We start from the raw sequence: 72,089 nt of genomic DNA, 5'->3' as shown, positions 1-72,089 counted from the left end.
ATACGAACATAAACATTTCCAATGTTAAAATTAACTCTAATGATAGACACACAAATCTATTTCCAAAAAAATCGAATTCGAATTCCCGAATTTGGAACACCATTTAAAAATGATTTTTTCTCAATATAAAAGTAAAATACAACCTTCTTAAGGCCAACTATGTAGACCGAGTATGGACAAAGACAAAGAGAGTGACATCTAGGAAAAGTCGACCTCGTCTAAATTATTATCGATTGTCCTTCTTTGACGCCGTTTTTTTATCGTGTGGTATCTGTAATTAGATATAACGTAATTTGAAATATATGTTTTTGGGACATCATCATCATCATTTTCGCTTGTTCAACCATTTCCAATTATGGTGTAGCCTCCCCCACACAGGGGGGGGGGCGGGCGCTTGGGCTCCCCCTCTGTATCCGCCACTGGGGCCCATTGTTGTCTATGGTTGGCTATACGGGCCAAAGTTATCCCTGCTAATTTCCTAACAACATGGTCCCATCTCAGGTTTGGTCTTATTCCAGGTCTTTTTTTTTCCTTTTGGATAACATGCTGTAATTTTTGTGGTCCATCTATTGTCCGTCCGTGTTTATATAGTTGAGCTGAGCATACCCGTGAATTTGTTGGGCCCAACAACACGTTCATTCACAAAAAAATACATTAGTACGTACACAAGGGTAGTTGGATGCTTTCAAATGCAATTTTTATTTGAGGTATTGTTATTTTTTTCTAAGCAGAACATCTTTTAAAAATAATTGATTAAGAAACATGGTTTTAAACTGAAAGCACTGAATAGGGAAGTTATATATAAGAGTAAAAAAGTTTCAAAATAAATCAGGCTATCCAAATTTATGTTCCTCTAAAGTAGTTGTCTAAGATTTTTTTATTTAACAAGAATAATAGGGATAGCCAATTTCAACCCCATCCACTTATTTTAAAAACCACTTTGAAAAGTTGAAAAAATATACCGATATTGAGTCTGTTTTAGTAGTAGTAATACCCTCATAAAATTTCAATATTTTATCGTTATTTTTTTGTTAAGATAAAAACATTATTTTCAACCATATAGTTGCCCAATTGGTTGACGTTTGACTCCACATTTATTATAACAGGCCGCTCTTTATATTTATCGTGGAATCACCTCTTAAAGTTATAATATTAATATTGCATGTTTGGAATATTCCAATTTTTTATATTCATTCCTATTTTTTAATGTTTAATTCATATTAATTTATTTAAAAACTCACCCTATTACGACGGCACTGGTGTCTGAAGCGTGTATTGTTCTACCGAAGAAAATGCCCAACTCTTACCTATTTGACGCTATTCATGGTGTCCAGTTTCACATTACACGCAGTGTATGGTGTATTATACGAGTTGGATTAGTGAAGTCCCCTTTAGGATGTATTATGACCGTCTGCGGTGTTGTCATGTTATTGATCTGTTATTGCATTAATATTATTATATTAGAATAACAAAGCGATACTAATAATATTACAGTTAGCTTTGATATTCTATTGATGTACTAATATGTCGACCGGTAATATTATTTCAGTTAAATCGATTATGACTCTACCAATGAATAAACTGCTCCATATCTGTAGAGTAACTAGTCAACACATAACGTATAACAAGATCGAGAATAAAATAAATGTTTAGTTAAGTTTAGTAAGTAAGTAGTAAGTTAAGTGTATTATTTACTAATTTCACATCACAGGTTCCAACCAAATTTGTAATAGTAAAGTTGAACTGAAAAAGTAAAATTGTATATTTTGGTGATTTTCATAATTTTTATATTATCGATTTTTTTGCATTTGGTTTGCATCTGGTACACTTTTGACAATTTTTTTGACAACTTTTGACGACTATTAAAATTTGTATGATCATTAAGTAAGCCTCTTCTACACATAACATTTTATCTGTCTTACCTGTTCAGTCAAAACGTATCAAGTAAAACACTGTGTGTAGACAAAAAACGGACCGCCTGACCAAATCATTCTGTTTTACAACAAAACTGCCGTTTTGCCTTAATTGAAAAAATGTAAGTAAATTTTCAAAAAAATAAATTGGGATACATTACAGCATCCTTAATAAGCGACTTATAAAAATAAATTTTTAATATTTTTGTATAGTTTCACAAAACAATGTAATTTTACAATATTGTTTAGAGATATTTAATAATTATCAAACAATAATATTTTCACAATTGGCTTTGCGTGTTTACAAGTTAAATGCAAACAATAAAAAAATGTATAGTAAAATTCCATGTTTTTCTTTTAAACCTAGTAAAACATCCAGTGTATACGTTAGTTTTTAATCCTTTTTACCTGGCAGGTAGCACGCTATAGATGGATCTAAAGCTTTGGTTTCCTACAAAGCTCCCAAAGCGGTAATGCAAAAGAGCGACCCAAAGCGGTATTGCAAAAGAGTGAAAGACGGCGGGTTACGCCGCAAAAAACGTGTATAGACTTGCAAATCGGGGTGTGTTTCTCCAAAGCGCTCTGTAAGTTGGGATATTGCAACCTCCGTCTTGACGGTGCTCCAGTGCAGTGATTCTAGCTTTTATATTTGATTTGAATTGACTCAATGCGAAGAGCTGCAGTATTTTAACACACCATATTTAATGTTACTTTACACTATTACAATAATATTCGCCGTCAAGCGACCGCCAAATTACGTCCGCTATTTTACGGCACAGTTTTGTAAGAAACTGAAAACTGAAGCTTAATTGAGAACTGAGAGAACTTGAAATGAGTTTTCGGAAATTAAAATAATAGGGAAATTAAAATAACTTTGGTTGCACATCATAATACGACCACCAGCAAACTCCATAAGACGATGCATGGTGTCATTGATGACGTGCAACGAAAGTTTTAATTTCCCTATATCTCTGCATCTATCAAAGAACGAAATCGAAATTATATTACCATAGAAACGCTTTTTGATTTTTAGGATTGGGAAAAAATTCAACTATATTTTCTTGTTTTTTTTTAGTTTTCTCTAAAACGGTATGGAGATTTAAAAAAATATAAAAAGAATTAACCATTTTAGAACAAGCAAAACTTTTTATGGAGAATGTTTTTTCCTTTAAATATCAATAATAAAGAGTTGTTCCTCTTGTAAAGACAATCCGGGGACATACTGTATATATAACATCCCTTTATTTAAATTATAATAATTTTAAATTAAACTAAATAATAGTTGCCTGATTTTACGCCAGAAGAAAAAAACTGGTTTGGCCCCATTTGCTAGGCAATTATTGATGGACTTTATATATCCATTTGGTTTGGTTTGGTTTTGGAGTTTCTGTCATTAATTTCTGGGATATAAATAACAACAGATACAAGATACCTTGCTTTGGCATTTTTGCAAATGAAATGTTTCAAGATCATGCACTTTAGTAGGTCTTGATGGTTCCTAAACATCAAAAAAATTATGTTCAATAAAGTATTTTATAAATGTTGGTGACTCGATTGTCGACTAGCCTCTAGCACACACACCTACACACTACGGTTAAAGAATACACGAGGCGACATGTAATTATTTGACATTACCTCACTAAAATATATTCTAAATAAAATATGGGCTGGAGTACCAGAGGACTAGAGGGTTAAAAAGCCCAAGTCAATCGGCTTCGGAATTATTACACTAATTCACACACATTTTACGTCATACATAATCTAATAATTTACTATTCTCTATTGCTTATTTTTCATAGTGTTTGGCAACGTCGTCGCGACGAGATTTCCACCGTACAGTGAGTCACTCGCAGTGGTTTCACGAATCCAGTGGACCAGTTAGTTTTGAACGAGCTTTCGCGTGGTCTACGTCGAGCGCGACCCGGCACAGCTTTCCACATTATTTCGAAAGCCGCGTACGGTTTATTAAGAATTTTTGGTATATTTACCAGAATTTTGCCGTATTTCAAAGTTTTTTCGACACACTACGGTGATATTTGATTAAGTCAGATTTCTGGTTCGTAATTGTCGAATTATTACTAAATTTTCGGTCAATTTTAATTTGTTTTTTAGTGTTCTTAGTGACTATTTGTTTTGTTTGTGTTAGTTCTTTTGCTGTTATTTGAAATCATATTATTTACGGTGATGCAGTATCAAACGTTGTCAAGTTTTTTGTGTTGATTTTATTCAGTTTGTTTTGTTTTATTTTTCCTCCACCTGGCAGATCTGCAAAATATCATCTCCACTTTCTGCATAGATTAGGTAAATATTGTTAAGTTGTATAATTTTATACATATAATCTAGGTATATAAGAGAGCAATAATATAATTTCGGAATTGAAATGTGTTTGTCAATTATTTTTGCATTAGCTCATTACTCAAACTTTTAATAAGTTTTTTTTATCTCTCTGCCATTTAAATGGATGTATTTTTTCCGGATTTTGCCATTATTTATGTTTACTCAAGATAATGGAATAATACTTAATTTATATCATTTCGCAAAATTTAATATTTGTTATCTTTGGGATGTTTATTTATATTAAAACACATAACACTGATTTTTTTGATAGATGTAATTAATAATTCTGTATTACTTAATAAATGTTTTATTTATTTGTCCATTTGTTACATGCAATTTCTAGTCGCCCAATTATTTAGTTACAGAATTGAAACTAATATATTATGACGGAGCTGCATACGCTTGCAATCATTAGTCGGCAGATAGTTTCCATAAGAATGTATGTATTGTTTTCCCAGTAAACTAAATAGTCGGCTCAGTAAATATCGCATGGCGGCGCGCGTGTTTTTACTCTAGGCTCTCACATGCGCAATTTTTAGTCGGTCGATTATTTAGTTGCAGAAAACTTCGTGCAACTTTTTAGTCGTCCAACTAACTTATAACACGTCTTAGCTTGTCTGCGGTCACTGGAAGTAACTTTAATCTCAAATAGATATTTATTATATAGCTTCTAATGGTGTAGTACCTACCTACTAAATAATGAGATAAGAATGTACCTACTTTTTAAAATTTAATATGTTTTTATGAGTTTTATGAGTTTAGGAAAGATGGATTACGAGGAAGATTGGGACTAAAAGAACACAGCTTCTTCATACAATTATAAAAATGACATTTTAATAAACGCGCGTTGATTTGTTATGGGATATATCCTCGGATACCTTCATACACAAACTAACTGTTTAAAATCCATTTTTGTAATAACATGACAAATCGATTTATATAGTCGGCCGACTCAGCGAACATTGGTTCTAGTCGGCCGATCGTTTAATCCTTTAAGCGCGTGCAAACAAGAATTAAGAATGCATTGTCAAAACAATACATTTTATCGTGTCGATCGATTAATTATTTGATTGCACGTGTACGCAGGCGTGTTTGCAACTCTAGTTACAAATCTGCAACCGAATCTGTAACTAAATAATTGGCCGACTATAAATTGCATGTCAGAGCGCAGATGCCAAGTTGGTCGATCAAATAATCGGCCAACTCGAAGTTGCATGTGAGCGCCCAGCGTTAATTTAAAGAACATGTAACAAAAAAAAAATATTCCCATGCATGTTGCTTTTTTGATATGGGTACAGATGAAACCCCATACCTATAATGTTTATATGAATATATGTTAAAAATCAAGATGATAATCAATTTGTCACCCCTATATTTATATTATATCTCCAGATTTGTAAACAAACAAGTGCGGTAATGACTGTGATACCGTCACATTTAAACTTTATGACCTTATTTAAACAGTTTTATAATTGTTTGTCAAATATTTACTCGACATACAACTTTTTTTGTTCGCGTTGTTAGTGAAAGTAAGTTAGTTTGTTTTCTGCCTAAATAAATTAGAATAGTAGAATGGTTTCTCTTTATTTGCTTCAGTAGTCACTACAGACATGACCTTAATTATTGTTAAAGCACACATATTATCAAGTGTAATATATGGAATATGGAGTGACCTAGTAAAAGCTTTCGGCGACATTGGACAGATTTTCTGAGCTTATGTTGAAAGCTTCTTGGACATGCTCTGTTTCCAATATTGTGTTACCAAGATTATTATAAATTACTTGCTAGATTTCTTATTAATGGTCAATTTATTTAATTTTGTTAAAATGTTACCAAATAAAAGAAGTAGCACTTGTGACTAAAAATAATAATGTTTTACTAATTTTGTTTCAAAAACTATAAAAACCTTCAAAACTCTAAAAACGAGGAAATATTTTAAGTGTATAAGGATTTGTTTTCATCGAGGCTCTAATAGATTTTTAAATCTTTTTTCTACTTTCTTTCTTTTCTACTACTACATCTTTCTTCTCTACATCTCACTCTGTATTCGTTATATCCAATATAACTGGAGTTTTAAAACTTTTTTCTTTGAAAATGGGCATTTAACTGATGCGTCCCTAATATTCTAGGAATGTTTGAAGACAGGTAACATTATTTTACCCCAATATTCATTCATGCAATCCAATGTCTATTTTTCTGTGTACAAGGGTCTCTTAAATAAGAGCCAATCATTTTAACTGGTACTGTAATTCGAAGCTAGAAACACGCTCATTTCACTATTTTTAGCGATAAAAATGTTGATTTTTTTAAACCTTTCTCGAGACCTTTCTACTGTTGTAGGTCCATTTTCCCTAAATTTCTTGACGGAAATGGCAATGCAATGTTGTCATCTTCTTCGTTATTCATATAATATGTATGCTCTCGTCTATGCTTGTAAGGTCTCAGTAATTTTTATTCCTACACAAAAAATACGAAAATTAATTTTATTCATGACAGTGTGCATCACTAACATTATGGGCGTTTTATTTCTTGAAATTTTTGCAAGGCAAAGCCTACCAATAATTCTATAACAATTTTAGAAAATATATGTTTCACTCAACACTTCAAAATTTTTAATATTTTTTTGTGTTTACCCTTTCGATGAGAATGTAACAGTTAATTTAACCAGAAATGACTACTTACAAGGGTGGGTTTTAAATGGCACCCTGAGTATATTTGAGGGTCTGAGTTCCAAAACCAGTTTTATCCAAATTCGTTAATTTTCAATAATCGCAAAAAACGAACCGCAACTTCATTAGTCTTGGAACAAATGCACGACTTTAACATGTAAATTATACAGGATAGAATGAGTTACGCCACATAAATGATGCTGAATATTGTGCAGAGCTGCCAATACTAGACTATAGATGCTTTTACTCAAAATTACCAAAAATGGATATGACTAGTTTTGAAACTCAACCCCTCATTTCTACTTTATTGGATAGAAAATGACATTATGAATATAATAGCATATCATATGTCAACTTGTAGCATTTTCGCATATGGTTTGTTTATTTGAAATTGTAAAATGCGATTCATAAAGACAATTTGACTCGAAATACCAAGTGTTCATACTTACACACACGCATGTATCAAGTAAACATAATCTCACTGGCATAATATTATTTAAAATTTTGCGCATCCCAAAATTCTACTTAAAACAACTAAAACTTCCTCTACACCATTCGCGAAATAACCCGAAGTAAATCAAGCTCGAATGGCGAAGAAGGATATTTTGTACCTAGCCTAACTTTGCCTCTTCCGAGGCCTCTTGTTAGCTTATTTTATAAGTTATTACTTTCTTGTTGATATGGCAACACTGGATGTCGAATAATCTAACAGGCCTCTGATTGCCGGTTGATACTGACGGTTCTCAAAATGTAAGGCTTTTTAAAAATGACCAATATTTAATTTTACTTATTCTTAATAGGTACATACTTAGAATTTAAATTCTATTTATGACAGCCTTTAATTTACACGGCATAATAAATAAGTGCATAAAAATGCAGTAAAAAGTTGAGTGTACTACGCATTTCTATATTTTATTTTTAGTTTTGTGCATCGAAGAAGCCAAAAATAAATAAATCCCTATTTCAATTTTAAAACTTACCGACCTACCATTGAAAATTTCTTAATTAGCGATTTTAAAGGAATCTCTTCAAGAAAAAATAAATTAATTTCATTTTGGAGAGGGTATTTCTGTACTGGCATAATTATCTGATAGAAAAGTTTCATACGGTCTCTTTATATTAAAGTATTAAAACGTTTGAGCATTTTAAGAAAACTTAATGGACCGCTTAATGAAATAATTTGGCATATTGCCCTGACTTTGATGATTATTATTGCAAACTCTTAGCTTGAAACCGAGATATATGTTATTAGTTTTTTACATATAAAAACTTCATAAAATATTTCTTTTGGAAAGAAAAGTTTAAAACAGAGTAAGCTTTTAGCATATATCAGTGTTTTTAGTACTATTTATACATTTATGGTGGGTTTATTATTCATATTCTTTTGGATATACTGCCATTAATACAGGAAAAAATCTGTTTTATGTCAAGGACAATAGTTTTGAGGGTATAATTATTGGTATAAGGATGCTAATTTCTCAGAAAAAAAGATATTTAAATTCAAATAACGCATTAACCCTTTAAATGATTTAAAGAGATGTTTATTTAATTATTGAGGTACCTATAAACTGTCATGAGATAAAGTCATATTGGTCATTAACACTTACTACCTTGCTTAATACCTAATGCTAGTTACCTAATCAGTTAAAACAAGTAGGCTTTGAAACTAAATTTGTGAAACTTAATGTATTCTTAATTAAGAATACATTAAGTTACTAATTATTCACAATTAATTGTAAGGGCTGATCCATCACAGTACCATCAGTTGTTATCTGCTATTTTAATTCACAGGTAAATTGCATTTTCAGTCATTTTTTGGAAGTTGTGGGTAAAAATCTTCCGTGATAATGTGTAATTTTTAACTTTTTTACTCGCTCTTTTAAAACATCATTATTTTCTACTTTTCTTATTTCTTTTTCTTGTTACTTCTTTCTAGCAGAATTGATTCTAATATATCTTTATTATCTTCTTGCATTCTCTTGGAATGTCCGAACTATGCCAATTGCTTCTTTCAGCTTCGTCCGAGGCTTCGTCCATAAATAATCTCTCACAATGTTTATATCCCTTCTAATGGCTTTATTTCTTATTCCTTTCAATCTGATCGTGTGCAATTTTTCTGTACAAGCTCATCTTTGTTGCCATTAATTCTCTTTTATTGATTTTAGTGAAGATAATATAACTCCCAGAGCGTATATTACAATAATCTGATTATTGATTTTTTCGAGAATTTCCTACATTTGTGAAAGTTTGGAGATAGATGCACAACAAGTTAGTCACTATACATTATAATTGACACATCGAATCATTTATAAAACTTTTTAAAATACAGCATGACCTATTTCTCGCATAGCATAGAAAATAATAAGAAAGCGGCTTTTTAAGTTGGGTTTTAACGAGTTCTATTCATCTAGGCAAAAGTTGAGGAGCAAAAATAGTTTTAAATATAGGGCATTCCTTAAAGTAATCCAGATTATGCTTTATACTAGAAATTTGAATTATTCAGTGAATAAAATAAAGAAGATCGAACGAAAGCATGAAATTAAAACAGTTTTTACAGCTACAACGGATGCAAAACAAAGCCTAACTACCAGTTCCAAATGAATGGTGGTGCCACTTAAACCGCAAGATCTTACTGATATATAGATTCTTCGATGGCTATCGGCCTGTTCCATTGCAACCTTTTCAGATCCATCCTGGTCGTCTTCTTATTCCCTTAGGTTACATTTTTGAGTCACTAGATTTTTTACAAAATCTAGCAACTTGGAGACTGACTCTCCATATACCTCTTTATATTATATAATATTAAAATTATCTAGAACAAAGAATCACACATTTGCCAGGCTGTTGCACCGACATAAAATAATGTGTTCTATCATTTATTCTTCAGATTGACACAACCTGCATATGGCTTCGTCCGTCAATCCTGAAAACTATTAATTACCAAAATTATTAATTGACATTACTGACTTTTTGAAATGCTCGCGTCCATAAATAATATATCTTCATTCTCTTCTTTTTTTTTTCGTTTTCCTTACCCATTTCCTTCGCTCATTTCTGTAGGTTCTATAACTTCTAAGGGGGGGTAAAGCCAGGATAAGAATTTCGGACTTACACTGTCTTTATCTCAGTTTCGGTCAGATGTACCGCTGACTGATATCAAGTGTCAACTAGCCTAAATCCTAATGAGCTTATATACTAGAACATGACATGTGTTCTGTCCACCGGTGAAAAAGTTGAGTCCAGTGAAGCATGAGAATGTCAGCATATTGGTGCGTCTTCTAAGTGGCTACCATATCGATACTTGGATTGCTAAAGATGTTGATTGATTTGAAAAAAAATGAATTAATTTGACATAAAAACGGCTTCATTAAATATACGTTTTTTCCGATGAGGTTCCTTGTGGAGTTTCTACCACTTTATATTGTGGGGCTTGGACAACACATGGTCTACAATACCTTACTTCATTGTTTCACATGTTTGTACATGATTTTTGCGTTCGTTACGTCTTGTGTTCGTTAACTCACTGCATTCACAAGGTAGGTAACTTTTAGATGCACAGGTGTTGTAAATCAAATAGTCTATAAATATCTTTTTTTTCAAAACTGTTTCTAGAATTACTTCTCTCAACAGTAATGAAATACTTCCCTGCTCAGTATGTAATACTATTATTTCAAAATTGACCATTTTCATATAATTTATAGATGATGTTATTCAATATATCATGCAAATTTTGTTGGAAACTTTCCTAGAAAGTCTTCAGAACAAAAGACCTTTCATATCATGGAAAATTACAGCAAAACATTGAAAATCCCTCGGAATATCCAATGTTATTATGAAGAGGCCTTGTCGCACGTTATGCAGTTCAGTTCTCGCAGCTTTCAGGCAGCTTATTGTGCGAAAGTTCTTCCTTGATACGAGCTCAATGGTGGAAAATCGCAGAGAACGGTGGAAGTGCATTTATGTAATATCTGGATGCACCAGGTAATGACAGTAAACTTGTCGGTGTGACATAAATACTGTTACGTTGTAATAGTTAAGGGTGCGAGACAAATTGTCTTGCTGATAGTAAATTATTTAGTAACATGTTGCGAATTTTGAACTTTCCTTGTTTTGAAATTAAATCCAGATTTATTAGAAATTTTAACTGTTCCTATTTTTTTTGTTTGAAAGTGGAAGAAAATAGTGTATACGAAATCAAGTAATTTCATCGGTTGGCATTCTCATAAATTTCGATATATTACACGACCGAGTACACGACGTGTCGACTTTTATTTTTGAGCAGTCATTATTAGGTGCCAACCTAACATCACTAAAGCAATTATTTAAATACGAGTTGTAACTCATCATACCAGTCTCAGGGCTTTGACAAAAGCTAGTATCTCAGACGGCTTCACAGAAACTACTTAGTTCTCCATCTCCGATATCATTCGTATGGCACGAATGGTTTTCGTCTCGGCGCACTTAGTGATGAGGTGTCCTGGTGTTTTCCCATTTCCCCACGGAATCTGCATTCGCCGTTGTTTCTCAGCTTCAGTCTATTCAGGTGTTCGTTGTGGAAACAGTGTGCTGTCAAAAACGTGATAATCCGAAGATTGATCTTACTTAAATCAAAGAAAATCTTTGATTTTACTCGGTCGTAAGTTCTCAGAAATTTCTCCGAGTGTTTAGGACCGTTTGAGGATTCCCATTCCAGGTTCGTCTTCTGTTGATACATTTCTCCGGTGTTTTCTGACTCAGAAGTCTGGTTATCGGGACATAAGAATCACAATAACGAACAGACAGATGAAATGGCCAAACAAGACTCATCAATCTCGAATGGTGGAAAACCTTCACCAAAATTCAGGCAGACCTGATAAGTAAAGGCCTCAGTAAAGACAGAAAGATTATCAAAGCTGTAGTGGGGTCTACTAACAGGGTATTGTAAGCTTAATAGGCACCTAAAACTGATGAGGTTTTGCTAATCTGAAGAAGAAATGACAGAACACATTTTATGTCAGAACGACTAGTAGGTACTAGGCAATGATAGGCCGTTGACAAAGAGATATACGGAGAGTTCATTCTCCAAGTTGTTAGACTTTTTGAGAAGGATAGGAATGGAGAATGTTACCTAGACATCAAAAGAGGACCACAATAGATCTCTAGAGGTAGTGGAACAGGTCGATAGCCACTTCAAAAATCTAATCCTTGGCTAGGTAACAGTTTCTTGATCTCGTCGATATTACAACACCAATATCAATTATTTATTAGAAAAATCTGACGTTTCTAGATTTTCATTACCTCAAATCATTACTTAGTTTTCTTATTGAATATAACTTCGATTATTAATTCACACTGGGCTGGTTAACTTTTTCTCTGTAAATTTTTGCTAAAGGCAATTCGAAAATATCATTAAAACATGTCCAGAAACACTTCCAACCGTGCCATTTTACGAGTACCTAACCAATTTAATCCAATGCAACAACTCGCCACAATAAATAAAGACCCTCGGACATTTTCGTAATTAACTTCGTTCCCTTTCTGCCCCCCCCCCTTTACCCGCCGCTGTGGTGGTTTCGCCCATACGGCCGATGCGAGGAAGAATCGCCTTCTCATCAAACCAATCTATAAAATAAAAATGGCCATAAAAGTCATGGCATGGCGGACAAGCAAGACGACGATGCGAGATCTGTGTACACCCATTTATTCTGCCGAGTGACTTCGAAGTTTGCCGATAAACGATCTTCAATAACCGCGAATTTAATAACGTTTCAGCGTTGAATTAGAGAGAGAGAGCGCGAAAAACTAGTTGTAATTTTTGTCATAAGGTCGGTTCTTTTATGTATATACAGGGTGTAAATTCTTAAGTGCAGGAATTTTCCTTTTTAATAATATGGAGATGGTTTTATTTATATGAAACAAAAAAGAGAATCTAGGAACTAGTGGGGTTGCAGTCGGAAGGGTTTGGTCTAGAATTTATACACTTTGTTAATTGTCAAGCTTTCGGAATTTATTTATTCCATCCTCAGGTCATCAACGTGGTAAAAAGACCATCAAGTAAAAACATCACTAACCAGTCAACCACACTAAGGGCTATCTTGGAGCGGTTAAGCCGCCTGATTATTATTTATAACATTGGAAATAATTGCGAGATCTTCGAGCAAATTTCAATTGCGTCTCAGTCTTGATGAGGTTGAGATATCTTATCATCTTGATGAGATTGACATTTTGATGAAATTGAGACGCAATTGAAATTTGCTCGACGATCTCGCAATTATTTCGAATGTTTTAAATAATAATCAGGCGGCTTAACCGCCCCAAGATAGCCCTAAGTGTGGCTGACTGATCAGTGATGTTTTTACTGTGGAGTTTTTAATGTATCTCTCAAGCCTATTTTTTAATGTAGTTTTTATGAAGGTATTTTTACCACGTTGATGTCCTGAGGATGGAATCGAGGATGGAATAAATAAAATTCCGAAAGCTTGACAATTAACAAAATGTATTAATTCTAGTCCAAACCCTTCCGACCGCAACCCCACTAGTTCCTAGATTTTCTTTCTACATTGCCCTACAATGTTATTTCGTATGTACAATAGTAGTCAAACTGAGAGTCAAACAGTATCCAGTATCCCATAGAAACTGTTTATTAAGTCTGCAAACATCAGAACAAGAAAAAGTGTGCATCTATTAGGACTCTACTCTGTGACTGCGGTGTGTCGTATATTGGAGAGACAAATAGGTGAAACAATGAAGTCTGGCATTGCAGAGCATGTGTGATCAAAACAACGTAACATAAAGTCGTCGGAAGCTCCGGTTGTCCATAAGGAACCTCATTGGAAAAAGCGTAAATTTAAAGAAGCCGTTAATAGATCGATAACAACCTCATGCTTGACTGCAATGACTGGATCTAACCATCTATAAAATTTGAGCTTTTTTTAAGGGTTAACGCCTTGCTCTAATATATAAGATTAGTAATTTTAGGATTTAAATTAGTTTAAACCTGATACTGGTCAGTGATACATCTGAGCGAAACGTTAAGTCAAAATAAATAAATATATAATAAAAACAATGGTCCGAAATTCTTTTAGTATCAAATTTTGAATTGTGTTATTCCACGACCTTCTTGGTCTACCTCGACTTCTTCTTTGTGGAGGGCTCCAAAGAAACAGACGTTTCGGCCATCGATCTTCCGGCATTCTAAATAGATGGCCAAACCACTTCAGACCTCTGATTTCTACTCTATCTATAATTGTCTCTTGAACATTCATTCGGTGTCTGATATGCCTGCGTTCCTTCTGAGATGGTCCATTTCGACTGCTTAAGTCTTTGTTTCATTTCGGCTGTTAGAGCCCATACTTCTCAACCATAGCTAGCACACCACAGACTCAACCAAGATTTGTCCCTGCTTTTTTTTGGTTCTAAGAGAGAGATGTTGATCCCACCACAATGAATTCAAACATTATCGGTTTTCTATATTAAGCTATATTTTTTAGTAAATTTTTTTAACAAGAAAAAAAGTTAAATACAAACATATTAAAGACAGTAATTCTATTTGATGAGACTTTTTATAGTTTATCGTTGTTTTGCTAGACAAACTACAAATAGTTAATCGTATTTTCTGATATAAAAATGTCCGAAGTTTCAGCAATAAGCGGTCTTTAACGATTGTAGACGTATTCTTCCATGGTTTTATTAGAAAACTTAATATCCAGCTATAATTTTTCTCGTAAGTCGTTCTTTATCGTATATCTTTGGAAATTCCGAAGGAAATATTTATTCAGTACTTTAAGTTGAACTATTTCATTACGTATATCATAGACTGTGATATAAACTTAATGTTATATCATCTATAAATCTGAAGTACACTCAGTCGTTTTTTTGAAAAGTACCATTGGATATTTAGTTAATTAAGCTACCTATAAGTTAATCAAACTAACCTATTAGACGAAGCCATTATTTTTTTTATTTAAACCAAAAACTCATGTGTTTCACGAACCATAAAGTTGGATAAAAAACTAACAAAGCAACTACGAAGTTCGTTGAACATAAATGAGGGTTATACAAGGTTTAACAATTTTAACATAGACACATTATTATAGACTATATGGTACGCCAATTATTTACATATATTTTAAAATTATCTTAAGCTTTATATACTAGTTCTGCATTTTGATGCTGTCGATTTTTATTGTAGGCAAAATTTAATCAATAAATAACAAATAAATGAATAAATTTACCTAACAGAGAATTTTAAATTGGAAATGCTACGACCAAAAAAAGACGACCCACCAAGAACAAAATATATTGAACCGAGTAATGAACTTTAAAATACATGAAAATTTTAAGTTGTCCAATTTTCCTGTTAGTCATTGTAGTTGGAATAAAGAATATTTTGCAAATTAACTACAGATGATCTACCAATAGTGAGCATGTATAAAATGTGGAAGAAAATAGTACTATAGTAAGATCTCTGTCCTAAGGTAAATGATATGCAAAATGTCTGTCGTTTTAGTTCAAAAAGAAATTATTAGTGATATATTAGTTTTTTTAAACTCATTTATAATCGCTCAATTCCTTTCAAACGCTAAAGTTTACCAACAAACCACATCTTCGATCCAATAAAAAGCATCGAAAAAAGCTTAATAACATTTCAGAGTTTTATTAGAGAGAAAAAAATGACGTCTAGCTGCAGTTTCTCGTCCTGGCCTTTTTGCGGAGGTTTTTATTTCCCATGAGCTTACATCGCGGCAGATTCTATCTGATCAATAAATTACTTATTCTGCAGTTGAAGTTAAAAGTCGGTTCTAAGTATTGTCGTAGGACGATGGGATTAACGTCAGTAAATTGTCTCTTTAAAGCTGACCGATCCAACCACGTACCTATATGAGACAACATGGGACAGCATGTACCTACTTGAACTTTTAAAGTAAACGTTTTATAGTTATTGGAAAAATTGGGAAGAAATAAAAGGCTTTTAAATAAGATCAGGTATTTCTGGCTCTTACTGGATGCAGAACTTATCAGAACACCCTGTACATATCTATACCGTCTTTTTCCTTTCTTACAGGTTTATTACCGCTTATGGTGTCTGAGTATTGCGGAAACAGTTCGAAGTTGTTTCACATATTTACTTCCAGATATGCATATATATCGAACTATAAATTATTTATAGACCATCGAGAGACGCATTTATGTTGATAGTGATTGCTCGCTTTTAGTTCTCTCCTCTTCCGCCATTTCTAAATAGTATATGTATATTTATTTATCGGATATTTTTAGTATACCAGATATCGTAATTTGACGTGCAAAATTATTATTATTTTTGTGAAAGTTTGGAACACCCTGTGGAATATGTTAAAAAAGCAAGGAATTTGAAAATAATTTTATCATCTAGGTGTACCTTTTCTCGATAGTTTATTTTTTGGTTCATCATAGCTTTTTTTTAGATACTTGCTTTTGAAGAAGATTGCAACAATTAATAACAAATTTAGCTGTATAGACGATCTTCCGTTTTACCTGAGACGCAAAACACAAGGCAAAACGTTATGTGTAGACGGGGCATTAGGTTGAAAACATTCGAGTTTCAACAGAAAATTTCTCATTATAACCACACTATACCAAAACTTTATTTAGATTGGTTTTTTATTGTCAAGTCTCTACTTAAAGAATCGTTAAAATTTGTGTTTGTGTTTGTAATCAGATATGTAAATTAGTAATGACAAATTCTAGCTATTAACTTTCGTTTAGGATAGAATCTATATTTATCATCCGGTAGGTGTTATAAACAGTTTGAATATCAACATATTAACAGTATTAACACTTTTTCACCATACAATAACGGTAGATGTGATTCGCAAAAACTCTTGAACATTCAAACTGATAAATCTACTACAGAGAAAAGGACATAATCGTTTAATAGCAGAGAGTTTCTCTTATAGTTTTCAGCGTTCCTGAGTTTTCCTAATGGTATAAATAACCATTTCCAGTACTTTACATTGGACGGTTACAAAATTTCCGGACCATTGATTTTCCCTCGGATTTTTCTGTTTGAAACAGGAAACAGAAAGCTCGACTTAACTTCCAGTATAGCTTTCAACAGAAGTCTCCGACTTTTAAATCTGTTATCTTTATGAACTTAAAACTTAAATATAGTTTAAAAATAAAAATAAAAATAAAAATGTTTACAAACATGCAGATGTGCATTTGTGATAAAGAAAAAATAATCAACCAAATAATAGGAAAATAAATATTGTGAAGATGACAAATCAGAATTATAACCAAAGCATAACCATAACCTCTGGGTAAATAATATTAAAACAGTATTTCCAAGAAAATTTATCGTTAAAATTACCATAACAATTATTGTTTTTTATTCCAGAAAATTAAGAGAGAAAAGCACGTAGATCTATATATAGCGAGAGTCAATCAATAAACAAACCAACCGCATTGTTATATTACAAGTTTGTATATTGCGTTTGTGTACGCTTGTAAATTTGCTAAGGATATATGGTTCGGTGCAGATTGGCACACAGTAGTTCATCCATCCATGTTTCGTCCGATCATTGATATACGAAAAGCGACCTTGTTGATTCGCATTTGACGATTCCTGAAGTAAAATACACGAATATCGGAAGGAACAATTGTAATTAAATCGTACTTACCAAAAATAATTACAAGGAACAACCTATAAATCTACTGCAGAGAAAAGGACATAATCGTTTAACAGCTGTGAGTTTCTCTTATAGTTTTCAGCCTTCCAGAGTTTTCCTAATTTTATAAATGTCCTTTTTCAGTATTTTACATTGGACGGTTACAAAATTTCCTGTCCATTGATTTTCCTGTTTGAAACAGGAAACAGTAAACTTTTAACAAACTTTTTAGGGTAAATTAAACTTTTAACTTGTACCATCGACTTTCAGAATAGTTTAATAAGATCATTGATATATGAAAAGCGACCTTGTTGGTTTGCATTTGATGATCCCAGAAATAAAATACACAAGTAACAGAAGAAACAATCGTATAAATTCTCTAAAAAATTATATTTTTAGTCAGATATTATGTAAATTGGTGATGACAAATTCTAGTTATTAACTTTCATTTAGGAAGGAATCTACAGTTATCTACAAGTAGGTGTTATAAACAGTTTAAACACAATCTTATTAACATTTTTTCACCAATGGCAGAAAATTTGATTCACCAAAAGTCTAAACATTCAAACTTATAAATCTACTTCAAAGAAAAGGGCATAATCGTTAAACAGCAGAGAGTTTATTTTATAGTTTTCAGTGTCGTTCCAAAGTTTCCCTAATGTTATAAATAACTATTTCTAGTATTTTACATTGGATCGTTACAACATTTCTTCTCCATTTTGTTTACTGTTTGAAACAGAAAATAGTATTCTTTAAATTTCGGCTTTCAACTTACAGGATAACTTTTTTCATTTAGGAAACAAGAATCTGTATCTATTTTTAATAACTTAAGTTTAAGAAAAAATATGTTTAAAAATAACTCTTTTTTTCGGACATTAAGTTTATCTTCATTCTATGAAGAAGAAGAATCTAGTAAAGAAAATTTGAAATCCAAAATTATTATTTAATAGCGAAGATCCTTTTATTTTTAGGGATCAGTCTATATCAGGGTAGGTTAAGTTACGTTGCTGGGGTTTGGGATCATGTTTGATCTCTGACTCGGAGGCCTTGGGCCCATTACATTTACGTTAAAGCACTTGTTCTAAAGTTTTAAAGCGTCGGTATTCCAATGCCGGATCGTGACGGTGCTCTATAGTTTCTCCTTCCTTTCCGCATTCTTTGCAATAGTGGTCGTTGGAAATCTTCCATCTGAGCAAGTTTCCAGTGATGACACCTATAATTTGCGTACTAGGTTCTTTTTGTGCTCTAGTAACTGTTTTGTCTTTTTGCTATCTACCACTGGCCACAGTCTTCGAACTGCAGCTCAGTCCTCACAGTCTTGCCACGTCTCTTGCTACTTAGCCTTGACGGTAGTAATATTGTCTGCCTCTTGGTTGCCCACAACATTGCTATGGCCTTACACTCTGCACAGAGTATCACAATCCATTGCAGTTTTCGATCTCACTGATTGCAAGGCAATTCTTCTTAAAGCGCCCAAGCTGTCAGAGTAGCTATATCACGATATCTCTTATTGGTCTATCAGCGATTTCCCCTCGTATACAACTGGCCGCTTTCTTTATGGCTTAAACCTCTGTTTGTAGAACATTACAGCCATCCGATAGCCTTAAAGATCGTGGGATGTCTAGTTCCTCTGAGAAGATACCTGTGCTCCTTGAAGTCAATCTGTATCAACTTCTACAAATGTTTTAAGTCTTCTATTCGGATCATGTTGATTTTCGAAAGAGTATGTTTGGTGTAGAGTAATGATTCACCAAATAAAGGTGGTGTTAGAATCAACGAAGATGAAACATTGGTAAACTGCTGCATGTTAATCTGCGTCGGACCATAAATCTTATCAAAAGAATATACATTTATATGAGAGGTGGCAAGACCGTGAGGTTTATATGAGGCCGATATACTCAATTGCAATATATTTTTAATATGACAAAGCGGTTACTTTATTTATTGGTAGGCACTAATATTGATGGTCAAGCATAAGGTTGTCTGTTGAGGATGGTATATTGGGGAAATTTCCGTATTTGGATTGCTAAATATGTTATTGTTGATTAATGTACAAACGGCTGCTATAAATTTACGATTTTTCGTTAGACTTCCTGCGGGACTTTTGCAACTCATGCTTTCGACCACTTATATTAATACCCTCAGCAATACATCTAACTTCATTGCTTCACCTCTTTGTACACTTTTTATTGTCGTTAAATAGGTAGTACATTTAGAGGGCGTTTTGCCCTCTGCATTCAGAAGGTCCCTGGTAGATGCTTTTTTTCTTATTTTGTTATTTCCGGTCTTGCTTTTGGTAAATCAGTTTTAATGTTATATCATTTGGCTCTTCGCCTGATCTTTTCTGATGAACCTTTCACATATTTTGCTACTATGAGATACTAATAATCTCCATTTCGTATTTATCTGCCGATTACGTTATATCGATAAAAATGCCTTTGCAGTTCACGTTGCATCAATGTTGAATAAACTAACAGACCATAATAGATCTATTTGTCTAGCCGAGCGATATAAGCGGTATCGACGTACAACTCACCTTTTATCAATGAAGCAAATTTCTAAAATGATAAATCCTCGTTGTAAACTTATCGAATTTATCACGGTCTGTGCCCCGGTCATATCGGCGTGAAAAATCTTTATTCAAACAAATACAGGTTGAAAAGTTTATCGTTAACGTATACATTGACAGTTTGTTATATACGGTGCCGTCGAATACGATGTTTATTTACACATAGTACTAAATTCATACGAGCGCATTTCTGATCTAGACCGTTCAATGTTTTATTGACAATTTTACTGTTGATTACTGCATAATAAAAATTAGTTACTATTCTGGTTTAGACAGGTTGAAACTATCGGCTTTTGTTTATCAATAAATGCTAATTTCAACAGTAATACTACGAGTCCGGATGGATATTAAAAATTAAAACATCCAGTATTCCAGAACAACATTAAAATACGTAAAAATTACATTTCAGTTCGAGCTTTACTAGGTACAGGGTGTCCTATAGTTCGAGTCTTATCATTGGGATCTCGGACACTAGAAGAGATACAGGGATGGTAAAAAATTGAGGCGAAGTTGCACAACTTGATGCTGATCAAAATGCCACCTTGAAAGTATATAAATTACGAACCTTCTGAGGTTTTTTGGAAAAATCTGAATATTCGCGATTTCATTTTTATTTTTTATGACTTTAACAAAATAAATTTCACGCTCTCATTGTCAGTTTCTTTGTTTTACAATATGTAATATCATCAACTTTCTATTTTTAAATAATGAATGTTTTTGTCCCTGTATTTTTTATCAAGGATTATAAGAGCTTCTAGGATTCCCAAAACTATTGATTTATCGCACTTTTTCGAAAAATTTATTTTAAGGGCATTTTCCAAAAAACTTATGTGTTAGAAAGTGAAGGAGAATATATAATTGGTATTAATCAGAAAATCATTAATATCAACTTTTCGAAGTGTTTTGGTATATTGTCGTTACATATTAATCGGTTTAAAAGGTTCTACGTCTTCCGATGCCATCTCTCCATGTACCGTCTTGCCAGCTTCTTCTCGGTCTACCCGGTTTTCTTCTTCCTGCAGGTTTCCAGTTTATGATTTGATATGTGATTCTTATTTCTGCCATTCTTTGGACATGCCCGTACCATAGAGTTGTCTGTTTGTCTTTATCTCGTCCACTATTGTATGTTTAACTTCCATAATCTCTCTTATGCGTTCATTAGTTATTCGTTCGAGTCTTGATTTGCCTGCTGTTCTCCTCCAAAAATCCATTTCTATAGCTTCCAGCATTTGTTTTGTGGTTTTCTTAATTGGTCACACTTCATAGCTGTATGTGGTTATACTCTTGATGATGGTATTATATATTAATATTTTGTTCCTGTTGTTTATGCTTCTGTCCCACAGTATCCCATTTAATACCGTAATAGCACGTAATCAGGGCCATGTAAGTGAAATATTAAAAATGGTTCCAGCAAAAATTTCCCAATTATGACTGGTGATGGCGCTGATCGTCAAAATTTTTGTACAGGGATTTTGCTTACCGACATTACGACGTGAGCTACGACCGGACCAGGACCAATCAGAATGATCAGTCTTTCTTGGACATTTGCCGCGGAAGTGTGTGTTAATTTCTGTTGTGATAAGTGTGGTTGTGTTTGCAGTTTGATTTTTCGGTTTTGATATTATGTTAAAATTAATTTTGAAGTATTATTACCTGTTTTTATGTAATAGTACTTTTTTTAGTTCTATGATCTATGTTATGATTTGTTAATGTTTGTTTAACAATGTTATACCAAAGAGGTTATACTTAATATATCAATTTGCATAGCCCAACTTTTTTATCAATAAACTTAGATAAACGTAGATTTTCATATTATTTAATTCCTTTTGTTTCCGTTTGTAATTTTATTTTTAAGACATATTATGTGATTGTTTCACATAATATGTTTTAAAAATAAAATTGCAAATAGCGAATAAAAATAATTAAAATAAAAAAGTGTATTTTACAATTCCCCCGGCCCCGCACCCTTTTGGCTAACCTGTAAATGTCAGCTTTGTCGAGAGATGGCGTTACGAAAATGGAACCGATTTATTACAAGGAACTTGGGCTTCTTTTTCGTTAGTATATTCTGTGGTGGTAATAGTATTCCTTCCAAGTTGGTTTCGTTCTTTAATTGCTGACCAATAATTGCTGACACAATCCAACAGTCCATCATTTGTGATTTCCATACCCAAATATTTGCATTTTGTGCAGCACTTAATTTTCTTCCCTTCTTCTAGTATTAGGTCTTGTTGTTCTTTTCTTCCCTTCTTCTAGTATTAGGTCTTGTTGTTCTCCTCCGATATACGTGTTGTAGTTAACTAGTGTTATATTCTGCTGTTGTAACAGAAAAGATTCCGGCATCTACTGTATAATATTATAATCAAGTAATTAGATTGATATTATGTGGTAAACTAATGTTTTATTTTGCCTCCAAGGTGCGCAAGGGTGTTATTTAATTAATTTATTATTAGCAATTAGCAAAACATTTTTTTTTACTTTTCTTAACATTTTAATTAAAATACTAAGTTTAAATTGCACTAGAAAAATCTAACGAAAAAAGATTAGGGTTAAAGAAAAACAGAAGTCTTTCTCTTGAAAATGTATCTTTACATTTCCTTGACATCTACAGCAAATCTTACATTTTGAGAATAAGCGTTCCTGTTAGTATGTTTACTCTACTCTTGTCCTTAATTACAACATTTATTTCGACCTCAGACTTCTTTAATTATGGAGGTTTTCCTTAAGAAACCTCCCCGGGTTTTATACGTCGTTCGCTATTATCCTGCGGCTTTAAAAGGGAACTTGACGGTTGACATTTTTCAGAGCCGTAACGCATTTTTTATTAAAGGACAAAAAAATAGAGTCGACTTCCATTCGTCATTGTGGAATTTCTGTTTTATTTTGAACTTCTAGACTGACCTTTGATAAATACATGTCCTTAACATTTCTAGTTGACAAGGGAGAGAAATAGAAAAAATATATTTTACAACAGGCTTTAAAAAAGTAGGTTAATATCTTTTGAATGTCATAAAAAAATAAATTGAATTTTTTCACATTATTCTTACTAAATATTTTTGTATTTTCGGAATAAGAGTCTAAAGCTCCTTCTACACATGAAATTTTACCTGTCAGTTAAAACGGAAGACCGTTGTTGTAAATGTGGACGGTTTATGGTTATAAGTCAGTTTAAGTAAAGTTTTTCTTTCATCTACAATGTTTTACTTGTTACGTTTTGACCTATCTTGTATCTTTGCATCTATATTTTTCTGACCGTTTAATATTTCAGTTTACCTACATATTACTTGTTTTGTTTCAAAACGATTTAATTTTTTTGAGAATAGGAGGCTAAGAAGCCTTGGACGTGCGTTTTGCCCGAAAATAATCGACATCGAACATTATTATTATGAAAGTTGAATGGCAGTTTGTTAGCCTTGTGCGAAATTAAAAAAAATATAAAAATAAACAGACATTCCGAGAAGCGATTTACGAGTGACGTAGCACTTTATTCTCTGAAAGGATTCGTGCTTCGGTATACAAAGAGAAAAAGAAGATTAACAATAGGATTTTTGCAGCTATAATGTCTTACGTTTCTACCAGCCAAAAGTTCGAGCTAAATTACAGAAATATGCTGCAAAAATGTTTTAAAAAGCCAGTTATTTGAAAAACTTTTTAAGTATTATTTATATTAAAAATATTTCACTAAATGTATTTAATTATCAAAAAATGATGGATTATTTTTGAGTCTTTAGTCGATTTATATATTTTTATTTGGTATTTAGCTTTTGTTTTTTATTTTATTTATTTTTATTAAATTTTAATCTAATGACTATACCTAAAATATGGACTTTGGAGATTTTTTTGTAATAATAATGTATTTTATCTGATAGAATGCAATTCCTGCAATACTATTAGTAAACATTTTGATAACAAAACATTAATTAGTACTTGAAATGATCCATTTAAAAAATTATAATATCGATTACTTATTTTTAAGTATCTATTATAATCATAACTATTTTATGTAATCAAATAATTAATCTTATTATATCTATAATTTTTTTTTGTTTTATCGCAATTATTAAAAAAAATAGGTGTGGTATCTACCTATCTCATGGACAATTTATCCAATATAAAATACATTTTTGCACTTACAACATAATATACACTGTATATGCCAAATTTTAATTATTTACATTTATTAAACTTATTTCTGGCTTATTTTTCTCGCAAACAATATTACACTAAAATAGTATTACACATTACGTATTTATTACACCAATTCCATAATTCTTAAGCCAGAAAAAAACTCACAAGTTGCACTTGAAAATGACTGTAGATTATACGAAAATTTACTATACAGGGTGTCCCAGAAATAAGTGTAGATATTTTAAGGGGTGGTAGATCTGGTAAAAAGAAACATCAGTAAACATTAACAAAAATCATTATATATTAAGAGTGGTTACCCATCTATCTATTTTATTTGGAATATTTTTTATCTACTTTTTAAAGTAGTTTGGTGATATTTTTTAGTTATTTTTTATACAAGACGATAAAATTATATTTTATCGTTGACCGAAAAGATTAATTCACGAGCGATGAAATCGCGAGTGAATTAATTTCGGGAGACGATAATGCAATTTTATCATCGTGTATAAAACAATATTTTTTCCATAGCGAGTTACGTTTTAAAAAATATTCAGAAATTATTATCAACGAATTTATTACGAGTAGAAATAATATTGTACTGGGTTGGCGTTGGTTTCTATATAATTTGACAAATAAATAAAACTGTCTCTTTAGTTGTCAGTTTTGAGTCAATATTTTTTAATGCTCTTTTGTGTCGATTGCTGATCGAAATGGAGCCAAAAATGGCTGGAAACGAAAGAAGTAAATTACCAACAGATATTCAGGCTGAGGCGACAAATGCCATATCCAAACTACTTCCATTTAAATCACGAATAACTTACGAAAAGGAATACAAACATTTTCAAAAATGGAAGCAATTAAAAAACGTGCGAGAAGAAATAAAGTTTTTAACCTATCCTCGCTGTTAAAGTATCATTTAATCTACCCTTCGGTTAAAGTACTATTTTATCTACTATTTTTAATAGATATAAGGCAATTTTAACAGTTGCTATGGAAAAAAATACATTTTGTGTTTTGTATCAACAATATTTTTATAATATATCCCATTCTTATACTATTTTCAGCTATTGCAGGCTTTTTCTCTATAAACTGTCAACCATTTTCAAATTCTCTATTTGAATTATTACTTACTCCTTCATACCGTTACTTGAACATATCTAGTTATACTGTTACTTTTTTTATTAGTATATCCTGGTGAGCGAATATACAAACGAAAGAATTCTGTAATAATCCACCATGTCTGTTCAATAACGAGAGTTAATACCGAGAAAAATGGATTGGGTTTTATAAATTCTGATTGAACAGAATCGAGTGGCCTTTGTTTTCTTTGGTTTGCTTTTTATCCCTGAATCTTTCTCATGTTACATTAATTTTATTTCACTTTTTAGGGATTTGTAAAGGTAAAATTGAATAATTTCATGGTTTTTATTTGGTATATTTTGTTACGTTTATAGATTGATGTTTCATATTTGTTTTTATTTTTCAGTATATTTGAGGCGCCAATTTGCAAAAACCTACACAATATATTAATATATTAATAGTGGACCCTAAAATCTACATAAATATAGTTCCAATCTGCAGCAAAAGTCGCCTATTTCTAAGTAAAATTAACTACAAATTACGTTACTGCAGCAAAGTCCGTCTTATCCACTTATATTTACTTTTAATTGTCATTATTGTTGCAAATACCGCATTTTTTCATAGGCCTTTTACACCAATATAATATTACTACTGACGTCTTATCCATTTCAAATCCTTACCTAAATTTAATAAAATAGCATACCTAATAATTCCAAGTTAGGATGCAAATATCTTGCTGCAATATGCATCATATTACAACAAAATTTCGTCTCATTCGAATTATTTTTATGTTTTTTTCTCTTTAAAAGTTAAAAATACATATGAATTTTTAGTTCTAGAAAAACCAGATACAAAACTATGATTCCACTTAAGGGACAAGTTTTTTTGTAATATAACGCTTCAAACATTTGCTAAAACAGTTTTTGCATTATCTCGAAACAACGTTTTTGGGATGGCAACATTGGATTTTGCAACTTAACGCCTCATTTATACATTTACCGAAGACATTTACTTAACTAAATTAAAAATCTTTTACAGTACAAGTTGTTTGATTTTTGGGCTTAGTCGATAAAAAAATCATCTCTGCAAACTTATGTATCGTCCTTGACACAAAAAAAAACTTAGTCCAACTAGAGTCCACCAAAAGATTAATTAAAAAACATTTTGTAGACGTTATACACGTACAGAATTTTGAGAGATATTTAATGCCATATCTGCAGAATGTAAACTAAAAATAAACAAAATACGATCAGAAAGTTAAGAAAAATTTATAACTTCACTTTTTTACTGGAACACCCTGTATATTTAAAGTTTTTTAATTAAATATATCAAAAACGTTTGATAAAAATATAGACATACTATATTAGTATATAAGAATATATTTGAAAACGAAAGAAAAGATATTTAACAAAAAGAAGGTTTCTATTAGAAAATGTTAATCATGCCATCTAAAATTATGAACTTAGAGAACTTGTACCGATATCGATATATTTTGGAAGTTTTTGAATATTACTTAATAGTTTTCTACTTATTGGTTGGTTAGTAATTCTTATTTTGATTAAAAAATGTGGTTCTCTAATAAATTTCCTGACATATTTGACAACACTGTTTAATTAAAAAAAATAAACAGTGTAGACAGATTTTAAAATTTTTCGGATATTTAACTCTTTTCAATGTACAAAATATAACTATATTTTTTGAATTATTTTTCTTTGTCTTGCTCTACTTGCTTTATGCACTTGCAAAATTGATTTCGTGCATGAAATGGCACATTTGAGACGCATTACCCGAGGGAAACGGGTAAAAGTCCGCGGTAGCTGCTGGTACGTTTTATCAAAGTCTGAACATAAATCTCGCCGGGACCAAACTCTGGCAAAGACTTGTTTCCTGGATAATATTAATTTCCGCTGCCTGCCTCCAATAACGCCTCTTTTTTATCTAGCGCACACCAATTTTCCAAAGTTGTTTGTTGCATATTGACTTTCCGTGATGTATAGTGTAAACATTTTTGTTTAAACTTGGTTGTTGATACCGGAATCCGATTAAGGATCTCATTTTTTAAAATTTATGCTCGAATTGTGAATATGAATCTCTATGAACCGTATACCTACATCAGAGTGTATGAAAAGGTCTACCGTCTTAAATTTTCAATAAAACTACAGTCACCGGCTGGAAAAACGGACACCTTAAAATTTTGATGTATTTTAAAGTTTAATATATTAACTTTAAAATACATCGGACCGATTTTGATGATTTTTTAAGCAATTTCTAGCTAAATTATTTCATTCTTTAGTGTCTTTTTCTAAATTAAAAATGAAAATTTCCATCTGTCAATTATACGAGGAAAAACAAAATGTTGATATTTCGGTGACAGTTTGAAACACCCTGTGGAATGTGTTAATAAAGCAAGAAATTTAAAATTCATTTTATTATCTAGGTACGTCTTTTTTCGATAGTTTGTTTTTTGATTCATCTCAATAGCTTTATTTTTATTGGAAATATTCGCTTTTGAATAAGACAGTAACGATTTTAACGCAATTTTAGTATTGATTTTGGGTTCTCATCAACACACTTATAAAATAGTGTTTATTGTTTCTGTAATGTCACTGTCATTAAAAAGTCATATTATTATTGTTTATGGCCTTTACTCTAGTCGAGATGGTTTTAAGTACTGAAGTATCGTCTATTGTTGCTTTAATTGGGCATGGTAGAGATCAAATTTTGGAAACCATATCTGTTAGAACCAATAACCAACAGACAATTTTGAAGAAAGAGATGATTTTTCAAAGACAGTGACATTACATAAATTATAAACTCTATTTTATAGGCCCGTTGACTAGGACCAAAAGCAAAGGTATAGTTTTAATATAAAAAATACGAAAAAATGTTACTGTAAGTCTTCTTCAAAAGAGAATATCTGAAAAAAAAATATTGAGATGAATCAAAAAATGGTTTCATAAATTATATGTAGGTATATATAATTTATGAAACCACAGGTTTTCTATGGTAAAATTAAAAAAATAACAATAAAAACTTAAAAAAAAATCTTTAAAAGTTTAAAAATTAAAAAAAAATTAATCAATTAAAAAAAAATAAAAAAAAGAGTTTTCTGTACTGTTTTCAGATTAAATAGAAAAAAAAAATATTCTGGTAGTCTTCAGATCGATTATTGTCTCTTATCTTCAGGGAATTAGTAGGTACCGTCACAGAATAGAGAGATAGCGCTCATATTACAGTTTTAATACTTATAATTTTAAAAAAATACAAGGGAAGAAACTTTTAAACTAAAAAAAGGACTTTAAATACAGGGTGGTCCGAACTGTATTCCGGAAACTTCAGCAACATATTCTGTAGATAAAAATTAGTAAAAAATGTCGTATTAATGTATGTTCTAAAATGCTTAGTTTCGAAAATACAGGGTGTAGAAAAATATCATTTCATTTTTATTTCGATTTTTTCCAAATAATTTCTGAAGTAACGTCAATACTTGGATGAAAATTGGTGTCTGGGAGTTTTTGAGTAATTTAAAAAAATAAAAAGTTTCCAAATTTATCATTTCACTCATAAAACTATCTACTCAACATGTTTATTTTTTGTCAAAAATGACATGTATTGACTATTTCTATTCTAAATATCTTGAGAACGGTTGCTCGTAGCAATTTTTACCAAGATACATTTTTTACGTAAAAAATCTCGGAAATGTATATTTTTTCACTCAGTAGTTTTATACAGGTACGGACGAAAAGATATTACTCTTCAAAACAGTTAAACAAATGTAGGTGGCGCCCCTACAAATAGGAGTCATATTGACATCAAAATCAAATTTCTCATGTCAAAAAACTCCCAGTACATCAATTTTCATCTAAATATTGACGTTACTTCAGAAAATATTTGGAAAAAATCGAAATAAAAATGAAACTTCCACACCCTGTATCTCAGAAACTAAGCATTTTAGGACATACATTTATACGAAGTTTTTTACTTATTTTTATTTGCAGAATATGCTGTCGAAGTTTCCGGAATACAGTTCGGACCACCCTGTATACAACATTAACATTAATTTTGTACCTGTTTTTTATACATTTTTATTGTACAGATTTTATACATTTTCTACTTAATATTGTACATTTTCTACATTCGTTACTCAATTCTGTTCCTAATATTAATCGAAAATCTTGCCTGTTGATATACAGGGTTGTTCACCACATACGACACGGAGTATTGTAGCTAAACGGTTAGATTTCTACAAATTGTAAGTTTTGGGTTCGTTGAAGGACTGTTAGAGCTACAATTTCAAAATATTTTTACAAGATACAGCGTGTCCCAAATAAATAAAAAATATCAAAGTTGTATTTTTTTAAATGGAACACCCTGTATATTAATGCATTTTTAGTTTCTACGATTAAAATAAAGGTAAATTTGATTAAGGTTTATTACACTTAAACCTTACCGTTTTTGAAATATTTTCAATTTTGCGAAATTGCATTATAAATTTTAAGGCTTCATTTCTCCGAGGATATCAAAGTTTTTAATACTAAATAGTTATTGAAGTTTATTTATTGATAAGTTATTGTGTTGCAATAATAAAAATTATACTACCTTATACAGAGTGTCTAAAAATTTATTTTAAATAATTACTAGCTTTAAACGGCAATAACTTATTTAATATAAATAGAACACCCTATATATTTTATGAGAATCAAATGCACAATTTAATTGTCTATCAAATTGTATTACACCACTTCTTACCTATTCCTTCAAGTTTTCGAAGAAAATGCATTTTCTTATAATTTAAACCTCATTTATCAATATACCCATGGAATATTGACATTTTAGATTGTTTTTAAAACAACAAATGTACAAAATGTACAGGCTAGTAATATTACCGTTTTTAGTGAAACGATAATATTACTAACCCATTTGTATGCAAAAAGAAAATTATTATTATTTAAATCTTTATAAAAGAGTATACCATTAATTAAATATACCACCAGTATTTCCGCCCAAATACTAATTAACTACATACTTAATTGTGTTCGTTAATAAATTATTCTAAATAAATGTGGATTTGATTCAGAAATCAATATAATAATAAGTTATGAAAATGAACGTCTCTGTTGTTATAAATAAGCATTTGTCAAAAAATTAAATATCATTTTTAAGGTGTTAATTTTTACCACACTGTTTAATACACATACATAATTCAGTTTTTTAGTATTTGGAGCAATTATTATTAATCAACGCAAACAGTCAATTAATGTAGTTTGAATACTGGAATCATATTAATTGGTCCTCTTTAACAAATATTTAAACAGTTTTTTTTTATTTTTTAATAAAATAAACGAACTATATCGACAATATTAGTATCTGTACTCTTTAAAAATTTGGTACATCTTTAAAAATAATCTAAAATGTCAGTATTCCATGGGTATATTGATAAATGAGTTCTACATTACAAGAAAATGAATTTTCTACGGAAACTTGAAGAGATAGGTAAAAAATGGTATAATACAATTTGATAGACATTTAAATTGTGCATCTGATTCTCATAAAATATACAGGGTGTTCCGTTTAAATTAAACAAGTTATTGCCGTTTAAAGCTAGTAATTATTTAAAATAAATTTTTAGACACTCTGTATAAGGTAGTAAAGTTTTTATTATTGCAACACAATAACTGATCAATAAGTAAACATCAGTAAATATTTAGTATTAAAAACTTTGATACCCTCGGAGAAATGAAGCCTTAAAATTTATACTGCAATTTCACAAAATTGAAAATATTTTAAAAACGGTAAGGTTTAAGTGTAATAAACCTTAATCAAATTTACCTTTATTTTAATCGTAGAAACTAAAAATATAATAATATATAGGGTGTTCCACTTAAAAAAATACAACTTTGATATTTTTTATTTATTTAGGACACTCCGTATCTTGTAAAAATATTTTTAGATTGTAGCTCTAATAGTCCTTCAACGAACCCAAAACTTACAATTTGTAAAAATCTAGTCGTTTAGCTACAATACTCCGTGTCGTATGTGGTGAACAACCCTGTATTAAGCATACCCTGTATAGTGACAAAACAATACAAACCGACATTAATCGGCTATCTATTTCTGCGGTCGTGTTGTTTCCTCATCCACATAATTTCCTACTAACACTCAATCCACCTTCCTAACTCTGCCCGCTTTAATCTATAACAGCGGTGTCTCTGTTCGAGAGCAATACCGAATACCGGCGGTATAATTGACATTTCCTATCCCGACCAACAAGCCACACTTCTGTCTGCGCTTCCAGAGGATTCGCTTCGACTCCAGATACCTGAATAATTCAATTTAGTGCCTTTGAGACCGTTCGTTGTATGTTTGGTTGCGCGCTATTGAATAATGCGCACTGCGTTCGATTGTAGGCAAGAAGAACGATAGATTATAAATCTGACGTAACATTTTGGTACTATAATACGTTGTTTTGTACTAAGAGAAAACTTCAATTAAGGGCCCATGTCTTATTCCTATTCGTATTCTTGCTCTAGGTTTTCTTTAGAACACTATTCCAAACCGTTGAACGACGAGTAATTCACTTGATTTAGTTAATTTTAAAGCATTGTTAATGTAGTCATAATTTTTTGTCACTCAGATACGCAACGGATAACGTCGTATAAATTTGCTACCTGCAATGTATGTAGAAAATTCGCTCGGCTCTATATCGATTATGTCATATTAAAATCGGATTTCAATTTATTTCATTCTAGAATCGCTTGCTTTCGTCGCTCGTTACTTCGGGCGAATTTTTGCTCGAGTTATCCCATTACTACCGAGAATGACTAGCGAAATTGAACTCGGGTCTAAATAAAAACAGGTTCTGTAAATTTTAGTTTCTTCCACTGTAATGAATAAATGCAAGGACCAAGAAAAAGCGGCTCTTAGTCTTTGTTATTCAGACTAATAGTAGTCTTGGTCTTGGTCTTGCTTTTTCGGCAAGACTAAGGCCAAGACCAGTTTCGTTCATCACTAGATCGGATATCCCGAGTTCGGATTCCGCGAAAGCAAAATAAGCCCCGTCTAGATTAGCCTTAACAGTAAAAAGGAGACGTTACCTTTATTTTACGATTTTTTTGACTATTCTTTGTTAAGACGAACTTTAAAGTATTGTTAGCTTTGGAAATAGTTTCGCTGTTTACCAATATGGTACATTTTCTCGAAGATAGAAATGAAAATGGGAATGTCGAAGAAGAATGTCTATGAAGATGTTGATAAACTAACTTTATTAATTATTTTTTTTATTAACCCTATATAGCATACATTTCGTCTGTTCAATTAAATATTAAACTTTGTAGAATCTGTGGTAGGTTCTTAAATTTAATTAGTTACTATTTCAGCTCACATATGTTTCGCCTCGTTCCGCCTTTCTCAAGAGTTTAATTTAAACCGAGATTTAAACTAAATATTTCATCACTCTGAAATCCAAATTATTTTCATAAAGCGGTTCCTTAATGCTACTTAAAATATCATAAAAACTATGATTGGTATATAAAGATATTTTTTATATAAGACTTCTTCTTGATAAAGATAATTGAAACATATTATCTCCCTCTTCAATTTATTATAATATATATTAATTGATATACGGTTGGTGCATCGTCGTCGTTGGAAACATAGGAAATCCCATGCAAATTTTGAACTATCAAAATATCGGCTCCCCTATTAATTTTTCAACGAAGTAGTATAGATTTTTTAAAGGTTTATGTATGGTAAATACACATGCCAAATTTGAACAATATTGGACAAGCCGATTTTGAATAATTAAATTATTATTATTTAATTAAATTAAAATTATTATTTTATTATTATTATCGGATCTCATAATCTTCTCTTTCTCAGCCTGGTTCCATCCAGTTTTTGGTTGGACCTCGGACCACACTTCTGGTAGTTTCCCTTGGTCTCCATAGTATGACTTTTTGAGACTATTGGTATCTGTGTGGATTCAGTCGTGCCACATGTCCGATCCATTGTCACCTCGGACCTGCCACTCTTTTAACATCTGTTACTTTTATTTTTTCACGTATGTGGGTGTTCCGTATTTTTGAAATACTTATATTAAAACCTTTGATTAAAATAGCATTATATGTCACTTTTTCAAACATATTTTTCAAATCCTTCAATTAGTGCTTAAAAATATGCGCTCATAGTGCACAACCTGTTTTTTTTCTCTCAGGGTGACTCTTAACATAATTCTCTTCATTACATCATAATATGAATAATTAATAATAATGACATACCCGTAGCCAGTCCATTTCGGATTCTATTAACCAACTTTAATAAAGTTTCATGTTTCACATAAATGTGACATTTCAAAATACTCTTCCGATATTTTTTGTTCGCTGTATGTCCCTATAAACGAAAACCGTTTGTCCCATTTTCTGATTAAATTGCAACAGGACACACTTAATTATTGCGAAACAAACATTATCCAGTGGAGACTCGTACAGAGCGATATTATGCTCTATTCGAGCTTTTTGTCCCTCTCGCCAATTCCGATAGATCAAAAAGCTTTTTGTTAGCGTTGTTTGATGGCCTTAATGCTTTCGGGTTGGATGCCTTCACGTTCGGGCATCCAAATAATAGAAAAAAGCCCGGCCGGATTTTTTCAAAACGGTTTTGTCGTTAATAGTAATTTTTTGGACCGGTATCAATTTTGGGTTTTCGTTGTCGATGGGGTAGGTGCGTTATTTAAAAGCTTTTTGGTATGTAAATAGTACTGAAAGGAAATGGATAGTATGTAAATAAAACTAAATGGGTATTTAGGGATCCATGGAATTAGTTTTGGGAAGCTTTTTGGTTTTCCTCAGATTTTAGGATAAAATAATTATATAATATTGTTATAAAAGAATCGTAGCATCCCATTGAATTTTTTGAGAAAATCGGCATTTTTGGAAAATTTCAAACATCGTTATCTACTACTACAAACATCGTGACAACTAAGAAAGTCATTATTATATATTTTTGAAAAGAGATAAAAATAGGCGTGAATCAGAAAAGTACGTAATGGGTACAAGAATACAGTGCTTACATTTTCATCATATATAAATTAGGGAAATTTAAAATGAAATTAACATTTTCACTTATTACTTATGCTCCCATGCGGCAACTTTCCTGCCATTCTAATTATTTTATTGAAAACGTATTAAAATATAATGTAGGGTGCACTCATTAATTTGTTGGTTTTGTTTTTGGGTATCGATCAATACCATTAGTTTCTAGTAAAGATCTTTTTACAGTGCCATGCTCTATACAGAGCGTCGGCTACCTTTTGCATGTACTTGCGATGTGTGTCATCAGTGTTTCACAAGTACACGGGACCTACAGTTTATCACCGAATCCGAACGGCACTATTTGAGAGGCTGTAAAAGGCAAATATACTCAAGGTGGTTTGCCATTGCCTTCCTTGAGGTGGCATGGCGGCTCGCTGGTCGATCTATTTAGATAAATCAATATTTTTATTTAAATAAATAAAGCGACCGTACTGGCTGAGGATCGAACCCAGTACCATCCCATCTCTCGCACCGCAGATCGCCACACTATACTGCTTGCGATACGGCCGGCCACCTAGTAAAGATAGAAAAGTTAATAATAATTATTTAATAACAAAAATACCAGATACGAAACTGAAACACTTAAGTCAAATTCTGACACAACATCCTTCTACAGTATGTCCCCGGATTGTCTTTACAAGAGGAAAAACTTTTTTATTATTGATATTTTGGGAAAAATGCATTCTTGCTTAAAATTTTTGCTTGTTCTAAAATGGTTAATCCCGTTTATACTTTTCCAAATTTCCATACTGTTTTAGAAAAATTTAAAAAAAGCACGAAAATTGGGTGATCTTTTTTCCTAGAAGTCCTAAAAATTAAAATGCGTTTCTATGGTAATATGTGGTAATATAATTTCGATTTCATTTTTTGATAGATTGTTAGTGATAGAATTTTAATTAACGTCATAAGTATTTTTTGCTGTTTTAAAATGTTAAAGAAGGATAACATTTATTTAGTTCAATGCTACGGAAAGGGTGATAACAGTTATTGGAAAATGTGATTGAATATCATATTAAATATGATACTCAGCAACAGCAAAAATATGACGTTAATCAAAATTAATAATAACGATCGATCAAAGAATGAAATCGAAATTATATTACCATAGAAACGCGTTTTAATTTTTACGACTTTTTCATGCTTTTTTTAATTTTCTCTAAAACGGTATGGAATTTGGAAAAGTATAAACAGGATTAACCATTTTAGAACAAGCAAACATTTTAATGAGGAATGCATTTTCTTCAAAATGTCAATAATAAAAAAGTTTTTCGTTTTGTAAAGACAATCCGAGGACATACTGTAGATTTCCGACCTTTGAAGAAAACCAATTGTAGAATAGATAATATATAACATAAAATAAGCTAAGAAAAGAAGCCCAAGAAATCCGTAAAATTTCAAATCAAATTCGAATGTGTCAAATGAAACGTCAAAGAATGGTCCAAAATGGTAGGTCATTATATCGATTCCATCCTTCACGCAAGAATAAATGGATATCATTATACTCCTTCCTGAATATTTTTAATCGAAGTGCTGAAATTATTTATAATGTAACCTAATTATTATTATAGTCTGATATAAAACGAGTTAAGGAAAGTAAAAATGCAGCTGTGTAAGTTTCTTAATTACCTATATCTATTTTTAATCAAACTCAATTTTTCAGTAAACTTAATAGCTCCCTGATGAATTATTGCGGCTAGAAAATGGAAACGTCGGGCATCGTCTGGTTATTTATCCACACGACATGCGACCAACTAAACTAGGCGTTTATTCATTAAAATCGTTGCATTACGGACGCAGACTGACGGATATATTCATGCCAACAATACGGTACAAAATAGCGCACATAGTTTGGCTTTATCGCTGACATAACTTATTTTATGAGGAACTGTTTCTGATTTATCGCGTTTAACGATGAAATTTCGATTTTAAAAGTTTATGGTCTGTGACAAAAACCGACAAAGTGGCAGGAATAATGGCGTAAATATAGAGACAATAAGGAAATTATTAGATAGATCTTTTTGGCATGGGTTCAATGTTCGTTGAATTTGAACATACACTTGTTTCTGAAGATGCTTCACATGAAAGTGTCATATATGAAGCTTGGGATTACTGGATAATTTATAGATCAGAGCCTTTGACATAAAAAACAAAGATCTAAACAGGTCAAAGTGACCTCTAGCCTAACGAAGACATTATACATCTGCATCTAGTGGTTAAGCTGGTCTAGCCCACAAATGCTTTTTACCATCTATATCGAAAAAATATTCCAGCTGGCCCTTGAAAATTGATCCAGGGATATCTTCAAGAACTATTAAATAAGATAAATGGTGTTGGACCACAGTACTGGCTGTATTAATGCCTCAAAAACAAAGACCATGGTGTTTAGGAGGCAAGTCCAAAATGTTAACCTCACTGTAAGAGACGAGATCATTGGAAAAGTGGATAGGTTTAAGTGGATCGGCTCTGTTGTCGATAAAAAATTTGACTGTACCAAGGAAATTAAAATTCGAATCGACATGGCCAAAACAACGTTACAAGGGCCTCAGGACATCCGCTTTCAACAACGCTTACCATTAGATCTCCGACTAAGAGTGATTATGTGCTATACATATGGTCCGTCTTGGTGTATGGTGCGGAAACATGGTCAATCAAATTAAAGTTACAAAATAACATTGAAGCGTTTGAGATGTGGACCCTCCGCAGACCATTTAAGATCTCGTATATCGATCACATTTCAAACGAAAAAGGTCTTCGGAAAGCTGGTGTCGAAAGACAACTGCTCAAGAGTCCATTTCACTAGTCCCAAAAAGTAACAAAATAAAATGCGTTCGGCATTTAACGTTTTATGTAAAACAGGCTAGGTAGTTTTACACAAATGAAAAAGGAAATTAAAGATAAAGGATTATACTATATCCGTATTGTACCACATTTTTAGACTTCTTTATTTTTAAGATTTTGATGGTCAAACATCAACAAAAACTCCTTATGTTTGGACTAAATTTTCTCGAAAATAAAGACATAATTTAAAATTCTGTTACAATACGGAACTAGATTGAAGCTTTGTGATTACAGTGGTATATAATTTATATGGTTTTGTAACAAATTGCTCGCTATTTTATGGCAAATGCTGAAGCTCTGCAAACCTTAATCAAGCCTTAATCACAGCACGTGTGTTTGGAATTTTGGGTGTGGCTTAACACGACAGGTTCTGGCTAAGCCTTATGCAGATTTCTGAAATATAATATATATATTTCCTTCGGCCACACACCCATTTTACCCGACCCCTGAGAGCGACCCGAAAGTACAGCGTAATAGGCTCTTAATTCCGGGTGCGTCTCAAAAATGGCTCACCCCCTATAACTTTTTTATTTTTTCAGATAAAAAAACGAGATTTGGTATGTTAGTATATGACATAAATTAGGATTGATTGGCGTATTCAATTGTTTTTCCTCACTTCCTGTTTCACCAGAAATGACCAAATTACAACTTTTAATTTTTAAATGGCACCCTCGGTATTTTTTTACTTTATTCTTTAGAAAATGACATTCTGAATAAAATGACATATCATATGTCAACTTTTGACATACTCGCTTAATAAAAAATCGTATTTTAAAATCCAATATAGAGTGCCATGGCTATTGGCTATGTTAAAATCACTAATTCTTAATCAAGGACCCTTGGAAAAATAGATTTGATTGTCTAATGTTTTTGGTGTCTTGTCCTTACCAGTTAGAAAATGCCCAAATCGTATTTTTAATCATATCTCAATTTTTTCAAATGGAACGAGGGTGGCTCATGAGCATATTCGGGAAAAGCATTTTTTTACGAAAAATTTGATACCACACACTTGGTATCTCGAGTCAAATTTTCGTTACGAACCGCAAGTTATAATTTCAAATAAACCATATGCAAAAATGTCAAAAGTTGACATATGATATGTTATTCTATTCAGAGTGTCATTTTCTATCGAATAAAGTAAGAAAATACCGAGGGGTGCCATTTAGAAATCAAAAGTTATAGTTATTTCCGGTGAAACAGGAAGTGACCGAAAACAATTGAATACGTCAATCAATCCTAATTTATGTCATATATTAACATACCAAATCTCGTTTTCTTAAAAACTAAACTAAAAAAAATAAAAAAGTTATAGGGGTGAGCCACTTTTGAGACGCACCCGGTGTAATAAGGACACGGAAAGTGTCATATTTGGCGCACATTTTGAGAACTCGCTATGCCATTCCGAAACTACTGCTGCAGGGCAAAATGGAGGGTCGAACAGGGCCAGGAAGAAAACAGGAATCATGGCTCAGGCAGATCGGGGATTGCACCGGGACGCGGTAACCATATTCCGTCGGGTAGAGGGAACAAAACCTTAAAAAATTAATTGAAGAGAGTGTACAAATGATCCTCAACATGTAAGATTGCATATTGTATCAGAAGAAGAAGAACTGAAACCCACAAATAAGTGAAATTATTGAAATACTTTTATAAAGTTCAGAGTCGCTTAGTTATTACGAGTCTATGACTATTTCCCCCCGTCGCAAATTTTTGAAAACGGTTTGGTGGAGCCATTAATTTCATCAAATAATTTGAGACAAAACAACTTCGATTTACCCCCTATCGAAAATTCTTTGTCAGTGGTTTACACTTCCGCACAAAATAAATCGATTACCCCACTCCGGTCTACCGTAAAATATTCCAGCGTTAACGCTCGAGTATATGTATTTTTTTCTTTCGTTTAAAAACACTTTAAAGTGCACTTTACTGTAAATCCACGGTGATCCCCCCAGTAAATCCAAAAGTTTCAGGCAGGCTGCATCGGTCGATCTTTTAAAACTCATTCCTGATAGAAGCCACCGTCGACTTCGTTGCTTTCAGATGCTTATCGTAGATTTGCATCATAATCGCGATTTGTCAGAGTGGATTTACTGCCGTTTGTCGTCGGCCATATTGCAAATAAATATCAAAATCACTCATGTTCTTTATGCGGTAAAGATTCGATAATGTGAATACGGAAAACATGTTTGTAAATTTTATTTATTGTCAAATTTATTTCATAGAGAAAGGTAATGTAAAAACGTACCGCATGCTCGAAAAAAAAACGGCGCCCAGTTGGCTTGGAAATGAAGATCGATGACAATCCCCATATAATTTTACATTCATCGATTTACATTCCCCATGTTTATACAGAGTGAGTCTTAAATAAGTACAAATATTTTCAGGGCTGATAGATCTCGATAAAAAAATTATTTTTCTCCGTATTCAAATAAGTCCAAAATACCCGAGTTATTTTACTTTGAAAATAAAAAAAAATATTTTTTCCTTAAATTTTGTGAACCACTGGATCTTTTCTGTTTTTTTTTCTTGTAAATTTAATCTGCTACCTATGTTGCCATATTATCAAGAAAAAACTGAAACTAAAAAAAGCTAAAAACTAAAAATATCTTAATTTTTTTTTCAAAAATTCCAAATTTTCATATTTTTTGCGAAAAAGCTCATAATCGTGTTTCTGGGGTCTCACTCTGTGTATTAAATATGACAGCTACTAATTTTAATTTATATTTGTTGACGCCAAAGTCAAATTTCACATATAACAATTAATAATAAAAAATCACGATTATGAACTAATCTTATTATTATATTAGTAAATCGGGTGCAACCCTATAACTTTTTTTATTTTTTCAGATAAAAAAAACGAGAGTTCGTATGTTAGTATATGACATAAATTAGGATTGATTAACGTATTTAATTGTTTTTGGCCACTTCCTGTTTCACCGAAAATGACTACAACTTTTGATTTCTAAATGACACCCTCGGTATTTTTTTTACTTTATTCAATAGAAAATGGCACTCTGAATAGAATGACATATCATATGGGTATGTCAACTTTTGACATTTCCGCATATGGTTTATTTGAAATTATAACTTACGGTTCGTAAAGAAAATTTGAGTCGAAATACCAACTGTGTGGTATCAAATTATTCATAAAAAAATGTTTTTTTTCCGTAAAAAATTAAAAATACATTACACTATATATCCAATCTATTTTTCCAAGGCTTCTTGATTAAGAATTGGTGTTTTAACATATCCATGGCACTCTAGATTGAAATTTAAATATAATTTTTAATTAAGTTGGAATGTCAAAAGTTGACATATGATATGTCATCAATGTCACTTTCTATATATAAAAATCAAAAGTCATTTCCGCTGAAATAGGAAGTGACCAATAACACTTGAATACGTCAATAAATCCTGATTTATGTCATATATTAACGTACAGCTGGTTCCAATAAAATTGAATACGATTTAAAACATATTTTTATTATTTCGGGCAGTAATCTTCTATGATACCAGCAGTAATCTTTCTATGATACCAGTCCTCCATTTCTCTACTCATGTCATGCTGACATTCTGAAAAGTTTATTTGCCACTTTGTCAAAAGCAAATTTGTTTTATTCAATGTCACAATAACCTTAACATGCCAAAATACTTGACCTATAAATATACACTGCTCAAATATTCGAAAAAAATGTGTAAAGAGTCGTATTCATTTTTTTTGGAACCAGCTGTACCAAGTCTCGTTATTTTATCTGAAAAAATAAAAAAGTTATAGGGTGTGTGCCACTTTTGAGACGCACCCGGTATAAAGCCATTCTTAAAGATAAAATACACTGTATTCTCTGATAAGCATGTATTTAACAGTTAACAGTCAAGTTGTGCTAAATCTTCTTCTTAGAGTGTTAACATTTGATTTCTGCCAATATGGTTAGAGAAAAATGAAGGAAGAAATATTATGTATACCCTTAAATATAAAAATGTAATTATATGAATTAAGAAAAACTGTGTTCAATAATTGCTTACAGATCTTTAGTACGGATAAAGAAATCCACTACGCTACTGTCTGATCTGAACTTCCCAAATTAATTGACCGATTCGATCCTTCAGCTTGCAAAAACAAAAGCGCCCAAATCCGAAATCGGTAAACGCAAATCTTAATTACGGCAACAGCAAATACCGGAGTTTAATCCAATTCTGCTAGCCGACTGAGGAGGATAGCACCGAGGGTACGAAACGTACGGAAAATCCAATAGAAAATGCAGACTACCGTCAGAAATTCACTTTCCCAAGGAGCGAATTGATAATGGAGGGAAAATATCGTTGCATTTGAAGGATAGATAGTTGAATGAGAGAGAACCAGTTGGAATTTCGGGCTTTATTTCACATTGTAGTTTAATTAAATTAAATCTGAAAACTTCTAAAGTCTCGTCTACACCTAACCTTTTACCTGACAATTTGCCTGTCAATTAAAACAGTCTAATGTCTCAGCCCTGTATAGACAGATACGTTATATCTCTCAGTTAAAATGGTCACGTAAGATATATTAAAGACTAGCATACACTCTGGAAGTTTTGCCTTCGGTTTTAGATCAGTCATCAAATTGTGTTTACGATTTAAATTTTATCTCTAAACCTGCAAAGCTAATAGTGAAAATAGTATCGTTTGGCAATATATAAAAAAATAATTTTGTAAAATTACATTATTTTGTGCAACTAAGTCAAAATCGGTGCATTAAAAAAGGTTATTCGCATCCAAGTTTTTTTAGAATATTCGCGACATTGACATAACGAATTGAAATTGCACCAAAATAATATTTAATAAAGTAATATTTCATTTTGTGAGAAAAGGACTTGTAGTGATACTCCATATACCGTATGTATTAGAGACAGTGTGGTCTCTTTATAGATATACATTATTAATAAACTAATTTATTAAAAAATAGAGATCCGTTATCAAGCAGGGCGCGCGACGAAGTGAAGTCTTGACATCTCAAGACAGCATTCATCCTTGGACCTGCGCAGATCTTGACTACTGTTGGCGCGTTAAGCGAATTTTATGAATTATATAGGGTAGGTGCTAACACGGCCATTCTGCATTTGAGACGTGCTCGGCTCACTGTGTGCGGGACACAGTTTTAATTTTGTCGTCACCAAAACCAAATCCCACTACAAAGAATGTAGTATGTGTTCCGACCGGCTATAAAAATATAAGAGCTTCGAATGGATGCGACGAAAGATATATGGAACAGTTTCGAAAAAATCTTTTACAGGGACATGGTGTAGATGGCGCTAATTAATGTTGGAAACGAAAAACACGACATGTGGAAATATGTTTACAGACGGATAGTGGGAAAATGCCGGTTTCCTACAAGAATTTTAAAAGCATTTTTAATGTTTTTTTGGGCGTGAAAAATATGCCATCGGTTCTAAAATAAATCTCTTACTGTTATTTTAGATTTTTTCTGCTTCCCGACCTTGGGCTGAATCTCTTCTTGCAGGTGATTTGGGAGAGAAATATCTGTTTTCAAAATCTGTAGAATGTTGTTTTAAGTTTTGTGTCATAATGAAATTATGGAAACACGTTGATTTTTCGATTGCTCTTTTAGATTATTGTTTAACATTCTTGACATTCTTTACTTATATTGATTGTTATTTAGTGGCCTAATCTAAAAGCCAATATATTTGGTTAGATGTGAATATTTCAACAGAAACACCAATTTTTAAAAGCTTTTTGCAAATGATACGATTCAGGAAACTGGTCTCCGAAGTCGTATAGGTTTTCTATATCGTACCTACCGTCTGAAGTACAACTGAAGCACATCTACATATTCATACTTAACCATAATTTTAGAGTAGATTACCAAAATCACATCAGGCTTTAATTTGTTGATAAATACCATAAACTCATCTTCCGAACCATTATTTTTATTTGCTTGGACGACTACTACTGTCAGTTCAGTTTGTAGATCATTTTGTACTTCAAATCAACATTTGTGTAAACATTTCTGTCTACAAAACAAATTATACACCTCCAAAATCCATTTGTAGCATTTGCTGTACTTGCAGCTCTAAAAAAATCTTCTTCCTGAAAAATGATCCTCCTTATATTAAACCTGCCACTTTCTTAAACCGTACTGGTACAAATTGAGAACAATACAGACGTAGGTACTGTTTAGGCAACATCGTTGAAGAATGATTGATTGATCCATGTGGAATATAAGGAAATATTCTCTGGTTTGAGAAAATAATACATATCATCAATTGCATTCTCTCAAGTCAGACTAAATCACTGTATTAGAGCACAGCTACAAAGAATCTTAGTAAACATTATTTTAATACTTGTAAAAAGCATTATTTCTACAAGCACTCGTCTTACTTGAGATAGATCTTAGGTATTAATAGAGGTCTCATTAGGCTTACCAAATATACCACAGGGGATCTCGCCAATAAACCAGATATTGAAGAGGTACGATTTAGGCGATTTTATCCTATAGGTACATATTTTTAGCACAGTCTGTAAGACATCGATTTTTAGAAAAACAGTAACGTGTTGTGAAGGTTAAGTTTTGTCACTTTATTATTTTTGAAAAAAAAAAAATTTTTTAATTAATTGTTGCAGATTAATGAATTAGTAATTTTCTTTCTGTCAAAAGAAATAAATTAATTTCAGAATTTTCCATCACAAAACTGTTAACATTAATTTTCTTTTGTTCTAATTGCAGAATAGCTGAAGATGGTTGGAAGAATTAACAAAAGACTCATTAATTATACGTTCCTTCCTCTCTACAATAAAATCTTAAATTTCCCAGCTGAACAAATCTACATTAATATTTTTTTAAGCTGCAAACAGAACTGTTAATGGAACGAGCTAATAATTAAACAAATTGTTATTCAAATGGCTTTTGGTACTACAAAACATAACAGTATCTATTTAAACTTGTGCAAAGGATCACGATGGTGTATGAATATTTATTAGTGTGTAATTATTTATAACAATAATTAATAATTATTATTTATAAAGACTTTGCGACGGGAAGTTAAGAATTTAACCTGATTAATATGATGCAACTTAGTGAGTTGATTCTCAGTTAAAGTAGTCACATCAAATTATTAAAATCGTTGAAAAAAAAACAGAATTTGTCATATTTTCGACTATAAAAATAGTTGACTTCAATTTTAACGAAATGTTAATTTAGATGTAGAATTTTAAATGTCATCCTTTATATTTTTTTAAAATATTTACATTACATTGAGCTTGAATCCTCCTCCCCCTTCTCTGTTGAGGTTGGCGATTATGGCATAATATGAGCTTGAATGGAGGTACAAATGTTGTTGCTCAACAAATTTACTCAAATAATTGTTAATACTTATAATATGCATGAAATTATTGTTGTTATTAATAAATATCTAAATAAATAAAACAGTCGGTTAATATTACACTTAGTGCATAGTTTGCCAATTTTCTTGAAAATAAACAAATAATAAAATAATAAGATATATTATTATTATTCGCCCCTTTCGAGGGGTGTAACTTTCTCAAGAAACATTTTAGAGCATATGTTCATAGAAACTTTTTGTTTTATTTTTATCTGTAGAATCGCCCACGGAAGTTAGGTACACTATTTTTTGACACCCTGTATAGAAAATACTTGAACTGGAATATAGACAAAAATATAGAGAACAAATGGCAACTGTCAAACCTATTGGCCTTTCAGATCATTTGGTCAATCAGTTATCTCTACCATATAAGATTACCAAAAAACTCACTCCACTTCACTGATCGGTTGTACAAAGTCAGCTGGGTTATAGCTAGTTATTTTATAAAGTTAGTTGAAAAAGTTACACTGAAAATGACCGCTACTGGGAATTAATACCATAAAAATTACGTGTTTATTTACATAAAGCAGTAAAGCTTACTACAGTCGCCGTAAGTCCAAACATTCAATTGATTGTTACGAGCAGGCATTAGCTGTTAATCCGAAAGTTCTGTATATATACATATATCCAAATTATTTTCGAACTTTATAGTATTCTGAGCTGTAAAACCGGCATGGCTCGATCCATTTTACTATTAAAACTGTTAACCGTCGGGTTATTTCGGTAAATTAAATCGGATTACATGAATTCCGTCGTAATGAGAAATTATGACAAGTTCAAATGAGCCACCGGGCCGAAATTCTCGAATTAATATTATTTAGAATAGCTGCAAACGGTGCCTGCAGTTAACTAATTACCTCCTGTAATGTCTGGCGTGAATTATGCCCTTTAGGGATAATCTCCACCTAAAGAATATTTAATTTTCAAGTGCAGTTCGTTGAAAATTTCATGTTTTATCAGTTAAGCACGAAACATTTAAATATTACTTTTTGAAGTGAAACTTTTTTACTCGCCATGGGAGTAAAAATTCAAGACCGTGACACACCACGTCGTGTCAAGACACGACATGACCTTGACGCACGAGCTAGCGAGAAAAACCACTTTTTTCTAAGGATCGCACAATAAACTTGTGTACCAATATCCTCTGGTTGTGTGCTAGGAAGTAAATTTTCATGCATATTTTCATCAATAGGTTTGTAGCTTCTGCATATCTAGGTAAAGCATCTAGCTCATTGGCTAGCTCAAAATTAGAATTATTAGAGTTAAACAACTTGCATTTTCATTGGGAGACATTGTCATATTTATTTCAAACCAATATAATCAACGAGAAGGAAGTATATAATTTAACAAAATTACTGTAAACCACTATAAATACGAATTGTTGGTTAGGTTCAATTTTTTTTCTCTTCTTAAATAAATTTAAGCTTAATTATTAGTGTTGCACAAGACAAGAATTCTTGTCTTGAAAATCAATTTCTTGTCTTGTCTTGAAATTCAAGACAAGAAATTTTCCAAGTCTTGTCTTGCAGATTTCTTGAATGGCAAAGTCTTGTCTTGTCTTGCAAAACTCTTGAAATTTATTGTCTTGAAAAATTTTACATTCTAACAAAAAGGTAATAATATTTCTATATTTTATTTCATAGAAAGCGTCGGATACAAAATGTAATACGGAAAAATGAATAACAACGATGCTAATTTTGGCAAAAAAAATCTTAACGAACCGCAAACGAACTACGTCAACTCGCCCGTTTGACGAAACAGGAGCCATTACCAAATAAAAGCTGAATAAGAATAAGTAAGCTTAAGTTCATTTTTAGTTCTAGTTGTTAATTCTTGTTAGTTTATTATGTTCTATTTTGGTTACCCGTTTGTTACTTTTATTTTTATGGTATTTATGTTATTTTTTTTATTATGGAAGATTGGTTGGAAAGGTTTGGACACAGGGTGTACGGAAAGGTCATGCTAGAGTGTACTATTAGCGCTATTTGATTCTACTTTTTGTTGTGTGCTCCATGAACCCAGCATTAGTTTCAACTACCGTTTTTTTTTATAATACCATTATACCAATATAATTTTGTGTATAATACCAATTACCAATAATATACGATTTGTTGCCTCGACTTTATTTTATTTCATTCTCAACTCTAAAACCCTGGCTAGGATAGAAAAAAAAAATGAACACTGGTCAATATTAATCCCGGGTTTATAAAACATTTGCATAAGTCGTAATCATAATCACAGTCTTAATCATCGTCATAATCACAACTCAATTTTAATGTGCGTTTATAGAACATTTTCATAATCATAATTTTTATATCAAAGAAGTTGGGTAACATAATTAAAGGCTAAGTTCATAGTAGATGTCAACAGGTTTATAGGAAGTGGACAGTTTAACTTTTATGATTATGACTATGATTGTGATTACGACTATGTAAATGTTGTAAAAACCCGGCATAACTTGCGCAAAAACCTAATTATCACTTAAAAAATGTATCATTTCTAACTGTCAAGAAATCTTGCAAGACTCTTGAAATTTCTTGCATATTAAAGTCTTGTCTTGTCTTGAAATTCAATACAAGAAATTTTGAAAGTCTTGTCTTGAATTTCTTGCAAGAGTCTTGGTCTAGCAAGACTTTTTCAAGACTCTTGTGCAACACTATTAATTATCTTAAATAATTTAAAACATTATTAGGCATTTGCATAAAAGTATATATTTAGGGTGGTATTCCACAACATTTGCAGACTATTGAGAAAACAGAAAATATGCAGATTACAGAAAAAAATTGAAACTAGTATTTATATTAAAACAGCATTATGTGTCACTTTTTTAAACATGTCTTTCAAATCCTTCAATCTAATAGCTGTTTGTAAGAAGTTTCACTTCAAATATGCGCACATAGTGCACACACTGTTTTTTTTATTTAACTTTCAAAGCCATCCAAAATGATTGAAGTAGTTGGCTATTCTGATTTTGCTCATTGGTTGGCAATACATTAAAAAATACATTCAAAAAACTAAAAATTAAACAATATGATTAATTTTTTGACGATGATTAAATTCGTTTTCCATAATAATGTAATGCTAATCAAAACGAGATAGATGAAATGGATTTTATCTGAAGGTAATTGTTAAATAAGGCTAGTAAAAAATATAGGTTAGGTTACATGCTCGATTAAATTCTGATAATAAAACGCATATTAAGGTATCATAAACTAGTTTTATTTCAAAAATGTTTGTTAGAAGTTATCTAATATTACAATATAATACATTCGAAATTAGTAGTAAGAAGTTCTACATATTTTTATAATTTAAAAGGCAAAATGAACCTTTATATGGGCTGATCATATTATGATATTATATGAGAAGCTAATATAAAGGTATATTTTGCGTCATATTGTTCATTTTCGTTTGATATTTCCTGGTCAACAGTATTTTGAAATCATCCAACTATACAATATAAAAATATATTTCTGATATTTAACCGAGTATTTAACAACAAATATTGATTAAAAGTTACTTCGATGATTACGTTCAATTTATAATCTTTTTTCAATACGAGGACTAAAATAAGCCATGATTATTCTTTATCCGTGTTGAACGCTGTAGTTGTAATAAAACATACTAATTTTTACATTGAAAAAATCTTTAATACAAATCAAAATTTGAACATTTAAAAAAAGCAAAAGAAAAGTAAAAAAATTGACGTCAATGAATTGCCATACTTCGCTAAAATCGATAATTTATTTTAGCATAAGTGTCACTTATTAATCCTAAAATGATATAACTATTTCAATCATTGCTGACTATTTCAATCATTGTCGATCACTCCGAATTTTTTTTACTATATTGGTATCTATTATTTCAAAATACAAAATACCAACAAAATACATGTATTTAAAATTATTTGAAAAGTAATTTTTCTACACATAGTTAGTTATATTGACCATATTTGTAAAATAGTATATTTCTAATATATTCTTTTATGAATCGGTTTGAACGGCATTCTTAATCCCGTGTGTACCAGCAATAAATCTTCTGCGACATGAAGGCTTTCGGTTTTATAAATTATAGGCAACTATAAATAATAATTTCAAAGTGTTTCTGAATATTAATGTTTACAGGCGTCTGTAGATTCTTGATAAAAAGCTTAAACTCAATAATTTTAGTTTTTTATTATTATTCATTAAAATTACACTTTCCCTGTGATTTTTCACATTTAGATTACACAATTATGATTTTTTCTAATGTTTTTGGGTAGGGCAGGTTAAGAAAAAAGGAACCATTCATAACATCACTGTCAGGTTAGCCTGTCACAGATGTTTTTCTCCAAATTTGTAATCTGCCATACGGTGTGCTCACTGATGACATACACATGTATATGTAGTAAAAGAAAGGAAATGAACATTTTAAGGATGCATGGGACTTCACAGTGAAAAGAAAAAATATATTTTCTACAACAAGTGAATCTTCTATTCGGTGCTTCAGATTTAAAGTAATATTTAAAAGAAAATAGTTGTATAAACCACAAACGCTGTTTTATTTAATCTTACAAAATTCTATTAGAATCATCGTCCGACCTTGAGACATATTTCTCTTTACAAGCTACAGACAGACCTGAACTCTTTCCTGACCTTTTTAATTCAAATGACATCATATTTTTCGCTTTGTCCGTTACATAGTCAGAATTAAATTCGGCGTTATGGAACGCTATTATCATACATTAACATGCCGAGATGGGTCTCTATAGCGACAACATCGTTTGGTGTTTTGATTTTAAAACAGTCGGATACATACTTATGTAACTCGTTCAAGGTCTAAACTACAAAGAAAAAATCGTAAATATTTAGTACCTAAAAAATATACAATATACACTGACCGAAACCTTTTTTTCCTTAGAATTTTCATGTATTTTTATTTTAAAGTTCGCTTATAAACTAAGCACTATGTAGCTAAATTATTTGACTCTGTCTATTGCACAAGGAAAAACAAAATCTTGTTATTTAGCCGAAAGTTTGAAACATCCTGAATGATTTTAACAAAGTTTAAAAAGTACTTTATCATTAAATTGAATCTTTTTCTCAATAGTTTGTTTTTTGACTCATCTCAGTAGCTTTATCTTTATTAGAGATATTCAAATTTGAAGAAGACAGTAACACAACAGCAATTTTAGCATTAAAACCATACCTTTGCTTTTGGTCAACACACCTATGAAATAATGGTTATTGTTTTGTAATGTCATTGTCAATGGAAAGTCATATTATTATTATTGTTTGTTGGCCATTACTCTAGCAAAGATGATGGTTTTACAGTACAGAAGTTGATTTCTATCGTGTTCAGTTAAAGAATTAATAGCCCTTACAACTTCTGGACTAAATAAATGTGACTCCTCAATGACAGTTGAATTACAAAACCAATACCCACTATTACATAGGTGTGTTGATGGGAACCAAAAGCAAAGGCATCCGTTTAATGCCAAAATTGCTGTAAACCATTACTGTCTTCTTTTTAAAAGCGAATATCTCCAACAAAAATAAAGTTATTGAGATGAATCAAAAACAAACTATTGGGAATAGATGCTCCTTGACTATAATGTAGTTTCTGAATTCGTTACTTTGTTAAACCATTTTACAGGGTTTTTCAAATTTCTTGTCCAAATAGCAACATTTTGTTTTTCTCATATAATAGACAGATGAGGACTGTAATTTTTAATTTAAAAGGAGGTTGAAAAGTAAAAATTCAAATAATTTAGCTACCTATTGCTTAAAAATGAAATATATAAAAAAATTAAGGTGTCTATATGTATGTATTATGTAGACAGTAGACAGTAGATTTAGGTGTCCTAATATATGAATAGCATTAGTTTGTAGTCCTTTGCGATATGTTTATATTAAAATGGGATAAAAAAAATGAACCATTGAATATTGTGGGGTTCTACAAGAATTAAAAAAACTTGCAATTTTTAGTTTTAGGTGATTTCGAGGATTTCCCAGCTTTATTCAATTTTTTTAAATAAAATTTTATCTTTCCTGGAACTGTTTTCAAACATTTTTCGCGGATAAATAGAATATTATCTCGTACGAGATCATAATGTATATTTATTCTCAGATTAAAGTTCGTAAAACTAATAACGGTGTTGTTTCACCTTAAAATACATCGAGGTAGCGCAGGTGGAGACAAGCTATACATATAAGAGGTTTAAATTTTTATTAGCATAAGCCAGTGGGCTTTTTTTGCCTACATTTTCAGCCCACAATTTGTCGAATCACTTCTCTTCAAACAAAGAAAATGGATCATAAGTTTCGAGTTCGTTTATTGTATGCAATAATTATAATTCACAATTCTGTTTCTGAAAATATAATATAAAAGTTTCTAGAAAAATATAATGTGGATGAAGTTTACGCACAAACATTACCCCTTTTACAGGATTCTAATAAATCTAAACGGTAAATTGTAGGTACTCCAAGATTTACAGATACTAGAGCGTTTAAATGAATACCTCTATTTTTTGTTTTAATCAATTTCCATATTCCACATTCTATACCAAAATTTTTGTATTTAACTGTCTTTATAGGAACAATTGTAACTTTTGAGTATGTGGTCCGTTTTAGTCTGCAAAATTAAAAAACTTTAACTTTTACAACCGGTTAATTTAATTTTAGGTTCATAATCATCATCATATACAGTTGTTTGTTTACCTTGGTTATGACCTTTTTTGCTTTATTTATACATTCATCGGAACGAAAGATTTTACATGGATTTAATGTTCAATATATTTTGTACTAGTGGGCTCATTTTGATGATTTTTAAGCACCCCAATTGTAAGTCGCCACCCAAACCAACCCCCAATTGTAAGTCCCACCTGTCTATTAGAAGAAGAAAAAACAAGATATTGTTATTTTGGTGAAAGTTTGAAACACCCTGTAGAATGGTTTATCAAATTATCGAATTTAAAAACCACTTTATCCCCAAAGTGCATCCTTTCTCGATAGTTTGTTTTTTGATTTTGTCAGTAGCTTTATTTTTGTAGGAGATATTTGTTTTTGAAGGAGACAGTCGTTGCTGTATTTTTAAAATTCTGGTATTAATCGTTATTAATACCAATTTTAGCATTTATTTTATTATTTTTTCTATATAAATTAGTGTTTATTAACAGTTACACTAGCAGAGATGGTTTCAAATTCAGAAGTTGATATCAACCATGTTCAATTAAAACAACAATAGTTGATACAACTTCTGCATTTGAAACTACCGCCAACTTGAGACCTGAAAAATATTGATTTTTAATGACAGTGACATTACAAAAACAATAAACACTGTTTCATAGGGGTGTTGATTACGACCAAAAGGAAATGCATGCTTTTACTGCTAAAAATTCTGCAAGTAAATTATTACTATCTTCTTCAAAAGCTCCAATGAAAATAAAGCTATCTAGATCAATCAAAAAACAAATTATCGATAAAAAATGCATCTCGATGACAAAATTATTTTTAAATTCCTTACCTTAAAAACTATTTCACTGGGCGTTTCTAACGTTTATCAAAAAAAAACAAAATGTTTTCCCTCGTATAACAGACCGATGATTTTTAATTTAAAAAGAGATTAAAATGTGAAATAATTTAACTAAATTGTTCTTACCTAAAGGATTACATTAAATCTGTAATTAAATCAAACTGTAAATAAACAAAAGATTTATTTAAAATAAACAAAAAGATTTATTTACATTTTACCTGTATATTTTGGGTCAAAACAAATCAATGTATGGTTAGTCCTCGGGTTAGTCTATCCTTTACTAATGTCTATCATTGATACTTATAATATAGATCATACCAAATAAACTTTTTAGTCACGTGATTAAGCTTGACCAGCACATGTTGCTCATATTTTCTTTTAATCAAAATATTTTAGAAAACAAAAGTTAATTAATTATAAATATATAAACAGTTATTATTCACATCAACAAAACTCACCTTTTTAACAGTATTTAAGGGACATAAAGGGCCATTACTATCGCCTTCCAGTTCAGAATATTCTATGATTTCGAGGATTTCCCAGCTTTGTTTACGATGAGTTTTTTTTGAATTGCAACGGCTGTAAAGCTGCTTCAGCATCTTGTACACTTCGCATTACAATCGGTCTTTAAAAAAAATTAAGTATTACAACACATTTCACTTAAATCAAAAACTCGTAATACAAAACTAAAGTGTCAAAACGAATGAAAATGTCAGGAAATAAATAAATAAATGTGGCAACTTGATAATTTTACAGCAGAGCTACCACCCGAATCGCCAGCGGAAAATTTAAATTCAAGTTAGTCTGCTCGGCACCGATCTCCATGATTGGCAACAATGCATTTAATAATCACGCACTCAATTACCTAACTAAAAGTTTATTTTTGGTATCGATAGTAAAACTTTTACAGTGCATCCTTACTTCCAACTTAAAGCGAATCTTCTTCGAAATTTGTTTGAAACTAGTCAAAAATCGACTGATAAAACTCCAGAATGCGGGAAAATCAAGGTTGCACTTGTCATTAATTCCGAATGCGTCACGTTTTCCGCTCTAGCCGACTCATTTGCGGCATCGTTGCTGCTGCTGTCTGGATTCCGTCTGGAACGCCGCGCCAACTTTCCAACTTTAAAGTAATTTAGACGGATTTTTCCGAGTGAAAAGAACGGTTTATCGTGAAAAATGTAGGTATTTCGTCTTGGAAACGGTCGTATATTTGCGTACTGAAACATCATATTTCCGGCAAAACGAACATAGAGAAGCTGGAGAGAGAGAGACTTGGAAATATCAATTTGGCTTAAGATAAAATTATTTTTCGAATAAAAGTGTCTTGGTAGTGAGATAAAATATAACGAGAAAGGAATTGTTATGAGGGGTGTTTTAAAGGAGTAATAATAATACTTCAGCAGATAATTTGGAAATGCAACTTGAATTTTTGGTTTTTGGAAACTTTACGTATGGTTTGATCTGTAAATTATAACTTTCTGCGCAATCGTACGCATCTTAAACGTGAGATAATTTTCTTTATTTTTAATCTAAATAATTAAAACAAAGTGCGGTTATTTACATCATTTATTTGAATGTGGTAGACAATGATTCTGTATTGAAACTAAAAGAATTTTGGAGTTCCGTTGTCTTTATTTTGTTTTGACTTAAATAACATTTCGGTCAGTGATCACTGACCGAAACATTGTGTAAGTGAAAATAAATAAAGACAGTGGCAGTCCGAAATTATTTCAAGTTCTACACCGTTTATAACTCAAGAGCGGCTGCACCGATTTTAATGATATACTTGATTTTGTTGGACTCGTCTCCACCCGGAATAGAAAAATATTTCTTAATAAAATAACGAAAAAAAGTCACTGGAATTAAAAGTATACCTACAGAAAAAATAATTTTGAAATAAATTAGGTTTGGAACTCTGCTATCTTCTGCAATTGACAGCTCACGGCATGTACGTTTATAGCTTATTTGTATTAATTGATGTTTACTGCAAATCAGTGACATACTACAACAGAAATGCAACGATAAATAATATTCAAAGCTAGAAAGATATTGAATTAAATAGAAAATATTTGAATCAAAATGTAAACAAAAATATAGAGAACAAAATAATGACAACTGTCAACTCGATTGGTCACAATCATTCCAGATTCATTCGGTCAATTTCGTACCACAAGAAACTCTCATTTCACATCATTTTTACTGTTAGGCGGTACACAATTATCCACGTCAGCTAGTAGATACTGTCACAAAAATTTGTCAAAAATTAATACTTAAATGAAATAAGGTAAAAAGTTTCCAGACACGCCACCCAGTTCACACGCAAATCTTCTCAGGAATAATAATTTTTGAAAATAGATTTGTAACCGAGTTTCTAACTATAAAAATATTATGTGATGATTAAATTTTAAATGTTAGTTTCGAGAAACTATATATTTTATTTACTGGTAAATAAATATTTATTTTTAACTCGCATTAAAGATAACAAATACATATTAAGTTTGTTAGTAATAAATATATATTATGTTTTCCAGGAAGTAGAATGGGAACAGTGTTATATTGACAGAGTTTTATTAAATTTCCATGAAAATGTGATAATATTTTTTAATACATCTTTAGAAATTAAAAGTTAGGTTGTATTCCGTTTTTTACTATGGTTAGGTTTTTCTGTTCCTTTTCTTTGTTTTTCCTCAAATTTGTACTATTACGGAACACGGCTTCTCAACAATATCTGTTATTATTGATATCAAATTAACAAGGTTTGTAACAATTTTGGCTGTTTTTTTGCAAAATGCCTGTAGATACTATAACGTAGTAGTGTAGACAATAATTATAAAAATCATAGGTTGTCTAAGGTGAAATGAGGTATGTTGACGTTTGCCTGGTTTTGCATTGTTACTTGTTCAGTTTTAATTTAAAAATAGATGCAGTTTTTCTTAAATTATTTAAAATCAGCTTATCCAAAATTGTTCAAATTTCGCATGTGTATTTATCATACGCAGACGAGTAAAAAACTATTTACTTTGTTGTAAAATTAACCGGGGAGCCCTCGGGGGAGCCACTATTTGGGCAGTTTGGACTTAATTTGCATGGGATTTCCTACATTTCCAACGACGATGCACTACCCTATACCTCAATTTGTCAGCCATTTACCCGTAATAGAATTGGTTTGGTTTAGTTTGGTGTAGTCAAGCTTGAGGTTTTCCGCTGAAGATGCTAGCATTATTACATTTTGTAAGCGGATGCCATATTTGTAATTTTCCATTTTTGTATTGCTAAAAATGCTATTGTTTTTTAGTATATAGAACAGCTTCTTTAAATTTACGCTTTTTCTAGTAGGGTTGCCAACCCTCCTGATTTAGGCGGGAGGCTCCCGCTTTTTTACTAAACCTCCCGGCTCCCGCCTCTTTAAACAAAACTCCCGCTTTTCGTAAAATAAAAATAATATATATAATATTTTGCTACGATATTTCGTAAATTTTAAAAATATTTATTAATATACAGGATGTAACTTTTCTTAAAACGCAGCCTGTTGAAATATGCTCGTATGACTGGACCATCTTGTATACCTACAAAATTTTGTATAGGTATTTTTTGTCTAGTCCTGCGATGTGTTTTAGGATGAAAATTTTACCATATTTGTTCTTTTTGTAATGTTGTTTCTATTTATACTTCTAAGTATTTGATTTGTTTTGGAAAAAAAATGTTAGTTTTCTATAGGTAGAGTTTTATTATAAAAGGTTCATGTTTTTTATGACCACCCAAAAATATTTTTCGCCTGCGGCTTTATATCCTCGCCTTTCCTGCCATCCGCTTTTCAATTTTTCAAATCTGGCAACCCTATTTTCTAGTGAAGTTTTTTGTGAACAACCCGAGTCTCCGACCACTTCATGTACATACATGGTCTACCTGACAAATGATATGATACAAATATCTTACTTCATTGTTTCACCTCTCTGTATATGTATGTATGCTCGTTAAGATGCACAATTAGAGAACTTCGAGGGATAGTGGTACATTTAAAGGGAATTATCACATTCACAAGGTATATTCACAATAGTAGATGGGCTCTTTCCCTTTTTTTTCTATACTTCCGGTCCTGTTTGTCGACGTTTCTTCTTAAGAGTAGTTCTAGACTTAAAAACAGTTTTTATAAATAAATAGCGAGTGGCCTTAAATAACTGGCCTGGATACTTAAAAAAATCGGTTAATTTTCATGTTGAGTGTATTCTTTAGTTTTTAAAATGTTCTAAACAAGTTAAATGAGAGAAGCACAAATGGCCGACTCCCTTCCTATACAGCTTGCTTCCACTTCAAGCTCGGATGATTTTTCAAAAGGCCGGCTTTTTATTATCGCTAGGTAGGAGTTTTCAAATTGCGATAGCATTGTGCAATACGCATCTAGGGTGTTGGTTCCCCCTGACGTATTTATTGTGGCGGTAGGCACGTGACAAGAACGTAGGCACGTAACGGCAGCTGGCTAATAGAAAATACGGGTGTGCGATCGTACAATATGGCCTTAATTGGTATGTTTTCGTTGGTGATTGTGATTAAAGCGGCCACGATCCGTTAAAGTTGAATTTTTAGTGTCGATACGATGAAACTAATTATTATTAGACGATATTCTGATGCAGAGGAAGAAATTCTAAAGAACTAACAGTGATGTCGTTAATTGAAGAATTCTGTTACTGATTTTACACACAGCTGACATCATTAAGAGACTCAAAAAAATAACAACAGACAGTTAAAGCATCGATCATTGACGTTTCCCATATAATTTTACTTGTAAAATGAATGTCTGTCAAAAATATAAACTATTTTTTTGTACTATCAAATGATGAATTTTAAAAGGTCCACTTTCTGTTATATAAGCCCTAACGTTTCTGAAATAACTCAAATAATTAACCAGTTATGGAAACGGGAACTCATGGAAAACTGTTGTTTCAAATTTGTACGTTCGGCATCAATGGGGTGAAATTGAATTTCCTTGTAAATCTCTCACTTCGCAAGTGGACATGTCAAACGATGTTTTCGTTTACGTCTTTGCTTTAACTGCCTAATACAAACCAACGGGCACCTATTTCAGCATCCTTCAAGCAGAAATCTACGCTATCGAAAGATGCTACAATTTATCTTAAATAGGAACTATCGGAAACAATAAGAAATAGCCCTCTTATCTGATAGTCAAGCAGTATTAAAAAAGCGATCAATCAGTAACTATCAATTCGAAGTTGGTCAAAGAACGTCTAGAGAAGCTGAACAAATTAGGCGAAGATAATAAATTTCTGCTATTCTGGATGCCAGCCTACCAATGAAAAAGGCAATGAAAATGGCAATGAAACATACCAATGAAAAAGCAAATAATCTGGCTATAAAAGGAGTGAACACTCCACTAACTAAACCACTAACTGACGACCGAGAAAATTAAAAAGATTTTCCTTGATTTAAGTAAGAACAACTTTCGGATGGTCACGATGTTTTAACAGGACACTCTCTCCTCAACGAACACCTCAGTAGATTGAAGCTAAGAAATAACGGCGAATGCAGATTCTGTGGGAAAATTGAGAGAACACCTAACCTAACACTGAGTGCGTCGAGACGACAACTGACATCGGAGATGGATTGGTTTGGTTTGATTCAACCGTCTCAGATACTGGCTTTTTAGAAAAAAAGCAAAGCCCTGAGACTGTATGATGAGTTATAACTTAAGTAAAGGGGGATACAGTAGATTTGTAAGGTTGCGGTAATTAACACCCTCCCATATTCATTTTCTTCCAACCTATAGTTCACTATATGACGTATCTTTATGAATCTGCATAGAAAATATTTTGCTCAAAATAATGATTCTATAACTAACACAGTTACATCAAGTTAACAAAGTCAATGTCTCTTGAATTATTCAGTTTTAATAATAGAATGACTGATATAATTAATAGGTTTATTATTCCTTTTGTTACAATGGCAACGCGATTATTCAAAGAAATATGATTACATTTCAAAGAAGTGTAATATATTTATAATACATTACTTAATAAATAAATTAATCCTTTCGCTGTTAAAACCTTCTAACTAATTACCGAATAACATTTTATTAATTGCTTGTTGCGTTATTTTTTTTTGTTTTCCATAAAATAATGTTCTCATTTCATTCTAAATTAAATACACTAACCTAATTATAACCCATAAATAAACAAGCAAAAGAAATTAAAGGCGAATTTTTTCTGAATATTTCTTCTGTTATTTGAATTCGCAATATCATTTTCTGGATAAAAGCCAAAAGTTAGCTAAAAGCCAGTTTTATCTTTCCTGAGAAAAAAGAAACAACAAAAAACAGATTTGTTGGAAAGAAAATGTCTTTGAGCCTGGAACATTTTTAATTGTCGTATATAAACCTGCATTCTACCAAGGTAAAATAGTGTTTTTAAGAGAAAATTTAAAACAAAACTTTCTCCAACTACGACGTAAAGTCGAGACTAGCCAGCGAGCCAGCGTGTTCATAAATTTTAAGAAGTTATTTAAGTTGGATAGAGTTACAGGGAGTTTTGCGCTGGATTTTAAAATTTCTAACAAGGAATTAGTTGAAATTTAGCTCGTAAATATAGTTGGAAAGCAACAGTATGGTAATTTCGAAAAATTGATATTTAATATGTATTAGTAAGTTTTCTCAGAAGAGAGGGGGGAGAGATACATTTCTGCCGTTTTACGTAAAAAGATCTCTTGCTAAAAATTGCTACGAGCAACTGAAGACATGAAGTAAATAATGTTCTAAGTGTCAATATCAATATTCGAGATAAACAACATAATATTTTGTTATAGTTATATCCAATGTATAAGAACGGACAGTGTCACTGTTGAGATTTTTTTTCAATACAATTTAATATTCGTGGCTCTTAGCGCTTTTTATACCATCCTGGCAAATAAAACCTTGGATCGTCGTTTACATGTATAGAAGTGAATCGCTATGGCAATCTATATAGTAAATCGGAGAGAGCAAAAATACGAAGTATTTATTACATAAGCCCTAATTCAGACGCTAGATTCCATGCGCTTAGGAAAATGCTTGCCTTCTGTCTTTCTTCAGTACATCTTATTTTACTAAGCGTGTTGGACTGTACTCTTCGTACACACGAAAATCGGCACCCAAGGCCTGAAATGCCGACCCTAGTTTGTAGTTGGTTATGGACCTTAGGACATTTTACAAATAAAACATGACAAACTAATTTTTTGGCACTTAGAATGTTCTAAGTACCAAGTATTTACGTCAAGTCTTCAACTATTCTCAGGATAACAAAAATGAATACATGTCATTGCAAAAATTAAAAATGTTGACTAAATAGTTATTCGACTGAAATAATAAATGTGGTAATGTTTTTGTGCCAAATGATCAACAGAAACTGTTTCATCATATTTTCGAAATTTAAGTTTACCATTTTTTTTCCAAATTACGACACCAATTTTCATCAAAATCAAAATAAAGCAACAATTCACCATAGTACACCAAATCACTTTACTTTTGCACTGAACACGCGTTTCGCTAGCCATATTCTTCATCAGCAGATAGGTACTTAAAATTAAAACTACATTTAATCATCCGAATAATCAACACCAAAGGTTCTAAACTTCAAATGTAATATCCAATTTTCATCCAGACATCGACGTTAGTTCAGAAATTATTTGCAGAAAAACGAAATAAAAATTAAACTTCTACATCTTATATCTCCACAACAAAGTATTTTAGGACATCACACAGTTCCAGATAGGTCATTTTTTTAGAAATATTAATCTCAAAATGTTTGCATGAAACTGTACCTAATACTTTTCTTAGATTCCCCTTTAAACGATACATAATAAATAACAAAATAAAGTAAACCTAGTGTACCGTTTTTTTTTATTAGAAATGTGACATTTTTGCTACTGGTATCTAGCTGACATAAACAGTTTTTAGATACCGCCAATTAATTACTTAATTTATTAAAATTGATAAAAGCTGTTGCCTTTTCTGTAATGGACATTAAAAAAAAAAATTTAAAAAGTCCCAAAAAAATTTTTCAATAATTTTTGGGAAGTTTTCAATGTTTTCATGAAAAAAAACCTCATATGCGTGTTTCTGGGGTTGATCTATACTACCAGTGAAAATACTAGCACTTATTTCTGGGACACCCAGAGGAAAAGACAGACACAGATTACAAGAGGAAAACTTTTTAATTATTGACTTTTTGAAAAAATGCGTTTTTCATAAGAATTTTTGCTTGTTGTAAAATGGCGTTTATAATTTCCTAAATATCCATACCGTTTAGAAAAAATAAAAAACATAAAAATGTAGTTTTTAACGTAATTTTCCCCCTAATAAAATCCTAAAAACTAAAAGTCCTAAAATTAAAAGGCTATGGTAAAAATAACTTCGATTTTTTTTTTTGCACTTAGTTAAACCTAAGTAATATTAGTTTAACGTCAATTTATTTGAAGGCAACAAAATTGTATTTTCCATTTTTGCTTGTCACTCTTTTCGTAGACTTTTAACTACTTTCCCTTTCAAATCCTCTTAAACGGCATGATAATACTTGTTGCTTAAAGTATATTGCATATAAATTAATTGCCATTGGCTGAGAACGACATTGCCGCCGGATCTTATACCGGGTGGTTAAAGATTGACTTTTTCTTAAAATAAAAGTAACTTATTTTTTTCCTCTTCGTGTCAATTTATTTCGTGGACACACTGTATATCAATTGACATAAAATGAAACAACTGTCTCTTTATTTTTCAACATTTAAAATAAATTTGACCTCTTCAATATGAAAATACATGTACATATGTGCAAACATAATCTGTATACCGTTCGAATAGTTAGAACTTCAAATGCAAATCACACGAACTGGGCCCAATTTTTTAATACATAACATCAATTTTTTTAAAGCTTATAATAATACATTTAAATTGAAAACGAATGCAATTTGATGTAATAAACAATCCCTGAGCGAATGTTTGCATATATTTAATGGCAATTTATGGTGACAAAGTGATGGGAATACCGGTTCCACATATAAACCGCGTTACTGTCGCGACCGTTCCAGGTAAATACCGCGATTTTGTAACGGACCCCTTACAAAATCGCGGTATACTCCTATATAGGTCCAAGAATATATACATTTATTTAGCATTTGTTGTCAATTTTATTAAAAATTCTAAACAGTCAAGCTTATATCTAGATATCTAACAGTTAAGACCGCGTAGCTAATTAAGGGGAACCACTGTGCATCAGTTCAAACGAACTTTTTATTTATTTTTATCTGCAGAATATGTTTAACCTGATTATAATTCGGACCACCCTGTATAATGTCAGTTTACCAGAACATCAACAGTTTTAAAACTAAAGTGTTCTTGTAGTTGTTACATTTACACATTTGAAGTAGAATGTAGAATGTTTAGGGAGGGTTAATCAACGCGAACTCACATATCTATTGTGTGCTCCCACCTTGAGTTATAACAGGTTATAACTCATCATACAGTTTCAGGGCTTTGACGAAAGCCAGTATCTGAGACGGCTCCACAGAGGCCAGCTCTCCGTCTTCGACATTAGCCGTAACAAAGTTTATGGCACGAACGGTTGTCGTCTCGGCGCACTCAGTAATAAGGCGTTCTGGTGTTTCCCCATTTTCCCCACAGAATCTGCATTCGCCATTGTTTTTCAGTTTCAATCTACTGAGGTGGTCGTTCAGGAGACAGTGTCCTGTTTAGAAACCCCGTGACAATCCGAAGATTGGTCTTACTTAAATCAAGAAAAATCTTTGATTTTTCTCGGTCGTAAGTTCTGAGGAACTTTTCCCAGTGTCTTAAAAGTTTTGATTTAGACCGTTATCTTAGACCGTTGGAGGCTTCCCATTCCAGGTTACGGATGAAGTCCTCCAGGTTCTTTAGTTTCGCTTTATGCCGGTTTCCGCTTGGAAAGCAGAACAGTTCTAGTCTAGTTAGTGGAATGTCCGCTCCTTTTCTAGCTAGATGGTTTGCTTTTTTATTGCCTTCTATCCCTTGGACTTTGTTTTCTTTGCCTAATTTGTTCAGCAACTCTAGACATTCTTTTGACCAATTTCGAATTGATGGTTACTGAGTTAATGAATATTTTAAGTAGTTTTTATTTATTTTTTGGTTCAGATGACGGGGAGATATACCCCTGAAACGTTAAGTATATTTTCTTTGTTATGGGCAAATTTGTTAATTTAGTCGACTTTATTTGTACTAAGAAATGTTTTTTCCAATGATTAAAAATTGTGCCGACCGTTTTTATGATTAATTAAAGGTTAGATATAAACATTTTGAAACTGTTTAGAGAAAGTTGAATTCACGGAACAGTTGCAATGATGTAAGTATCCTACAATAACAAGCTTTCCAGTCAATCCTTTATTTAAAAGATTAATTCGATTGCATGCGCGGAATAAATAAACCATACAATTTTTGCGCGCCGTACAATAACGAGTTAATTAAAATTAATTTACGCTCTTAAATAATTTTCAAGTACCATTAACGTCATATTAAATTGAAAATGATATTTACGTTATCGATACTAATCGACGGTCTAAAATGTTGACCAAACCTAACTAATTTTATTAATATTGGTACAGTAAATTCAGAATTTAAAAACAAAACATATTTTATAAAGTAAATGTAAATATACTGAACTTTTATCAAATCTTCTAAAACTTAAAATTAATTGATTCTTTATCAAATACAGTGTTACAGTTAAAGGCATCATCATTTGAGATTTTTTTAACTGATTTAAGTCAAATTTGCTGACTCGTCCTACAGTGAAGTGTAGTAAGTTTTTTGTCACTCTTATGGTATGTATATCTGATTGACCTAATAATCTGGAATGACTGAGATCAATCTGAGAAGTTTATAAGCATCTGCTGATGATGCTAACATGGTTAGCGAAACGCGCGTCTAGTGTAAAAATAAAAGTGTTTTGGTGTATTGTGGTGATTTAGTGTTTTATTTTGCTATTTGGTAGCTGTAGTTAATTCTCTATATTTTCGTTTACATTTCAATGGAGGTATTTTCTATACAGGTTCTATAGTGCGTCGGGCATCTATAGCTCCTAGATTAAAACACTTAGAAATTTGGTTTAAGTGCAAACTTAAAGTATGTACTAGGATATATTTCAGGAAAATATTTTAAATTCTACAGAGTGGCCCAAAAAAGTGTGAGTGGAACTGGATTATCTTTTTTAATTGTAAAACCCTGTATAACATTGCATTTTTGGCTTCCTTCACATCACTTTACATAATCCTAAGATCCCTTTATTATCGTTTCTTTACTGAGAATGGCAGTTGAAACACAAGAAATTTCTACGTACAAATTTTGCAACAATAATAAACAACTGCCATTCTCAGTAAAGAAACGATAATAAACACTACTCCAAGGTACGCTATCACTTTTTTTATTTTTTAATATTTTTTAATGTTATTTTTATTCATAATTAAATGGATATACATTGTTCACTTTTCACCTCGCTTTTAACTAATTATTATGATGTGTCAATATTTTAATTTTTTTGTGCTTTTGTTTTTATTGTTGTTTTAATGTTATGAATATTTATTTATTGACTTAATATTGTTTTGTAGACATAGGAAAGACCAAAAAAAAACTCTGAAGAAGCATGATACATTAAATGCGAAACGTAGAAAAGCTATTGTTTTAATTTAACCATAGCCACAACACTCAAGAAAGAACTAAAAAAATAAATACTTAATATAGTATTCATTTCATGACAGTTCTTGTATTTGTAATAATTTTTAAGGAAGGTTAAAAAATATACCTATATTTTATATTTATTTATTAGTACCTCTGAAACTATCGAAATATATTTTTACCTGTCTTAGAAGTATGTAAAGTGATCTGAAGGAAATCCAAAAATGCAATAATATACAGGTTTTTTCTATAAAAAAAACATCCCGATCCGCTCAGAATCAAAATATTTTCCTGAAATACATCCTGGTACATATTTTAGGTTTGCACTTATTGAAAATTCTAAAGTTATTTATTCTAAGAACTACAAATGCCCGACGCACTATTCTCGAACCCTGTATATTTCAATATCTTTCTATATCTGAATATGCTATTTTAATTTTATTTATTTATATTAAATATTGATGCGTAGTGATAATGCAGTATGCATCTTAATCTGCGACTGTATAGAGATAGAAAGCAGCTTTTATATTAATATTAATAATTCTCAAAAAGAAATCCATTTTTTTTTGTTAAAAATAGCTCATAGGAATGAAATATCGAAACTCCATTTATATGTAGATTAAAGAAAAGTTTAAAAGAGTACATATTTTCTTTTTTGTGTTCTATCAATATGTCGTGATTTCTCCAATTTCGCGTTTCCTTTCAAAGTCCCTTTTGAAATCGAAAACTTCGACTTTATCATCCCATGTTCCAGCCAAGCACATGTTTGTCGGTCCGGAATATTCCCTCAGCCACTTTTCGCATTTCCAGAAACTAATAAAATATGGGCGCACGCCATCTTCATATTTCGAAATATGTTGGTATCCCTGCGGCGAGTGTCTGGAAAAATAAACTAAGTACTCGTACAGTCGATCTTTGAATACTGATAAACGCCAGAAACGAACTAAAACGATCGAAATTTAATATAGAAACTATTTTGAAATAGTTTATTGGACAGAATTTTCCTCTATACAAAAGTGCTTCGTTTGTCCGTTAGAGGGCATCAAACTTAAAAAAATAAACAGATTTTTTAAGGTACCTATGTATTTTAAGAACCGTTATTTGAATGAGATTTGAGGTATGTTTTGCTAAATGCTAACTTAACATTTGAAATTTACAAAAATCAAAAAAAGTACGTGAAGGGTGAAAACTACCCCCACCCCTACATAAATTTTAGTGGAAATATTTTCCAACTCCACCACTCTGTTCTCCTAAAATAGTTCTTGTTGGATTTACTACATTTTTGTCTCTTGTAAAAAATGCCACATCGCGTAGTATTTGAGATTTTTTTTTTAGAATTCTGTTTTCAAAGCAAACCTACAAAATATAAAATATACAGGATGTTTCAAAAAATATGTGCCATCTCTCGTGGGGAGATTCCTCACGTAAAAATAAGATATATTTTTCATATCAACATAGGTCCGATTCTGTTTGGTTTTATAGCTACAGGGTGTACAAGTCTTAATATTTTTTCAATTTATTATAATTTTCTTCCAAGTACTTTTAGCGTTTCGAATAAAATTTTGAGGGTAAAAGTTACTATAAATGCGACATATTTTAAAGCTAAAAAAGTGTCGACATATTCATCAGGGACGTGCATATGAGTTATCACTGGAATATTTTTCTAAAAAAAGAATGTATGCCACTGACTTTTTTATCTCTTGTTAGCGAAATAATATTGAGTTTATCTCATCAAGGAGGCCGAATTCGACAAAATATCAAGAGATAACTTTTAATTGGCATTAAACGGCCCACATAATTTAGATATCAAAAGGAAAAAAGTCAGTGGCGCACATGTTATTTTTTTGAAAAATATTCTAGTGATAACCCATATGCACATCTCTGGTGAAAATGTTTTACCCTCAAAATTTCATTCGAACTACTAAAAGTACGTGAAAGAAAATTATAATAAATCGAAAAAATATTAAGATTTTAACACCCTGTAGCTACGAAACAAAGCAGAATCGGACCTATGTTGATATGAAAAATAAATCTTATTTTTACGTGATGAGGAATCTCCCCACGAGAGATGACACATGTTTTTTGAAACACCCTGTATATGGAGTTCCAACCAAAATCTCATTCAAATCAGAATATCGGTTCTTAAAATATCTTAAAAATGTGAGTTAGATGTTGCGTGTATTGAATTTGTGGTTGAAACGAAGCACTTTTGGTTAGGGGTAGAATGTCTCCAATGAACTAATTTTGATACCAAAAATACGTAGTTTTTAAGTTATATTACAAAAATACGTTATGTCCATGAAATATTGGTTTCCCTGTATAACCAACAAAAAATGCTTAACTTCCAGGGGGAATATGGTATATCTCATCCGTCGTTATAAGCAAAAAAATCAAAAAGAATAAAGAAAATCTATTTAAAATGTCCAAATGTAGGTAAACTGCTGCGAGAATATTTTATTTTTTTAGTACAGACACGTTGGCATTCTGATAAACTGATATTACTTTAAATTAAATTTCAAATTAACAATTAATACCTGATGGGTATGATTTAATGAAGTAAGACCAAAAAGCTTCAAATATCTATACTAAGGGCTGACAAAGGTTAGTCTTGGGTCGAGATTTCCGTATGTAAGAAGAGTACAATGCGTTTATAATGTACTGAACAAAGAGAGGAGAGTAAACACGTTGCCAAACGTATGAAATAAACCGAGAAACTGTGCACATCGCTAAGAGACGTGGAAGGGGATATAGCAGATTTGTCGCAGTTGACCGGTCGACCCATAAAGTAACTAAAATAAAAGAGTGTTTGAAAGGTTGTCTAACTTGGCCATAATGTTGCATAGTTCAGTTAGGGCTCCAAAGCGTCGCCACCTGCTATCTGTCACGTGTCATTACAAGATTGACAAGTGACATGACAGCAAATTATTTGTATTTTGCAATTGTTTACAATTTTGTTTTGAATTTTGGAATTTTGTTATTATTTTGTGTAGCATAAACTTTGTTTGTTTGTTTTGTGTTTGTGCGTACAGAAACTATGGACGAAGTTTTATTTCCCGAGGAACCAGAGACCTTATATTTCTCTATGATTTGAACTTTATATTTTGTGCTGTGTTTTGCCGTCATCATGTAATATTTTGTTCAGCCGATGATGTGATTTGAACACGATCCAGGAAAGGGTATCATGCAAAGCAAGTTCGATATGTAAAGACATGGCCCATCTCTGAACTCTGTGAACGTAAAACGAACTGACTATAAATTTGCGCCTTCATTTCATAGTGTTGAACATTTGCTACCTCAACTGAAATTCAACTGCTGAGTTTATAAATCCAACTTAAAGGTGAATTAATTTTTGATGATGTCTTATTTAAATCTTTATCTGTTATAATAGCATAGATTGCAAACCCTGCGATCTTATATGCTTTGTTAGTGGCCTTGTTAATACGTTTTATAATACTATAGGTTAATCGAAGGGTAAACCGCTGGTGTATTTTGGTGGTGTACAAGATGTTGGCATTTTCGTGGCATTATTGGTATTAGTACTAAATTATTTGGCATTACTTTGGCATTAGTGTACAGAAATTCATCAGGAGTTTACCCCTCGAAGTTAATTCAGCATATATGTTTTATATTATCAAATTTGATTTAGCATTTAACTGTAAGCATTTGAAAAGTGTACAATAGTTTATACTTTTCAAATATTCCGTTTTTAAAAATAAACTTTCATTATATTTTTTGCAGTTTTAATTTCGTAATATTTTTAAAAATACTCTATACTTAATATACTTAATTTTTTGTAGTAGGCAATGCAGATACCTATTTTACCGATAACGTCTGTCATATTTCGATTAGTTCAGTTAGGGCTCAAGGGTGCGCTACAATCGATCCTCGTTAAACGTGTTGCTTACTTTTGACTATGGAAATGACAACTCTTTTATTTTATGTTTTTCTATGGGTCGACCCAATCAATACCTCTGTCAGTACTTAGAGTTCTAGGGAAAGGTGTACGTCATGCGTTCAGCTTCACGATTTTATTACGTCTCGTGATAATTAATTTAATTTGTTTATTTATTAACGAGTCGTTGTAATTTTCCCTATAGATTGAATTTTTTTAAGTGCAAGCTAGAAACACTTGCATTTTTGGTAAAAATAAGTGGAATTGAGTAGGTATTCGATAGTGGTCGCGCTATTAGAACTCTGAATTCAAAAATCGATATCTCGAAATCTATTAGAAATAATAGATTGTAGTTTTTTCCTGAACTTTGTTAATATTTCTGCTGTATTTTCTTTGTAGACAGTATGTGAAAATCTTTATCAATAAAAAAATTACACGATTGCTGAAAATTGCTATGCTCTAAAAGTAAATGGATGGATTGTTTACAATTTTTGAATGGAAAAAAACAACCTTATCGAATTTTTCTTATGTAAACATATTGTAAAATATCCGATCTTGAAAATAAAAAAAAAGTTTCAATATCTAAAGTGGTTCTTGAGTTATGGCCTGTTATGTGTCAAAAAGTTGAGTTTTTAAATTATCGCGATTACTGACGTTTTCTCGTTATAAAAAAAATGACACCCTAACGATATCCTTATAATTCCATTTCAGATGCTCAGGAACATGTCTAATGATTTTATCTAGTTATCTCTTGAAAAAAAAGTCTTTTAAAAATAAGCAGTTTGCGATCACGATTTTACTTTATTTGATAGAGAAAGGCGTATCGACAACGCCGCAACAGCACACCGCCGCGCGTCGCGTCGGTCGGTCGCATTTCTCTCACTCCGACTTAATAAGATCCCTATGCGATTTACTTCCACACATGTAAATATCGTCCCAAAAGTAACAGTTGCCAGCACGGTATATCAAATAGTTTGTATTTTTGCTCAAATTTATGGTACCTATGTAGTAGACTGAAAAATCAAAGATGCGATAGCCATACATTACTAACATCTAGAGATACCTGAACAATACATTTATTTATTTTTATTTGATTAGGGTTAGAAAAGCCTCTTTTATTTTTGTTTAAGTTTAAGTTTATAAGAAAACAATGAAATGAGCTCGCATTAAAGGCATAAGTCTCGGTATAGGTAGAGTATAAAGACCATTATTTACAAAAAAAACCTAACACATTGTGTCCGTCGATAGGCTTTTTTCAATAATACAAAAGCAGAAATGAAAAATTTACCTCTTAGTTACTGAGTCTCGATTCTCTTTTTTCAATTCTATTCGTTTTAAACTTGCAAGATAGAGTTTCAAAAGAACTAATCATTATTAAGCAAATAACGAAGCCTAGGCACTAAATCTGCCTACTTGACTGCCTGACGTCACAAAGTTGAACGTTCCGCTTGTAAAACAGCTCGAGCTGATTCAGATTTGTTTACTATCTTTTACCGCCTTCTTCTTTGCTGAGGTTTGTTTTTTGAAAACTTCAAACGGGCTGCTAAAGATTGACGCTCTGGTTTAATGTTACTATTACGGTTTTTTACTAATTTTAGTGCTTTTTTTCTCTTTATTTTTATCACTGTTTATACCGAACAGAAAATAAGTTACACAAAATATAGCCAAACAATGTTTGGTACATTGATTAAATAAGAAGAGAAGATATAAAAATACTTCTGTTTGTAAAAAAAAACCTTCTATATGCTATAAATTCAATATGATCGAAACATAAGAAAAAGCGCCAAAGATTGCTTGAAAATGAAGATCGTTGTCATTTTACATGTATAACTATTTGGGAAATGTCATCTATCGTCATTTCCAAGCCATCTGAACGCTGATTTTTTATCATATACGGTACTTTGTATCTAAGTCTTTTTGAAAGTGATAGACAATGACCAGTTATGAAAAACTATCACTCACTATATATCCGTTATCACGTGTGAACTAGTCTATCGAAATTATGAGACTACTTGGCTTATACCGATCTGGTCATCGAAACTGCGTGGTCTGAATTTTTTTGTCAGTGATTTCGACAGCTTAATGAAAAATCAAATGTATTAAACAGAAATAAAAGTTGGATTGATACATTTCTTTTATGCGGTATTGCCGGACTTCGCATCAAAATTTCAAACCGCACAAGTAGGCTTTTATGAAAAATGTTGCATCTAGGGTTGGAACTTTATTTTTTACAATTAGTTACTCGTTTTACTACAGCGGTAATAGATTGTATTTAGCTTAGATTATTATCTTCATTTCAGTAGTATACATGAAAGTTTTTAAAATAGTTTATTTTTTTCTACGCACATTTTCCTACAAGCGTAAAAACTGGCAACATTGTATGCCGCTTTTTATTTTGTCTCTGTCTCTCAACCGGTCATTCATATTTATCTCTGTCCCATGCATTAAAATACAGACCACGGAGATTAAGTGACCAGGGCTAAATATTCAACCAACACTTCCAAAGCTAAAAACTTTAGAAGCCATTTGACGAAAGTTTTTTGGTTGAATATCGCTGCTTGTCTTTTTATTTCTATTATTTGTCTAGAATGTCTGCTAAAAAGACATGTATTTAATGTCCTGTTTTTTGCTCATATGCATACTTATTACATTTTTTTTCGGTGTGTGGATTTATACCCCGTACACAACAGTTTATTAATCTTTTTTATTTTATTTTAAATTTTGGCCTGTTACGGCTTCATTTTATTTGTAATTTTCGCGCAAAACGCGCTCTACCTTAATTAACACCTTGTTATTATCGTTCCAGTACATATACTTTGTCCATTAGAGTTACTTTTTTATAGTGGAAATTTAAGAGGGAAAATAACTAAACTCTCGCTGTAAACATTGGGTCAAAATTTAATTTTGTATGCAGTGAAAATTTACTGCGAAAAAGTAGTCAGTAATTTTAATAAAAATGTTTTATACTATATAAATAACGTAGGTATGTAATGTAACTAGGAAGAGCATGCATATTTTAGTATTATATTCATACTATTGTACGATCAAATCTATTTTTCCATGGCTCCTGGATTAAAAAGTTAAGGAAAAAATTACAGAGGGTACGATGTTGTAGTCATTTCCGGTGAAACAGGAAGTGGCCGAAACTACCTGAATACGTCAATCAATCCCGATTTACCTCATACACTAAAATTCTAAATCTTTTTTAATCTGAATAAATAAACAAGTTATAAATGTGAGCCACATTCGTAAAACACTCGGTATATTCGGTTTCTTTTTACAAGAAAGCTTGACAAACACTTTATCCATACCGATTTGTCTGTTCGTGAAAGAGATAACGGCGAGAGATCGGTTACAGCCTGTCAAAGTACCACTGATTGCGTGAAATATAATACTTTCCGATAAAAAGTTGATGCGTTGGAGCCGCCTAGACGCAGACACTGAATAAAATGGATATTTTATGACAGAGAGCGTCTTATTACTTGGGAAGATAAAACAATTTGTTAAAGATTTCTCGCAATCGCCATAGTCAAAGTTTACAGAATACAGCCATAGTATACCGTCTGATAAAACCTGATATTCTAAATAAGTGGTTACTGCTTTACTTTGTAGGTAATGTATTTACTTTATAATTATTACGTAGGCTTACAAAAAATATGTTGTGTGCGCAAGAATACATCATATTATACATCGAGATAGGGAAGTTTTTTATTACTATCGAGAAACTTATTTCTAGACAGTAATAAAAACTTTCTTTCGAGACTTGTATATTATCAAGCCAAGTCGAGCACAGCCATACCGTCCTTTTCTTGAACCATCTCACGGAACTTTTGATCCTCCTATAACTTATCGTTGTGGAAAAAGCAAGAATCTTATTTTTTAGTGATCAAGAGGACATAACTGGCTATTGATTGTCAATATATCTAGTAATGCTAGTAATTAGATCGGTTAGTTTATGAATTATCGCTAGTCACAGTTCTTTAACGGTAACTATTCAGTAGGCACGAAGTTGCACGAAAAAGTTTTGATTGTTTTGATTTCAACTTTTTTTAGCGACTCTCCGTTTTTTTAAACAAAGAACAATTTTTTTAGGATTTACCCAGTATTTCTATCTCATTTTATATTTGTATAATTATTATATGTTTATTACATGTAATTTATTTTATATAAAACAACTCTCAGTGAGTATTTTATTCCTTCGAGAAAAATGTGTTAGGTGACGTTGCAATTGGCCTTTCTTTTGCGTCAAATAGCACACAAAAATAAGCGTGACGTCACGACTGATGCCTAAGTTGGCTTAAAAAAAGAATAATGTTGTTTTTCCTTTTTTTGTATTCCTATTTAGTGTACTATAACACAATAAATATTTCGTCAATTATTA

The sequence above is a fragment of the Sitophilus oryzae genome, unplaced genomic scaffold, assembly GCF_002938485.1.
Source record: "Sitophilus oryzae breed Bouriz unplaced genomic scaffold, Soryzae_2.0 scaffold_1393_pilon_pilon, whole genome shotgun sequence".
NCBI classification, from domain to species: domain Eukaryota; kingdom Metazoa; phylum Arthropoda; class Insecta; order Coleoptera; family Curculionidae; genus Sitophilus; species Sitophilus oryzae.
The sequence above is the reverse complement of the archived record's forward strand: the minus strand, read 5'-3'. Positions refer to the sequence as shown.